Source organism: Mytilus californianus, unplaced genomic scaffold, assembly GCF_021869535.1.
Source record: "Mytilus californianus isolate M0D057914Y unplaced genomic scaffold, xbMytCali1.0.p SCAF_5, whole genome shotgun sequence".
Classification (NCBI taxonomy): domain Eukaryota; kingdom Metazoa; phylum Mollusca; class Bivalvia; order Mytilida; family Mytilidae; genus Mytilus; species Mytilus californianus.
In genome coordinates, this window is record NW_026262701.1 from 48,792,553 (window position 1) to 48,864,641 (window position 72,089).

Consider the following 72,089-nt stretch of genomic DNA (forward strand, 5'->3'; position numbering starts at 1 on the left):
TGTCTGTATTGTGTTGATCTGGTCACCGTTTCACAAAGCCTTCTTAACTTACGATCACCGTATCATTTTACGATCCGTTTATGTGTGGTTCTACGTTCCCGTTACGTGTGTTTCACAAAGGCATCGTAAAGGACTACTAAGTTGATCGCAAGTTACGAACTGTGTATCATCGTAAGTGTATCGTAAAACGGAACTCTAGCTGTAAACAGGAGGTGTGAATCGTAGTTTATTTACATCGGAATATGGCACACTCTTCTTTCACAGATCGATGAGTCGAGCATGCCGATGAGAGCGGACGTGAAAATGTTTGCAGAGAGAATCCTTCAACATCATTTAAATTGTTTTGGCTGTTGTTCCCCTAATGGATCGGTAGTTTCTTTCCGAGATGCTTTATTGTAGGATTTTCGGCTTTCCTCTACCAGGAATACAGCTCGGCATTTAGCGGTATCGGTTTGGAATCCAAGTATCATGTCCTTTCCAGTTTCTCGTTCGTTGCCTTGACATTTGTGCGGCATCCGGGGTGACCTTATCCTTTATTTTGTATATAATTGTCTTTATATTTTGATTTTTTTTTATATTTGTGAGGACGAGCGAATCAGGTGAGTGGGTGTGTTCGTATGTTTTTCATTTGTAGACGAAACACAAGCCTTGTATCTTTGATGGGTTACTTCCTTTGATATTCAATAATACTTTTTTTCTTTGTATTGGAAATTTGAAATAATAGGAGAGTGGCGAGACGTGTTTATATCTGATCAAATAATTAAACGAATTTTTTAACAATTATTTGATAATGTCTAAAGTTATTATAGTACTGCAATTTTAGAGGAGATATGATTGATTGATTGCTGTTTTCTGAACGTACAGTGGCAAATATTTCATTCAGATTTATGAGCAAGAGAAGAATTTTCAAACAAGAAATAAGAAGTTGCATGCGTTGTCGTTGAAAAAGAATTAAAAGAAAGTCCAATAAAAATAAACAAAACAAGTGTATATAATGTGCGAATCCTGAAATACCATTTTCACTGTATCCGTTATGAATTTCTAATGTAAAATGATAAATAAACAGACGACAAATTCATGATCTTTGAATAGAATGAGAAATAAGATATAATGTGTACCGTTTTTATAAATTCATGATATAGGTATGAGATGCGGACGGGTTTTCATCGCGCCTACAGCCATCCAGGTGTAAAATTGGTACACAAATAGATAAATATTAAGAATAGTTCACGAACAGAGCGTGCAAGAGATTTAAAAGCAGCAGTTAAGTTTCATTTGCAGAAAAATGTACCTTTTAACATAATTATTAATGTTGTATAACTTAAAACAGGTTTTGTTATTCAGCTTGTTGATATTGAATTAAATTCCACTATGCTGTTTTCGTTATGCGATTCATGTTTACTGTCGAATAATGATACTTTAATTTTCACTGTAGGGGCGATTCATTTCTATTGTACATGCGATGTATTTTCACGGAAGGAAATTAATTAATTTTCATCATATAACGTCTTAATTCAGCCGACTCTCTAACAAAATTTATGAAGTCAGAAGGATTGATTATATGTGACCCGACACGACATTTCCAGGCTTATGGAGGTAGAACATCATTGTGAGAAAAACGCTGTTAACTATATGTGACTAGCCACTTCAAGGCTAATGTCATGGTATCATTTTGAACAGATTTTATTATTTTTGTGAAATTCTTAATTTCAGTAAAAATTAGAAAAGTTCTAAGTTTAAAGCAAATTATTTTTAGTTCAATATTTTATTGCAATTTTGGACTATAATTGTAAATAGTTGTAAATTATGTTTTTTATAAGAAAAGTCTTTGTTTCTGATCGGAAAATTGGTATACTTATTTTATCTGTTTTTATAGTTATTTATAACATCCGCCTGTTTTGTCGCACTGACAAGAAATAATAATTCACCTTAAAGTTACTATTGCATTGAAGTTATAATGTTTCCAATGGTAAGGTCTTATCATTCAAAAGCCTTTTTAGGCATGATTTCTTGATGTGCAATTTATTTGACATGTTATTGTCAGCAAACACATGGTTTGTTATTTTTCTATAAATAACACGTTATTTAGTAAACTTATTTTTAGCAAGTATACATGTAAGGCATATATTCCATAGCTAGTTCCCCACAACAAAGTATTATATATTTTTCATTGCGTAACATGATTTCATGATAGAAAGTTTCTATTCTGCAATTGTTCCCCCCTTTTTATTGTGTAAAGAGTTATCCCCCTTAACAGATTAAACAAGAGTTATCCCCCCTTAACAGAGAAATGGTTAGATAAGTAACCTCATTGTTTGAATTGGAGTTTCATAAGAAAGACGTTTATATTATTCCTTTATTTAATTCTCAGTATTTAGAATAAAGTTTATCCAAATACCTTAAAATGCTCTACCATGTTTATATTTGAATGTTTAGAATATTTATGCAAAAGACATGAGATGTTGCTCATACATTGAGTATTGCGATACGCATTATGTTCATGTTTCAGAATATTTATGAAATATTTAATTATGATAGGTCTATTGCATTATCTATTGGCATTATACTTGCATTATTATATTGATTTATACTTATGAATATTGTTTGTCATTTTATATTATAATTGCTATTATAATTAGACTTTTACATGCGCTCTTTGGAAATAAAGACATAAAACTATTTCAAGTTTTATTGAATATTGTTTCAGGCCTTGGCTCCAGACATCACAAGTCGTTAAGGTATAGACCCCGTTGGTATAAGACCAATTCAAAACAAACACACAGAAACCCTAATTCTGACAACTGGCGGAGACCCTTAAGATCCAGAATACGGTACCTGATAACTGAGGGAGGACAAATCGATCCCTTAAAATTATAACAATTGATGGTATTGGTTGGAAATTAAAAGAAAAACAAGAAATATGATGTACACAGCAACTCACCAGACAACAAATTCGTTCAGAGAAGCAGAATCAAGAATGGAGTTCCTAGTCAAAGTCAAACGAAGAATGGTTAATCATTGCGGGAAAACCAAGGACGTGGTTATGAATAAAACCTCAACAACACACAGTCAGAAGTTCCTGAGACGCTGTACATAGGAAAGAAAGTTTCAATTCAAGATAAGTTGAACAATGGTTGACAAATACATAACTATAATACAGATACACGCAATTCCCCCCGAAAACAGCAGAGCAAAGCAAGAAACAGATTTATAGTGCGGTGATAGCATGCAGAATTCGTTACCCACATTTTTCAAGTTAAAGATTCATACTCATTTACTTTGACATTTATACTCAAATTCAGTAAATTCAATATTATTGTCGTTTGTTTAGAAATATGCCACTGGACGTTACGCAACCAACAATCAATCAATCATTTGATGAGAAACATGTATAAGTTGTTTTAAATATATGTATGCATATTCTGCTAAGAAAAGTATTCATAATCATGATAATTGTTCTTTAGAGAAAATTACTAATTTTTACAAATTAATACTCATTTTATATGTTAATGCTCATGTATTTAAGTTTTACACATGTATGTAAGTACTTATATTTTTGATTCGTACTCACAAGTGTATGAATGGTTCTCACAAGTTAGTGTTAATCGAAGAAAATTTGACAAGCTCAGTATGTGTTGTAAAAGTTTATCAGTAGAAAAATAATTTTTGCTGCTATGACACATTGACGTCAAATTCTTGCTGTTAAATACAGAGATTGTAGAATCAGGTGTACTCAATAAGTGCTCAGTATTGAATAAGTACTCATATTTTTTAAGGTCTGTACTTATTGCAATTCATTTAAAAAAATGGAGAAATCAGTAACTCATAGATTCATATAGAATTGATCGGTAGAATGTTTACTGCTATATGGTTCAGATGTTGATGTTATGATCTTGCATTTTACTCGCAGAATTATCTGCTCAGACCGCACTTATAACACAAGTACTCATATGCTTATGGTAGTACTCAAATTTTTCAGACTATAGTACAAGTCTATCATACACACCAAATATCTTGAAACACAACTGACAAAAATCAATTTTATGAAAACGTCAGGAAATATTACTAAAGCTAATCACTATTTCATTACACAGTTTTGGATTTTCTTTTTTTTTCACAAGGTGTTTTCAAGAGTAATATTGGCCACCTGTTAATATTCAGTGCTAGAAATGTATGATTGCAACATTCATTTCAAACGACTTGCATTTCAACTTTGTGTTTAAAATTTTATTTTTTTATTATTTTTACATTTTCGTATACAAATTTGTGGTTAGTCAGTATATTTCAGCGTCCATAATTTGATATTTATATCGTGCTTTCACAGTTGGTTCAGTGTTGATATGTGTACATCGTTTAGTCAAAATGAGCTTCCAAATCATGATCAAGAGTAAAACATTTTCATGTTCATTTTCCGTATTGAAACACAAAATTATTGTAAAAAAAGTTGTTCACAATACATACTTTTCTGATATATATATCTTAGGTACACAAAATGTTATTCATAACTTAACATTATCATCAAAGAATTCATGCTTTACAATATTTTTTCCACATAATAGTTTGCAGACATATATAGTTAAAAACTTTTTTGTAATCTTTATACTAGAATGGTTTTTTTTACTGCAGTAAAGCAATGAGGACAAAACAATATTTAGTGTTCAGGGCTACTGACTGGCTGTTAGTTATGTTGATGTGTTTGTAGATACTTGTATATATGTGTATGCATTTGTAGTTAAATTATATTACTAAGCTTACAACTCCTGCCAATTATTATTATAAACAAGATCTAGAAGGTTCAAGATTTCGGGACGAAATCAGTTGAAGTAGAGGGGAGTTGTCATGGTATCATTTTGAACAGATTTTATTATTTTTGTGAAATTCTTAATTTCAGTAAAAATTAGAAAAGTTCTAAGTTTAAAGCAAATTATTTTTAGTTCAATATTTTATTGCAATTTTGGACAGACATTTTAATAGCTTTAGTTTGGTTTTCACACAAACATATTTCCTTTTAGTAAGCCTTATTTGTTGTATATAGATTACGTAAGAAGTTATCGGACAATGGTCAGAATGTGTTGACAGATATGATTTTTAAAGTGAAGCCGACATTATTTCGGATTATTTCTATTGTTAATGTCCGGCTCAAATATGGTATAGAGTAAACATTGATAGCAAGATTACATAAGTAATTAAGATATTTTTTAGTCATACACGTCACCTATGACCCCACCTATTTTCTGTCAATTAGACTAAAGTTGTCATGGTTTTTGATTAAATGTTAATTTTGATTGGACAACCTGAAACAGTCCCCAAATTCGAATCTAAAAAGTTAATTCCAAAAAGCGTCACTTTTACATGCGCTCTTTGGAAATAAAGACATAAAACTATTTCAAGTTTTATTGAATATTGTTTCAGGTAAGCAAAGTTAATTTAATTTTGTTAAATATGATTTAAAGCATTCAGTTTAAAGGTTTTCATTACCTAAAAGTAACTTCTGATAAAGTTATTAATTTGCTAATGCGTTATTCTTTTTGAAGAGAAATAGAATTTAATTTTCCTTTTTGTAAAATCTTCATGTTTAGCATTTTCATAGTTATTTTATTTAATAAGAGTTTTCATCTTTTATTATCTTATAAAGAAGTTAATTATAAAGATATTTTCTTTATGCTATAATTGTAAATAGTTGTAAATTATGTTTTTTATAAGAAAAGTCTTTGTTTCTGATCGGAAAATTGGTATACTTATTTTATCGGTTTTTATAGTTATTTATAACATCCGCCTGTTTTGTCGCACTGACAAGAAATAATAATTCACCTTAAAGTTACTATTGCATTGAAGTTATAATGTTTCCAATGGTAAGGTCTTATTATTCAAAAGCCTTTTTAGGCATGATTTCTTGATGTGCAATTTATTTGACATGTTATTGTCAGCAAACACATGGTTTGTTATTTTTCTATAAATAACATGTTATTTAGTAAACTTATTTTTAGCAAGTATACATGTAAGGCATATATTCCATAGCTAGTTCCCCACAACAAAGTATTATATATTTTTCATTGCGTAACATGATTTCATGATAGAAAGTTTCTATTCTGCAATTGTTCCCCCTGTATCTGGGTATAATATCCATTTCATTTTCAAAATGATCAAACGAAGAAAGTGTGGTTCTAATATTGAAGATTCTTCTTCGTCTTCTAACATTTGCGGCATCTTGATCGAGAATAAAGCCATCTTAGATATGGTTTAATTCATATTCGCGGAAAAACTACGATCGAGATACGACTGGGTATAGCTGTAGTAAGTTACGCCAGGATTTACGTATTATTTACACTCATCTTAACTTACGACGGCTTTGTGAAACGGCTGTAAAACCTACGATTTATTTACGATGAACGTACGATGACACGTAGACTTACGAAGGCTTTGTGAAACGGTACCCTGGACCTTTTTCAACAAATTTTTACTTTAAGTTCTGACTTTGGTCTTATCCCATGTGTACAGTTTCAGTTTAAGGAATGGTTTGTCACTAGACCTTGTTTTAGCCCCTTCCAAATATGCATGTGCCTTCCTCCGTCATGACATATTACATGTCATTGAGTCTTTGTTCCTGTATTTCATTTTGTTTTTGTTGTAAATATAAATCAGGCTGTATGTTTGCATATTTGCTTTTTTTTTACACTCGTCGTTTTGGAAATTAAAAAGAAGATGTGGTATGATTGCCAATGAGACAACTCTCCACAAGAGACCAAATGACAAAGAAATTGACAACAATAGGAGAAGACGTTACTAAGTTGAAAAACTTGTGTCTAATCCATTTGTCATTTTTGAACAATAAAATATGTTTAAACTAACAACTATAGGTCACCGTACGGCCTTCGAAGCTAGAATACAGTGTTACTTTTTACTGAAGTTACTCTTAGACAAGTAGCTCTGTACTGTTTTCTTGATGTTGGAGGTCCAAAATATTTTTTTGACGGTGTTGTCCATGTACTATTTTGTAGATCGTACTTCTTGGGCATATGTTTTATGGTGACACGCAACTAGAACTTTGGCTATTTTTCAGTTTAAGTTGTCGTCAGCTAGCAATTTATCTATGCTTTTTTCGGGCTGATTACAGATGTTGTTCAATAGTCCAAGTACTCGGATATGTAGTTGGGCTTCTACTGGTAGTATTCCGTTTAGGATGTTGATAGTAACATCTGCTACATAAGTTGGTAATGAGAGTATAAGCTTATTAGTAGCTTTTTCTTGAAGTTTTCGATTAATTCTGGTGAACTTGTTTTTGGTAATTTTAGCTCTCATCCATAGAGAAGTACTGGAGATACGTAACACGAATGACCGAATGACACTTGGAATGACCGTATGACACATGAAATTTTAATCTTAGTTTAAACAGTATTTATTAATGAAAAATTTTACAAAAATAAAGTATTAAAATATTTCATGAAGTTTTAATCTTAGCACATATATGTGAATTTTAAACATTGATTTATAAATAATAGTACATTAAAAGTGTATGTTATAACTAAAACATGATTTATTTAAGCAGGCAAGTTCATAAAATGTTAATATAATTTCGTGGATACATCTGTTCCTGATTGCATATATACGATCGCTCAATGTGTTCAAGTTGGACTACCAAAGTGGGGCCCTCATTTGTAAAATATATTATAACTCACTGACACTTCATGAATTTAAATGTATTTCATTTAACAGTAAAAAAAAAATATTTTAAGTAATAATTTTGCGGTACGTTTTAAAACCGCTCAGGGCCTCCTGAGTGCACTCAGGACATGTAATAGATATTTTAGTGGGCGTTGAGGGTATGAGTCCGATAAATTATTTATTTTTTTATCTTAATATTTTTGTTTGAATAAAATTAATTGAATATTTCAGAAGTTATTAAAGTGTTTATTAACACGCGCCGTTATTTGGAATATGTCATGCATGACCGATGATCATATTCGATACCAATTATCATGTTGATTAGGTCTATACAAATACTTAACTAGGTCGTGATCTTTAGTAATTAGTGAAGGTAATCAACACATACTAGTTAACCAAGCAGGAAAGGTTTTCTTAGAACAAAAATAAAGATAAAAGTTGCAAAAAATGTTAAATAAACGTTTTGTTTTGTTTGTAATAATATTAAAGCCATTTGAGAATTTTAAGAAATCCATTCAGTTTATTTAATTTGAAAACGTAAACAAATATAGATCTAATTCATTGCAAAGTGTGGCGTCCTTCAGGGACCAAAACCCCGTTTTAACAGCGTTTGTTTAAAGGTTAATTATGCATTGGCCACGTGTCGTTAAAAAACAAACTGATGAACAATATAATAGAGTTGTAAGGTAATAAATATTTCAGGTATTGGGCATTTGTCATTATCATGATTAGATTATCTAATTGACAACCAACACTTTATACAACTTACCAAGTAAGTACTAAAATGTAACACTTTGCAATAAATGGATGATAAATTCCTGCACAATATTTTACTCTTTTAATAGGGAGAATCAAGGAAAGAAAAACGGCGCGTGATATTTTTTTTTAAAGATTATAACTTTCTAAAAGGAAACTCATTAGAACTTCGAAATGGTGTATTTCAACTTTGCTTAACTTATTTCAACATTTTAGTTATTTGTCCTAGTTAATTGTGCGGATGCCAGATTTATGTAACATATTTCACTATCTTCATAAAGACAAATACGGATATAACATTCAAATTCTCTTAAAAAAACCTCTCAAGACAAACTTCTAAATTCTAGATCCCTCTGATCTTCATTATTATCGATACACTTGTCATACATGTACATCCTGAATAAATCAATTGTTATTTTTATCAAATTTGGAAATTTAAAACTTGTAAAACGTTTCCCGTAAGAGCGTAATCGTTCATTCTTCTCTATCTGTATAGATGCACCATTGTATCTATATCTTATCCCTTATGACCATGAAATTTTCCTCCAATGTGTCGTGGCTTTCTATTGGCTACTTTTTTTCAGTTAATCGATTTTCTCAAAATTCTCAGATAATCCCGGATTATCTCAGAATTTTCAGATAATCCCGGATTTTCTCCAGTTAATTATTTATCTAATTTTGTGAGGAATATAATGAATTATCTCAAATATGCATTAAGCTGAGAAAATCCCGGTTTATCTTAAAATTCTGAGATAAACCAGGATTATCTGAAAAAAATCGAGATAATCCCGGTTTATCTGAGCTTAATGTAAAATAGTGAGATAATCCTAGTTTATCTGAGATAATCCTAGTTTATCTGAGATAATCTAGGATTATCTATAAAAGTGGTTCAGGCGTGCCATATTTCTTCTATCATCTATGTTTATCTATTTACTCGTAAACAAACAATATTTTCATGATCATTAACTGTGTGTCTTTTCATTTAGGAAACATATCTTATTCCATTTATGTTTCAGTTACCAGAGCTAGTCAGGCATGGATGTGGAAGTGTGAAGACAGTTTGCTATCACAACATTGGAATGATATTTGGGGCATTTATTCTTGTTGTTATAGCAGTTTTTGAAGAGCATATAGATGTTCATTAATATTGAGATAATGATTTAAACTGGTACATTCGGCATAAACTATCTTATCTTAAAACTCAACTCTACAGTTCAGTGTCCTAGCAATTTTTTCAATGCATTTGGATTTGTTGTAAATATTATTCTTTAATGTTACTTGTCCAATTTATCGTCATTCGTAAACTACATTTTTTCGTGTCCTTCTCCCTCCAAATCATCGGAAACACAACAATCTGTCAGTCTTTTAGGATTGACGAAATACTAACTTCAGTGTACACAACAAGTGTTTCTTAAATAACTTTATCAGGTACGCTTGAAACTGAACATTATGATCCTATAGAGTTAACTTCCTTTATGTGATTGACAACTAAAGATTTATAATGATCATATAGCGTGTAAAAAACATTAACGATAAGATGTAATAAAGAGTTGACAAATTGATGTTAGAACCCCCAAAAAAACACAAATAAGACGACGGTATGGACCTCAGTTTTATATGAAGTCATTTTATGTTGAGATACTAGTTAATTAATTTTTAGTTGTGTTTTCTATGAAATCACTTTAGTTAAGTCTAAAACACTATGAAAATGTATTTTGTTTTCATATTCATTGCAGTTTTTTGTATAGATACTTAAAATTGCTGAACTGATTTTGTAATGAAAGCATTGTAATTTGTCCAATGAAACATGTTTTGTTATTACTGACGTTTCATTTATTGCCATTATTTTAATATGTGTTGACACATAAAATGCTGACTGAAAATGTCTCATTTCATATCGAGTTATATGGGTTTTTAGTCAGATCAAAGAATAATTTCAAGAAATCCGATAAAAAATTAAAAAAAAAAACAATTGTTAACTAGATATATAGATGTTTGAATATTGTTTTGCTCGATTATATTAGTAAATATTATTCATGAGCTTACAAACAGATTATACAATCTATCTGATTGAAGGTGTTTTCTGCAAATGTATATATTACAGGTGGGGGTAAGCAGATCCTGTTTCATGTTTGGAACCCGTTGTTTTGCTCATGTTAGTACAAATTGGAACATATCCATCGTCATCTGTGAAACTCAACAGAGTTAAACAGATATTTGAAAACGGCCAATTAGCTCGTGATGGCGTTAGTATATTCATGCTGAAATGGCTGTGAGATAATTCGAGGTTTAACAGGTATAATACTTAATTTAATCCGCCACTGTCATTCGAAATTGTCTTTTCCGAAATAAGGAATATGATGGAACCTTTTCATGTCCACGAATTGTGCTTTCCAATTGTGAATTTTCCTCCTTATACGCATTATTCCAACACCGTTTGCATTGGAGTATATACCTTTCAGTTGATACGACATAACAGAGCTTGTGGATCGTCTCCTGTACATCGAAACAATACCCCTTCATTTCTATGTTTATACTGCAAATAGCACACTACCTATTGACTTTTTTTTACCAAATCCAGTAACAAGGTGATAATTCGTGCAGTAGCACGTTACGTTATTTCTCTTCAAAGGTTGAGGATCGTTTAGGGATGGTAAACCTAGCCATTTCACAGTTTCTAATAAGGCTCATAAAAAACAGGCTGAACTTTTTTCTGACATTTACCTAATTTTGTATTAAAATGTATTAACAACAACTTAAATTCAAAAAGGGTAAATCTAACAAAAATGATAAAATTAAATGATAGACGTTATCAAAATTTCTATAGGTACACGAGAGTGCAAGTCGGCACATATCTGATTGAAAGTGTGGTGTGGTGAATGTAATATGCTAATGTACCTGCATCTATTTTTATTAAGAATGACATTTATTGCAAACATCAATTTTGATAGAAATCACAATTGCGTAACAGATTTGTACACTGGATTATTATAAAAACTGATGTTGTCAAGCTGGTACCATACAAATAGCGACTTTAAAATTACAAGGTTACGTAAAACGAACCAAGTAAACGTTTATTTCTTTCTATAATATTAAGACAAAGGTAATATGATATTCAATAAAAATTATCTAACACTTATCAGACATATTACAAAGTTTTAGATCAATTTAAGGTAGCACAATACAAATATTTTTTTACTTCCAATCTCCAACCTTTAAAAGGATGTCACTTTCTTAAAAATGCTTATAAATTAATAAAAGAGGTATATATAGATAGATAAAAGATTAATCTTTTAAATGAATGCAATATTTTTGTTATGCAATCATTATGTAATCAATTATCATGTAATTAATGGCAAAATCTTGGTCAGTTCACTTGAATGAATTTAGCTCTTTCATCTCTATAACTATACAGGAAATTTTAACGAAATCTTAATCAACACAGCAGGAGCTACAAAAGGGTGTCTCAAATTATTGCTATGGTATTCCATTCTTTCATTAATCTGTAATTAGTGTAAACATCCTTACCACATAAAAGTAGATAATGTTTGATTAGGTGTAAAATTTTATCTATACATTCTATCCGAAATCTGAGACACCCTTTTGTAGATAATGACTCTAGGAACAACATATAATAAAATCAACTTTATAGGGGTTACCATGAAGAAGCTAATTTCAATTGAAAGTGAAAATTTCTTGTAAAATTTTGTAGACACAGTTAACATTATAATTGATTACATAATTGTTGTATAATACTAACATTGCATTAATTTGAAAGAGTAATCTGTTAGCTATCCATAAATACCACTTTTATAAATTTTCAAGCATTATAAAGAAAGTTACAGCATTTTTAAACTGGGGAATTGGAGGTATAAAATCTTTGTATTGTGCTACCTTAATACATATACATTTTGACATTGATAATTCAGTGATGATCTGTTTTGTACATAAATAACCCCTAAATGAACCCTTATGACTAACCAGGATGCAACAAAATGTGTGTCAAAAAGTATTCGGTAAATAAGTCAACTTCAATTTTTAATGGATTAAATGCATTATTCAGATTTGATGTTTTCTTTATTAGTATAAAAGTTAATTACCCTTTTAAACATTTCTCTGCACAAAAATTTGTTTTGAATATTTAATTTTCGTGTTAACATTGAAGTAAAATGTGTAGATTTAATGTGAAATACCTTAACACATTTTGTTATTCAATAGTGCTTGGTACAGACATGATTTTCAACAAATATTTCTTAAATCCTCAGTACTTAAATTGGGAAATTATCAAAAAATTCTAACTATCTCAGGAAAAGTTGACCTGAAATAAATTTGACTATTTTTCATGTCTCGTTATGTCATATAATTCTTAAAGTGTTTAGGTCTTATATGTTGCAATTCTGTAAATATAGACAATGCAACTTCCCATAGGAACTCCCTTTGCGGCTAAAACTGTGCCACTTTTACTAGGAAGTTTCGTGAAACATTATATCCCAGAACGGAAAGTTGATATGCACTACTATTTCATTCAAAGGTCAAAATATAGGGCTGTGCGGCATATTTTCAACATTTATATGCCCTGAACTTCTAAGAGTTTAAACTTATACTAAAACTCTATACAACCCCTACCTCCACTTTTGGACCTCCTAAGAATTAAATTTTAGGCGCTACCATGTTTTTCTATACTGGCAACATTCTCAAGTTATGCCTCTAAGAGATGAAACACAGAGATCATATCTGGGAACCAGTACGTTAACAAATAAACATATCTATGAATATTATATATCTCCCCAAAAGAGGCGTGGCTTGTGAAACTGCTGTATTTACAAAGTGCAACCTATAAATCCTTGGCTTTCAAATGTTTGGATTGAGTGTTCCTGATGAAGGTAAATCCAGACAAGCGCTTGAGACGCACGAAAGTTATATCAGAAGTCCGATAAGATATACCGGTTTATATTCATTAACAAGCCAATGTTCCGTGTTGAAGGCCGTACTTTGACCTATAATTGTTTACTTTTTACACAGTGTGACTTGAATGGATAGTTGTCTCATTGGCACTCATACCACATCTTCTTATTTATACATTAGTTATGTACCTCTTCATTCATGAAATGTAAATATGTCTTTTAATGGCGGTCATTTTGAAAAGATATTGTAAAGTAAAATTCCACATTATATGCTTTATAATTATGCATTTGATATAACAGGTATGGAATACACGGCAATGAGACATCACAGAAATAAAACAAACAAAATTTTATCAAAACAAGTTTATCAAAGTGAGTTCTTCAACAATTTTTTTATATGGGTTTCTGCATACAAAGCAGCATTGAAATAAAGGTTTCAAATGGAAAGATTCATGCCATGTTTCTAAATTTTGTGGATACCGTTATGTCTTATTTGATTGACATAGAATGGCTGTATAACAAATAAACACGGATATCGCCACATACCATGCTGCATTCTTTATTTAGGATATAACCAATTGCAACTCTTTGTCTGATTTAAATGTTAATGAGCAACACGACAAGAACCTTACAGGGATCTAGATTTGCATCCCCTCTGTGTTCTTGAATACCCGAGTTCGTCCCCAGGTTTTAATGGAGTTCATGTTGCTCAATTGTAGTTATCTGTTGAATGTGTCGTTTATTTTCTATTATTACCATGGTGTAGCCTGCTTTTTTTGTATAAATGCTACTTAATTTCCTCCTTGGTATTATCTCTATTTCAATGAAGTTATTTTTAATCGGTCTACCGAAGACTAATTAGTATTCGCTATTTTCTTTGTTTCAATATCAACAGATCAACACAGTAAGCAGACCTTCGATCAAAATAAGCCTGATACAAATGAAAGAGCAAGTCGGCGAGAAGATGAGCATGGTTTGTTAAAAAAATATCGTCAATCAATTCTAATTTAAGTACATTTCGCAAAAGATTTACATTTGAACGCGACCTTGAACGACTACAATCAAACAACAAGTTTACGGGTCACCTTCACGAATTGGTTGACCGATATAATGTGTCTGTGTCGCAACCAATGTTTTCGCGGTGTTAGATCTTTAGATACCAGAATAGTTGTCTGGTTTGTAATTTTACCGACTGTGTCCTATTTCCGAATATAACGATTTGATTGGATAGGAATTTGCGCGGCAACCGGTCATGCTTCTTTTGGAGGTCATGTGATTCTTTCAGTTTTCTTATTTACATTGGTTTCAGTCTTTTAAATTTAATCATGATATTAGAGAGCCTCCTCGTGGGTTTGTTTTATTGTGTCATTACTTGGCCGTTTTTATAGTGATTATTTGATTACCAGACCAAATATTTCATGATTAATTGATTATTTGATAATCTAGAACTGTATTTTCGATTATTTGATTATCTTGTTTAAAAAAATAATTAATGATTTTGTGATTATATTGGCAAAAAAATTGTGGTTATGTGATTACTTGGACCCCCATGAGGGGTCTCATTACGGTAAACTACTGCTGATTCTATTTGTAGTGTCACAATAATATCAGGCATTCAAAACGAAATATCATTATTGAATCGAATGTAGGAAATGTTGGATATTTTTTATAGAGGCAGCAACTAAACGACTTAAAAGAACGAATCATACAAATGCAAATGCTTTTGCTATTATAATGTACCATTACAATACGACTTACCTGAAAGGTACAACATAATTTGTAAACCCTATTTGTACACCGACGACTGTTTACAGGTGTATTGCAAATGGAATTCGTCTATAAGAAAATCGTATTTCTGATTAGTTTTTACGTTGATTCACATGTATCAAAATAAAAAGGTGTGGTCTGATTGCCAATGAAACAACTTTCCATCGGAGACGAAATGACGTAGGAAATAGCAAATATAGGTCACCGTAAGGACTTCAACCATGACCAAAAACCATACCGCATGGCAAACTATAAATGAAAGGCGAAAGATAAGAAAGGTATTTGTATATTCAAACACATAAATCGATGAAAAACTGACAACGCCGTGTAAAAAAAACACAAAACGACCAAATGACCAAATGACAAGCTAACAGTATGCAAAACCCAACATAATAAGCTGAATAAACCGAGCAACACAAACCCCACCAAAACCGGGGGTGACTTCATGTGTTCCAGAAAGGAAAGCAGATTCTGCTCCACATGTGGCACCTGTCGTGCTGCTCATGTGAGTAAAACTCGGCGATAAGTCTAATTCGGGGGTGTCACATTCGAGGGGATTGTGGCTACAACAATTGGAACATATCCGTCGTCAACTGTGAAACAGATATACATAACGGTCAACCTCGTGATGGCGTCCGTAAATTTTTTTCGAAAATTTGACTTCTACTTCATCACTTGGAACCCTTGGTTAAATATATTTATAAGAGACCCCCGCATGACATATGTAAAACAAGTCAAAGTACAATAGACGAAAACATATATTATATACAGGCACAATATGTTATGTGTTATTGATCTAAATATAAATTCGACTGTATTATAAAAGAATATTGTGGTAACAACATGTAACTACATATCAAATCTTTATATTGAATCCTTGTTAATGTAATGTTGCCAAGTGTAATCCTGCAAACTACGCACTTAAAGGTTATGTTTAACGATTTGACAGAGATTGATGATTAATTGTTTATGTCATAAGTACAGACGACAGTTACAAGCTTTGACTTTTACCGTTTCTTTTTTGCACATGCTCTTTATAATACAACACCTATTAGGAGTGTATACAATGTTTGCCAGTATTGAGGGACCTACCATTTGCAAGTGTCTCATCCTGCCTTTTTTTTTACTCAAACTCCTGTCCTGCCTATTTTTTTCAAATTTCATCCTAGCCCCCCCCCCATGAAAATTAAATGGTAGCTCCCTTATGAATGTCAAAATTATATTTTAAATTTAAATAATAATCCTTTAATACACCCAATTCATTTAACAGGATGCAATGAAAACATTTAAAATAGGATCCCAATCTGACGTTAGGAATTCTCTCATTTTCTTATATACGTGAAAGTGTAAGTACTATTTGTTATATTTTATTGTTGAGTGTTTCTACAATGTTGATTTGTTTTTCTTTTAAAAATGCGCCAAATATATTCGAACAATTCAAAGTTTTGTAAAGAGTAAGTTTATATTTATGGCATAGCAGTGATAATTCATGTCACAGAAGTGCTGACTACTGGGCTGATGATACTCTCATGGAGGACACCTCCACCATATAATTTGTATCTGTAATGATTTTTTTTGTTGTTGTTTATGTTTTGAAATATCTAAGCTTCTTAGAGAATTTTACTGGCTAAGTCTTATTTCTGGAATGTTCAACAAAAGTTATCTTATATGCTAAGTAATATAGATTCATAGAGTTCCGGATCCAATTATATAATATATTGTTTTCATTACAAGGAAATACTTACCCATGCTTACTATTCATGAGCACCTGGTGAAAAATCCGTGTTTTTATTTATTTTGGAATGATGATTACTACCACAATTATTTTTGTAGCTTATTTTTTGACAGTTTATTCTCCCTCAGTCTTGTTTTGATCATTGAAGTAGGAAGTGCTGACATCTCACGAGTTACTACCTTCAACCCTGTTTTTAGAGTGGTTCGTGTTGTTCAATTTGAATGTTTCTGTAAAGGGTTTGTGAATTGTTGTTAGATTTTTTCGTTGATTAATTTGTAGCAATCGTTGTCGGGTTTTTTTACGACTAGTGATTTTGATTGTTTTCTTTGTGTATTAGTATACTTCATTTGATTCATATCCCTTGCAGCAACAAAGTTCAAATGTTTAGACAAGCAAGTAAGAAAGTATCTTCCAGGGGAAAAAGTAGTATTACATTTTTCCGGCTTTAGGTTTGCCTTTCGTGTACCCAAAGCAGGCGACGGAAGTCAACTTAGGAGCGCTGTGATTTGATGTAAAAGTACAATATATTTTTGTATTTTTTTATGAATAAATGCAATGTGTATATTTACAATATAAATTTTAAAACTCATTAAAATATTTCTTGAGAATTATTTGAAAAAGCTTTCAAATTTTCATAAATTTGATGTAAAATGAGAGTGGGCATGGATACCATAAACAAGCTCCGTTCATAGATGGTAATGATACCTTTTGACTTCAATTTCTAAAAAAAAGAATAATGAAGTTTTTATATCATACATAACTGTTTTGTGCAGGTTTTTAAAAAAAAAAGTGGTAAATTTAGAAATGTTAGTGTTGTTGCCTCTGGAAGAATAAATACTACCGCTTTCCCCCCAAACGACTTTATTTTCTTATTTGTCGTTTCCCTATGATTGATTCAAAACAGACAAAAATGTATTTAAACTTTTTGCTATTGTGGATGGTGATGTAGGTTTGATTGATTTCAGTCTTTAATGGGCATGTTCTATCACCGAAAAGAATTTCTTACATGACAAGTGAATGTATATTTACATGTGGTATTCTTTAATCAAAAGACGTTATCCGTCTATGTGCATTTATTATGCAACCGTACTAAATACGACGCAGTACATTTTACCTGTGAGATTAAATATCACCAATTTCGTCACCACAAAATACATTACCTTGAAATGTGTAACTTATGCATTATGTTAATCAAAAAGTTTGTACATATTGATATTTCGTTATCAAAATCTCTTTCATTTTAACCACGTAATTTGTTTTGCCAGCGATTGAACTTGTTCAACTAGTACAGATGTCAGATTAAGTTAATTATTTTCAAATTGATGCACTTCTCTCCTTTATACATCACGTCAAATCAGATTTTATTCAGTTTAAAACAGTAACGTTAATCTTGACGTATCCTGAAATACTTGGAATCACGAATTAGTAATGTGTATATTGTTGTTTGTCTTTTGGTCGGTTTTCGTATTTTTGCTATGGTGTAGTCAGTTCGCTTTTGACTTATTCATTTGAACATCCCTTTGGTATCTTTCGCTTCTCTTTTATGGACTGTTGTTTGTCCTTTTGTCCTTTCTTGGGTTTGTCATGGTTTTGTCGGTTTCTCTTCGACTTTAATTGTCCGTTTGGTATCGTTCGAGTAACACCTTGAGAGGCAAATTGCTTTTATTATTATTCATGTATTTTTATCGGTGATTTAAATGGTAGTTAGACATTTATTTGTCTATCCTCAGTACTTTTTTTTTAATTTTTTAGTCGATTTAATCCGTTTCATTTGCGAAGAACACTTATCTTAATTGATTTAAAATATCTATTTTGATATACAGTTGAATGGTTAATAAAGATTTAGGCTGTGTTAAGCAATATTTGCAGAATATAATTTACTTACATACCTTTGTAAACTTATAACACACTACGAGTATTTCCCAAAACAAATGATTTCAAAAAAGGTTACGATAAATATCAGTATTATTAGTAGAACATAAAGATAAAAAAAAAGTAGAACATAACTTTTTTTAGTCGATTTAATAAAGCTTTCAGTAGCCTCTAGGTATTGTTTGAAATAAATGAACAACAATTATTAACTTTTTTAAAAATAAACTAAACTGACTGTTATTGATCGCCAATGACGTAATTAACCGTTTCATAATTTAAAGGATTGTGGGTAATTTCATTGTTTGTACCCAAAATTGAAAATAACGTCTCGTCATTGGTTGAATTCACATTGTTTAGGACGCTGAAAGCCAACCACAACGTTTTTGGTGTACACTTTTGAAAATACTACACAGAATGCATTAGATTCTAAAACAGCGCAATTGGACAATACGTTTCTAACTGAAATGGTATGCTATGTCAATATTCTATTAGGTTTCAATTGTAAATGTTAGCAAGTAAACTAGGTATAAAATTAACTACCTAACACCTGGTTTCTTTAGCCTTTAGCGGTTGATATGCATTCCCACGTTATTTTTATTTTTTTTTTGCTTTTAAAACTTTACATTTCGAGGATTTGTTTCGCATTTAAAATCGAATGTTCAGTTTGTTTGGGTTTTACAGATCGGATAAAGACCAATTTTGAATCTATTTTCTAGTAAGTGTTTAGAAATATCAAAAGGACGATTTTCAGTTTTCGTCAATGCGATAGCTCAACAAGACACCAAGAACACGAAAAAAGTCAAATTACGTTCTAAAAGTGTCTTTACCATATGTCAATCTCTTAATCGCCTTGGAAATGTTAAATAGAGTCCACCATAAATGAATAATAGAGTCCACCGTAAATGAATATCATAAATAGAGTCCACATTATGAATATCATTGTTTAGTTATATCGGATGCTGTTAACCTTTTGAGGATTTTGTCTTGCATTTAGCCCTTTAAAGTGGATTTCGTAGCTAATGATCTTGGCGATTTTCTGACTTTTATTATTGTATTAATATATGGTAAGAATAACAGTTTGACATATTCAAGACGATTTATATTCGCGTTATTTTTCTAATAGCTGTTGTTTTCCTCTTATAGTTGATGTGTGTTCCCTCGGTTTTGGTTTGTGACCCGGATTTGTTATCGCTTAATCGATTTATGACTATTGAACAGCGATGTACTACTGTTGCCTTGTAACTTTAACCAAAATCTTTAGTTTGTGTCAATGCAGTTAGAAATATTATAATCCGTTTATGTCTCTTTCACATACAAGGATTTTCTTACGAGTCCTTACACAAATTCACGTATCCTTACAATTTGGCCACTAAGCGTGTCTCCGAGTTGTTGCGAACTGTAACATGTTATTTACGGATACCGGCGTGTTATTTACGGATGCTTGCGATTTTCTAAGAGTTGATGATCCGTAGGGACTCGTTGAAAGAATCCGAGTGTGTGAAAGGGGCTATTTTTGAAAATTATTCAAAATACATATTAGCGTATGAATTTAAATGACTTAATTCGTCTCTGTGTGTCACTAAATGCATTTAATAATTTGTATTATCAGGAAAGTCTTTCTTGCTGGTTTTGACATGAATTGTATGATCAACTTACCTTTACTATGCAACAGTAATAATCAATTTTGTAAAATGCAATGAAGGAAAACAAGATCAATTTCAGTGCACAAGTATTCTAATGCCAGTTTAAATTCAGTGTAAATCTGATTTAAATCCTTAGGTCTACAGGTATAATATTTAAAAACAGACGATCAAGCTAAAGAGTTTAAGATGCTTCAGGCAAATAAATACAAATTCAAGATAAAGATTTTGGCTTTCTAACTTTTGGTTTCGAGCATAACTTTAAGTAATTCAACAACCACAAAATGTCCCTTCGGAGACTTTGTCATGTATTTGTACTAACACTTGGTTGTCAATGCTGAGACCCTATCACACGTTTTTGCTTCAAATGATTTATACCGCTGCTAGTGAACTATCTATCTACCTAGTAAGCAGAAATCTTTCAGTTTTTACATAATTTGAATACATGAAATAAATACGTTGTGTCTGTAAGTTTACAGTTCATAGGATTGTGGTTTTTTTTTAGTTCTAAGCAAGTAAAAATCTGCAGACAGTGTTTACCTTAGACGTTGTGTCTGTAAGTTTACAGTTCACAGGATTGTGCTTTTTAGTTCTAAGCAGATAAAAACCTGCAGGCAATGTTTACCTCAGACGGTTTTGACTGTTCAAGGTATGCCTTTTCGTTTTTTTTTATTATAAAAGCTTTCCAAAGTTTATGAGATAGCATGAAACCACAATGAAAAAATAATGAGAAGAGAGCCAACAAGGTCAAAAGTCAACTTTCTAATGAGATAGCATGAAACCCCAAAGGAACAAATAATGAGAAGAGAACCAACAAGGTCAAAAGTCAACTTTCTAATGAGATAGCATGAAACCCCAAGGAACAAATAATGAGAAGAGAACCAGCTAAGTCTAAAGGCAACTTTGTCATAAGATAGCACGAAACCAAAATGAATCGTCAATCTACCGGCAGGGATACTGACCCATCGATAGAAAATCGATACTATTACACCGATTTCATGGAAAATAAGATAATGGTTAGACCTGTATAGAAAAATGAGACACCGAATGATATTATTGGCATTACATATGTCCCATACACCAATTATTCATAGTGTACATCCTGGCATATTGTTTGTCTTAATGTTGTTTCTAAAGGCTACAGCAGTTTACAGATGTTTCGTAAATAGATAACGAACAGACAAATCAAGGTAACAAACAATCACTGAGGGAATCACATCAACTCCACAAAAAAACGAGACTATCGGAGTCGTTTTTCTTTGAAGGATATTTTGGCTGACGATGACACTAAAAGTGTTTAATATATTTTTGGTGACTTTTGGTTTTTCATTGTTATTTGTGTTGCGGTCTCGAAGACGTATATCCCACATCTTCTTTTATTCATATTCTGTAGATTGTGATGTTGATGTATGCCTACAAGTAAATGCTGTCCCTGTCATCTAAGATAGTTTGACTCAGTTTTTTGTAGGGTTCCTATTTAATTGACCACACATATCCTTGTTTTCATATTTCAAAGTTTATGATGCTGATAAAAAATAAGGAGATGTATGATTTCAAATAAGACATGTATCCTCCAAAGACCAAATGACTATGATGTAAAGAATTACAGTTCACCGTTCGGCTTCCAACAATCAGCAAATTCCATATCGTATAGTAAAGTGTAAAAGGCCCTGAGATTACTCAATGTGAAAATATCACATCAGAGAAATCAGGCTTAAACTTTGATTACTTGTAAAAAAAAATTCAAAGAGAACACCAACGACATGATTTAAACTGTAGCTTTAAACGAAAAAATATGACAGATTGCAACCATTGATAACACCTGGATTTTGAGCTCCTGGACATTGCATACACAATAACAGATGGTTACCCTATCGACTGAAATGATCGAACTCCGTTTACATTTCTAATGATTCTGATTGAGATCTCTCTAATATTTGTCTGTGTATACATGGTCGTATCGTCCGAGTACTACTTTGAAATTCATAAAATAATTACACAATGGAACCAAAATATTCCAATTATGTACAATTAGTGTGATTCGTGTTGCTCGGTCTTAAGTTCTTTATAAAGTGTTTTGTGGAGTGTTGTTTATCTTTTGTGGATTTTTCGTATTTTGCCATGAATTTGTGTCCATCTTCGACTTATGAGTTCTGATACCCCCTTGGAATCATCCGCTTGCTCTCATAAATTGGCAACATTTTCAGTAAACACCATCGGCAGTGCCTAATCTTAAATCATGTATGATTTTCCTTCATCACCCCACTCACATCTGGATCTATGAACCATGAAAAAACCAGTATTGAAGTCAGGTGGACAATAATTGACACGTGTTATCCATGCTTTTACAGCCATTAGGTTGATGTAACTGCTGGTCCCAAAGGATACCACCATTCACATAGTCAACAATAGTTTGTGCTGACTTAATTATTGCCACAAGTTATTAAGAAAAATTTAAATAGCCTTACTAACCCCAATTTAGACTCGGATGAATCATCATACATATACATGAACATTTTTTCCTGTATTTAGGGAGCAATCATTTAACTTCAAGGGAGAGGGGGTGGTCTGAGTCTGAACATTTTTTTCAGTTTTTCGACGCTATCAATCAAATTATTTTTTTCAAAATTTAACACTATAATGTATGGGGGAAATCTGGATTCAGAATAATTTCTTTTGACTTCTGCTTGACCACAATATTTTTTTTCGTCAAATTGAGGATCAGAATAATTTTTTAGGAAAAAACCATAACCCAGACAGGATTCAATAGTGTGTGCAGGAAAGTGTTAATACAGGAGGAAAAACAGTGAAAACCTCCTGCGTAGCTGAAATAACCTGATTATTGTAATCCTTTTTTGTCTTTTGTTTTGCTGTTGTAGTATTTATGAGAAGAACATAGGGCACCAATTTTTTTTTGTTGAGGGCAAGTTTTTATTCTTAGGACAATCATTTTTCCGGCGTTAAACAAAATCAAGCATTTTTTTCAAAAACATTCGTTTTAAACTCAATGTTGAATTTATTCCGCCCCTAATATTCAATGGAAACAAACTATTATTTAACTTCAAAAAATCTTCAAGATATTTAGACTCAAACAAGTTACCTAAAACAAAATAATGACCCCTCCCCACCTTACAAAAATTAATTACTGCCCCTAACTGCTACAGAGGTTTACCTGGATATTTCCAATTCAATTCTATGTAATGTACTATTAAATTACTTCTCGTTTACTTATGTCAACAATTCTCATGTACAGGAAAATAAAACTGCAGTACAGATGACCACAAATTTTATGACTTACTGTAAACAGCTTTATATAACGCGATGTTTAATGTTAACACGGGCTTAGGTGTTTCTAATCCCAAACAGCCTCATCCAGATTAGCTCAATTTTTGGAACGTTTGCTCTTCAACTTAAATTAATTTGTTTTCCAACTATTTTTTATTTGAGCCCAACTGGTGAGTCTAATATACAGAAAACGATCGTCTGGCGTAATCCTTGTATCTGTGTTGAAGTGTTTTAATCTTTCGTCAAACTATATTCACAAGATAGATAGATACGAAAGCCTTCAGTTACATACATATTAGTTTTTAAATGTAGTTATATCGTTGACTCTATGAAATTTGATACCATTGCTAATTTGAACCGGGTGCTATTAATTTCGGTCAAACTTTTTAAAGTTTTGTGCACTACAAAATGAAACGAAACTTCCTCTTTAAATTTTCTATAAATATATTGTTTACAGGGTAAAACTTATAAATAGATTTGTAAATTTGTTTATAATGTACCGTCATATCTACGCAGTGTTTTATTATATGACAATACCGATCGTGCGAGAACCACATGTGTAGTCAAGGTCGTTAAACACCCCCTTGTAGCAGTATATAACAAAAAATTCAGAACACTTTCCAAAAAACATTAGATTTTGAATTAACATATACAATAAAAGAGCTACTAACCGTATTATCAGTAACGTTTAAACAGGTAAGTAAGTTTATATAGTATCTTTAAACAATTTCTATATGAATAAATTAAAGGATAAGTAGAGTAAAAGTAAAAAAGACAGCAAAGTATAATGATAATGGAATGGCAAGAAAACTGTGAATTATTATAAGATCTACATATGTCTTCGTCTATTAATGAAGATATTATGATAATCGCATGACAATCTTTACCAAACAATAGATCATTTTTTATGAACATATTTTCATAGAATTATAAAGAAAGTATCTGAAATGGAATTGATTTTTTTCTCATACTGCAATCGTTTTTATATAACAAATTCAAACACAAGCTAATTTAGATAACTAAAGAAATTTGAATATCCCCTTGGTATCTTCCGCCTTTTTAAAAATAACTTTCTATTAAACAATACAAATATAAACACAATAATGTAGCTTTTGCCTGTAACCGAAGTATGAGGGGCATTTAAGATTTCTGCGTTTTTAATTTGAAGTTCTTTGTGATACACCCGTATCATCTTTTTATCTAATAAAAATGGTATGACATATTTTTACCTCCTTCATTTCTAGAATCAAAAACTGTTACATATCAACCAAATAACATTCTTCAAGTGTTCCTTACACATTAAAATTGTTTAATTACTTTCTGTTCTTCTATGTAGGTTGTCACACTAACTTGAAAATTAGAGTAATATAACATTTCCTGTAGCAATAGTTCGAAATTTGTTCAGTGTAGGATTCATTGGATTTTTCAAGACTTTATCGACAGTTTTTCCAATTAAGGATTAACATACAGTCATTGTGGTCAAGTACCTTTTCAGCTTGATTGGTAAAATATATCTCTTTTCATCATTCAAAGCAACACGGTGATTTATACACGTTCACTTTTGGATATACAATTTTCATTAGGTTATGATGTTTATGTATGCATAGCATCATCGTCCTACCCTATTGATTCACTTGTTCTCTCTTCATTAGAGTTCATACTATTCTGATTGTCATCACAGGTATGTTTCTCTGTTTAAACCTGAAATTATCCTCTATTATCGTGTATTAAGAAACTAAGGTTCCAACTACCCCAAGCAAAGTAGGCCTTAGATAAATATTCTGATTAAGTCTATAAACCATATAGCTCTTCACGCATTCTGGTTTTTATACATCCTTGACTATCAAATGATCGGGTTTGAGAGTTCCTGGTGACAGTAGACCCAGAAAAGCGGTCTGGACGAATGAAATACATAAGTTATATTTCCATTAACTAAACATTAGTATACTGGTTTTCTGTTTCATCAAGCATTAAACATTAAGCACAAATCATCCGACTGAATACAAATTTATAGCGATGTTCTGTTAATATCTCATTATGTCAGATATAAAAACTCATCAAAAGTACCACCAGTCTTATAATTTGGGTCGCCAGATTCAATTTTAGTCCGCAAATGACTCAGTTTTGGCGCTCCAATCAAATCGGTTGCATGGATAAATAAAATACGAGTTAAAAAGCACTGCAAATAGTTCCAAAAAGTTGTTCCAAATACGGTCAAGACGATCTATGCCTGGAGTGGAAAAATCTTCGTGTTTCGAAAAATTCAAAATTGTATAACCAGTAAATGTACATAAAATGAACACATCAATGATAGTTCATGTCAACAGACGAACATTTTGCGTGAAAACATAGGAATAACGTTTATTTAACTTAAATGGGAGTAAGACCTGGTGAATCTCTTGTTATGGTAACATACTTAGTAGTCCTTTGTTCATTTATGTATCATTGCCATTTTGCTTAGTTTCTTTTGTTACCTATTCTGACATCGGACTCGGACTTCTTTTAAACTGAGTTTTACTGTGCGTATTGCTATGTGTTTCTTTATTCTACATTGGCTAGAGGTATAGGGGGAGGGTTGAGATATCACAAAACATGTTTAACCCCGCCGCATTTTTTCGCCTGTCCCAAGTCAGGAGCCTCTGGCCTTTGTTAGTCTTGTATGTTTTTTAATTTTAGTTCATTTGTATGTTTTGGAGTTTAGTATGACGTCCATTTTTACTGAACTAGTACACAATTTTATTTAGGAGCCAGCTGAGGACCACCTCCGGGTGCGGGATTTTCTCGCTGCGTTGAAGACCCATTGGTGGCCTTCGGCTGTTGTCTGCTCTTTGGTCGGGTTGGTGTCTCTTTGACATATTCCCCATTTCCATTCTCAGTTTTATTTCCCGTTTCAAAATTCCTTATTCTATAGTGACATATAAAAGTTGGTTAAAATGTCATATATTCATTAGATGTATGGATGGCCATATTAATACTGTAAACACCACATTTAATCAATTAGATATGATCTAATTTACAGTTTAACGAGGATATTAATTATTTCGGTCAGGTATTTAAGTTCGTGTTTATATTAAATGTTGTGCAAAACGACACGTCCTCGGTTTTTTTGTCAATAAGAATATATTGTTTAATAGTTTATAGATTTTTACTTGTATTAAAAATAGCAACATAGCAACCAACTACCAATAACGTATAAACTGGAACGCTGTCTGTTATACAAAAAAAAAAACCTGAGGGCGGTTTGTAAGATATGGGGACACAAGTAATTCTTTTGTTTTCTTCTTTGTATATTTTTTGTCATATCTATCAACCAAAATGATATTTGCTATTAATTGTAATTCAATTATGTAATTTATGATTAAAAATCAGTTGTTCAGATAACAATTGCAGGTCTTTCCACATTACATTTCTAAATAATTAATAAGAAGCTACTTCCGGTTAATCCAAAGTTACTATTGGCATCCAATCATAGGTTTCTTCATACTAATTAAAAAAATATGTAAATGCTATATACTTTTGACTAAAACTTGGGAGATAATTTGCTACTTCCGGTTACGAAAATGTCATTTCTGGTCTCATATGATAGCTTACTTTCCACTGGTTCCGAAAATATACGACTTTTATATATTTTTCTTTCAAATAAGGGAGATAATTAGCTACTTGCGGTTTTCAAAAGGCGAAATTAGGTGTCATTAAAAGGATCTTGTATGTTGATTTTCAAAATATATAGTTCGTAAGTATTTTTTCCGTGAATTACTGAAAAATAGCTACTTCTGGTTGGCACAAGGTCACTTCAGGTAGATATTTTTTAAGGTCATATGTCACTCAACCCTTTGGAAAAGACAATGTGGCTTTATCATGTACCAGAATGAAGTTATATTTGATTTACCTTAAATTTTAACTTTTTAGGGGCAATAACTCCTATAAGATATCATCAGATAGCTTTGGACCAAATATACCTTTTCTTCCTCTCAACAACCCAAACATTTTGCATACATTTTTTTTGTACCTAGCTTTCATAGTTTGAGAGGAGATGCACACTCTATCAAAGGGCAAAATTTAGAATATGACCTTGACCTTTGACCTTTTTCTGCTAAGCATGTTGATCGTTTAATATTTATCAAACTCTATGCGTAAAATGGTCATTTCAGATTAATAACTTCATTACATGTAATACATTGACACCCCTAAATGACATATCTGCACTCACTTTCAACATCTATCTTTATCATATTCTATTCAATTACCAATAACATTAAGTAAAGATAGTCATGACGTGAACAAAGAAAGGATTGAAACATTATTCAATTACTGTATTTTCATGGGCCAAAATAATGACTTTTATCATTTTTCAATACATATTTTACCTTCAATTGTTTAATTACTTATAATAGTTCATCGTTTTTCGTTTTTGTGCCATGACATTGTCAATATAAAAAAGAAGATGTGGTATGATTGCCAATGAGACAACTCTCCACAAGAGACCAAATGACACAGTTTGTTTTGACTAATGAGTTTGAATATTCCTTTTTGAATCTTTTGCCTCTCTTTAATTAATTATTTGCCTTTAACTTCAACCACTGCAGCATAAGTAATATCACCAACTACCAAACAGTCTGATCCCAAGTCAGTGTTCGAATTCTAGCATTCACACACATAGACGGTCACGATTTATTACAACATGCATTCAAGACGAGAGAGAAAGTCTGGTATGAAACACAAAAAGGGACACAAACGACACTTTTCATAATAAAACCACTAGTTACTAGATATTGAACTAACATATCCATTTGATATGATTATAGCTTTAATTGATTTGTCATATGTTGGCTTTCATAGCTTGCTGTTCGGTGTGAGCTAAGGCTCCGTGTTGAAGACCGTACTTTGACCTATAATGGTTTACTTTTATAAATTTTGACTTGGATGGAGAGTTGTCTCATTGGCCCTCATACCACATCTTCTTATATCTATTTCAGCTTGTTTTTTGGTTGTTGTTTACATATCAGCAGTTCAGAACTATTTCAGTACACAAATAAATACTAACGCTTAATTGACTGAAAAGTTCGTGTTGCTGTTGTACCCCTATTTTTGACATTTTTACCTATTGTGTCTGTTTGTTTTGTTTACACATCGTTGTCAATATAATGGAATTTGATGCGACTGTCATACAAGTGAGAAGATTAACTAGATTTAAAACCAGGTTTATTCCACCATTTTCTACATAAGAAAATGCCTGTACCAAGTCAGGAATATGACAGTTGTTATCCATTCGTTTGGTGTGTTTGAGCTTTTGATTTTGCCATTTGATTAGGGACTTTCCTTTTTGAATTTTCCTCGGAGTTCAGTATTTTTGTGATTTTACTTTTCAATATGCGCTACTGTAGTGGATTGACTACTAGCGAAATGTTAGACCAGTACTAACTTTATCGCCGACAAGATATCTGAATGATAATTTTGACACTTTAATTTACAAGACTAATCATCAGAATAAAATACATTTACTAATAAACATTTCTCAGGATTGCTTCGCTTCAAAATTGTGACATAAGCGTTAAATAAACGTATTTTCTGCTGAATTGATTTTGATAATAAATTCTTTTCTGTTTCCTTTCTTGTCATTGATAGAGATAAAACGGGTGAAGATTATGCATTAAAAAACTAAACCTAACAGGTTTATGTACGCAAAGTTGGATCCTCGTCACTGTTTGTTTATATTAATGTCCAAGGATCTTGGGAAGTGTTTTGTATAAATATGTATGTACTCAAGAACGAGAATATAAAGTTCGTATTGTACCTTTACTTGTCTTCATGATGAACGATTACGCAACTTTAAAAACTGTTGTAAAAATTTCAAAAAACGTTTTCGTTCTCAGCTTGTGGATATTTTTTTCTTTTCAAAACTAAATATATATTTAGGTATTTGGGGTAAATATACGGGAGCCCATTTAGGACCTCCCAAAAATATATATTTGAATTCGAAATCACAAATTTAAATCGATATCACGAATTGAAGAATTCGTTATAACAGATTAAATTCGTGATAACGAATTTCCGGAATTAGTTATAACAGTTTTTGTAATTCGTAATAACGAATTAAATTCGTTGTCACAATTTTTTGTAATTCGAGATAACGGATTAAAATCGTAATAACGAATTTTATAAATCGTGATAACGAGTTGTATAAATCGTGATAACGAATTGTATAAATCGTGATAACGAATTGTATAAATTGTTATAACGGATTGAATTCGTGTTAATTCGTAGAATTTGTAATCACATTTTTTTGGTAGTTCGTGATAACGGATTAAAATCGTTATAATGAATTCCATAAATAGTTATAACGGATTAAATTCGTTATCATAAATTCGTAGAAATAGTTATAACGAACTTGGTCCGTTATCACAAATAACAATAATCTGTGATAACAAATTTAATCAGTAATCACGAATTTAAAAAAAAACTGTGATAACAAATTACACAAATTCGTGAGAACGATTTTAATCTGTAATAACGAATTATAAAGTTCGTTATCACGTTTTTAATCCGTTATCACGAATTACAAAAAATGGTGATTAATTTAATTAGAAACTTGTCAATTGGTGAATATAATATTTCACGCCCAAGTATCTTTTAATATACCATTGTTCGATAATTAAATATGTTATATCAAACTTTACTTATGATAAACTATGAATGTAATTGAATCACAGATTTTATAATAATACTAGTTATAACTATTATTATTATTATTATTATTATTATTATTATTAAGGTCTTTCCTATTCCAAAAGGGAAACCCTTACTGTATTTCTTCTGATTATTATTATTAAGGTCTTTCCTTTTCCAAAAGGGAAAGACCTTGCTGTATTTCTTCTGATTATTAAGGTCTTTCCTTTTCCAAAAGGGAAAGACCTTACTGTATTTCTTCTGATTATTATTATTATTATTAAGGTCTTTCCTTTTCCAAAAGGGAAAGACCTTACTGTATTTCTTCTGATTATTATTATTATTCTTTTTGTTCCGCCAAACTTTGACAAAATTTCCCTCCGTAACCGTAAGCCATGTCGCTTTCAGGTTCACACTTTGTATCGGTGTCATAAATACCTATCCGGAACTCACCCTGTGAGTCAAAAAATTTTGTCGGTTCGGAGTAATCCCTCCGAAACCAAAAAACCTTGTTATCATTCAAACACCGTAACCGTAATAGGTAGAAAAAAAACGAAGGGTGAAATTTGTTCAGGATCAGACCCCGGTTCTTCGTTACATTTGGATCGAAAAGATTCAATGACTCATTGGTAGGGTTATGCCCTATGAAAATTAACCGGTGTCGGTTGGCCACCAAAACTCAAAAACCGTAAGTCGTAGACACCTAGGATCTTCACCAATGATCATCAATTCATGTAACTTTAAAAAATACCTTAAGGTCAAATTTGTATGTTGACCTTGACCTTTGACCTTACAGCTTGTTATGGGATAATCTCAGAAGCCATTATACTTACAGAAGTTTTGAATAGTGGAAAATGTTTGGGTCAATAAGGCGCAACTTTGTTACATTTTGACCGAAGAGATTTGACCTTTCTGTAAGGGGCATAACCCTTAATTCATGATTCTAAAAAGACAAAATCAGCTTTTACTGTTAAACCAAAGGTCCTAGAGTCATGGGGTCTTCAACAATGACATTTGGGACCAATGACATTGACAAAGGTCACAAGGTCAAAGGTCAAGGTCATGTCCCAGATAGCGAATTATGAGTTTTTGACCTTATTTAAAGGATTTTTATGGTGTTTTAAAGCTTTTTAAGGTTGACCTTGACCTTTGACCTTACAACTTTTTATTGGATATCTCAAAAACGATTAATCTTACAGAAAAAGTAAATAGTGAAAAATAATTAGGACATAAAGGCGCAACTTTTTTACATTTTGACCGAATAGATTTGACCCAATTGTAATGGGGCATAACCCCTATTTTAGGTTTCTGAAAAGGCAAAATCAGCTTTTACTATATATCCAAAGGTCCTAGCCCCTTGGGGTCAACAGCAATGACATAACGGACCAATGACCTTGAGAAAGGTCACAAGGTCAAAGGTCAAGGTCATGTCCCAGAAAGCGAATTAAGTGTTTTTAACCTAATATAAAGGATTTTTAGTGTGTTTTCAAGTTTTTTAAGATTGACCTTGACCTTTGACCTTACAACTTTTTATTGGATATCTCAAAAACGACTATACTTACAAAAATAGTAAATAGTGAAAAATGTTAAGGTGACTAAGGGGCAACTTTTTTATATTTTGACCGAAGAGATTTGACCTATCCTTAAGGGGCATAACCCCTATTAACTGTTTCTGAAAAGACAAAATTAGCCTTCACTCTTGAACCAAAGGGTCTAGACCCATGAGGACTTTTATACTGACATTGTGGACCAATGGCCTTGACAAAGGTCAAAAGTCAAGGTCATTTTACATATAGCGGATTATGTGTTTTTTGTCATATTTTAAGGGTTTTATGTGTGTTTTTGAGCTTTTCAATGCATTCTACGTCTATTATACATATATTTTACATTACGAAAAGGAAAGACCTCTCAATTGTTCAAGAACAATTGACATTTTAATTATTATTATTATTATTATTATTATTATTCTTTTTGTTCCGCCAAACTTTGACAAAATTTCCCTCCGTAACCGTAAGCCATGTCGCTTTCAGGTTCACACTTTGTATCGGTGTCACAAATACCTATCCGGAACTCACCCTGTGAGCCGTAAAATTTTGTCGGTTCGGAGTAATCCCTCCGAAACCTAAAAACCTTGTTATCATTCAAACACCGTAACGGTAATAGGTAGAAAAAAAGCAAAGGGTGAAATTTGTTCAGGACCAGACCCTGGTTCTTCGTTACATTTGGATCGAAAAGATTCAACGACTCATTGGTAGGGTTATGCCCCTTTGAAAATTAACCGGTGTCGGTTGGCCACTTAAACTCAGAAACCGTAAGTCGTAGCCACCTAGGATCTTCACCAATGATCATCAATTTTTGTGACTTTGAAAAAGCCTCAAGGTCAAATTTGTATGTTGACCTTGACCTTTGACCTTACACCTTTGTTATGGGATAATCTCAGAAACCATTATACTTACAGAAGTTTTGAATAGTGGAAAATGTTTGGGTCAATAAGGCGCAACTTTGTTACATTTGACCGAAGAGATTTGACCTTTCTGTAAGGGGCATAACCCCTATTTTATGTTTCTGAAAAGACAAAATCAGCTTTTACTATATAACCAAAGGTCCTAGACCCATGGGGTCTTCAGCAATGATATTTTGGACTAATGACCTTGACAAAGGTCAAAAGGTCAAAGGTCAAAGTCACGTCCAAGATAGCGAATTATGTGTTTTTGACCTTATTTAAAAGATTTTTAGTGTGTTTTGGAGGTTTTTAAGGTTGACCTTGACCTTTGACCTTAAAACTTATTAATTGGATATCTCAAAAACGACTTTACTTACAGAAATAGTAAATAGTGAAAAATGTTTGGGACATAAAGGCGCAACTTTTTTACAATTTGACCGAAGACATTTGACCTTTCTGTAAGGGGCATAACCCCTGTTTTATGTTTCTGAAAAGACAAAATCAGCTTTTGCTATATAACTAAAGGTCCTCGACCCAAGGGGTCTTCAGCAATGACATTTGGGACCAATGACCTTGACAAAGGTCACAAGGTCAAATGTCAAGGTCATGTCCCGGATAACGAATTATGTGTTTTGACCTTATTTAACGGATTTGTAGTGTGTTTTAAAGGTTTTTAAGGTTGACCTTGACCTTTGACCTTACAACTTTTGACTGGATATCTCAAAAAGGGTTAATCTTACAGAAATAGTAAATAGTGAAAAATGTTTAGGTGACTGAGGCTCAATTTTTTACATTTTGACCGAAGAGATTTGAAATATTCTTAAGGGGCATAACCCCCGTTAACGGTTTCTGAAAAGACAAAATTAGCTTTAACTCTTTAACCAAAGGTCCTAGACCTATGGGGTCTTTTAAATTGATATTGTGGACCAATGACCTTTACAAAGGTCACAAGGTCAAAAGTCAAGGTCATGTCCTTAATGGCGAATTTGTTGTTTTTTGTCATATTTTTACAGTTGTATGTGTGTTCAAGAGCTTTTCAATGCATTCTACGCCTATTGGAACATGTATTTTCCATTACGAAAAGGAAAGACCTCTCAATTGTTCAAGAACAATTGACATTTTAATTATTATTATTATTATTATTAATATTCTTTTTGTTCCGCCAAACTTTGACAAAATTTCCCTCCTTAACCGTAAACCATGTCGCTTTCATGTTCACACTTTGTATCGGTGTCACAAACACCTATCCGGAACTCACCCTGTGAGTCGTAAAATTTTGTCGGTCCGGAGTTATCCCTCCGAAACCTAAAAACCTTGTTATCATTCAAACACCGTAACCGTAATAGGTAGAAAAAAAGCAAAGGGTGAAATTTGTTCAGGACCAGACCCCAGTTCTTCGTTACATTTGGATCGAAAAGATTCAACGACTCATTGGTAGGGTTATGCCCCTATGAAAATTAACCGGTGTCGGTTGGCCACCAAAACTCAGAAACCGTAAGTCGTAGCCACCTAGGATCTTCACCAATGATCATCAATTCATGTGACTTTGAAATTGCCTCAAGGTCAAATTTGTATGTCGACCTTGACCTTTGACCTTACACCTTGTTATGGGATAATCTCAGAAACCATTATACTTACAGAAGTTTTGAATAGTGGAAAATGTTTGGGTCATTAAGGCACAACTTTGTTACATTTGACCGAAGAGATTTGACCTTTCTGTAAGGGGCATAACCCCTATTTTATGTTTCTGAAAAGACAAAATCAGCTTTTACTATATAACCAAAGGTCCTAGACCCATGGGGTCTTCAGCAATGATATTTTGGACTAATGACCTTGACAAAGGTCAAAAGGTCAAAGGTCAAAGTCACGTCCAAGATAGCGAATTATGTGTTTTTGACCTTATTTAAAAGATTTTTAGTGTGTTTTGGAGGTTTTTAAGGTTGACCTTGACCTTTGACCTTAAAACTTATTAATTGGATATCTCAAAAACGACTTTACTTACAGAAATAGTAAATAGTGAAAAATGTTTGGGACATAAAGGCGCAACTTTTTTACAATTTGACCGAAGACATTTGACCTTTCTGTAAGGGGCATAACCCCTGTTTTATGTTTCTGAAAAGACAAAATCAGCTTTTGCTATATAACTAAAGGTCCTCGACCCAAGGGGTCTTCAGCAATGACATTTGGGACCAATGACCTTGACAAAGGTCACAAGGTCAAATGTCAAGGTCATGTCCCGGATAACGAATTATGTGTTTTGACCTTATTTAACGGATTTGTAGTGTGTTTTAAAGGTTTTTAAGGTTGACCTTGACCTTTGACCTTACAACTTTTGACTGGATATCTCAAAAAGGGTTAATCTTACAGAAATAGTAAATAGTGAAAAATGTTTAGGTGACTGAGGCTCAATTTTTTACATTTTGACCGAAGAGATTTGAAATATTCTTAAGGGGCATAACCCCCGTTAACGGTTTCTGAAAAGACAAAATTAGCTTTAACTCTTTAACCAAAGGTCCTAGACCTATGGGGTCTTTTAAATTGATATTGTGGACCAATGACCTTTACAAAGGTCACAAGGTCAAAAGTCAAGGTCATGTCCTTAATGGCGAATTTGTTGTTTTTTGTCATATTTTTACAGTTGTATGTGTGTTCAAGAGCTTTTCAATGCATTCTACGCCTATTGGAACATGTATTTTCCATTACGAAAAGGAAAGACCTCTCAATTGTTCAAGAACAATTGACATTTTAATTATTATTATTATTATTATTAATATTCTTTTTGTTCCGCCAAACTTTGACAAAATTTCCCTCCTTAACCGTAAACCATGTCGCTTTCATGTTCACACTTTGTATCGGTGTCACAAACACCTATCCGGAACTCACCCTGTGAGTCGTAAAATTTTGTCGGTCCGGAGTTATCCCTCCGAAACCTAAAAACCTTGTTATCATTCAAACACCGTAACCGTAATAGGTAGAAAAAAAGCAAAGGGTGAAATTTGTTCAGGACCAGACCCCAGTTCTTCGTTACATTTGGATCGAAAAGATTCAACGACTCATTGGTAGGGTTATGCCCCTATGAAAATTAACCGGTGTCGGTTGGCCACCAAAACTCAGAAACCGTAAGTCGTAGCCACCTAGGATCTTCACCAATGATCATCAATTCATGTGACTTTGAAATTGCCTCAAGGTCAAATTTGTATGTCGACCTTGACCTTTGACCTTACACCTTGTTATGGGATAATCTCAGAAACCATTATACTTACAGAAGTTTTGAATAGTGGAAAATGTTTGGGTCATTAAGGCACAACTTTGTTATATTTGACCGAAGAGATTTGACCTTTCTGTAAGGGGCATAACCCCTGTTTTAGGTTTATGAAAAGACAAAAACAGTTTTTACTATATAACAAAAGGTCCTAGATCTATGGGGTCTTCAACAATGACATTTGGGACCAATGACCTTGAGATAGGTCAAAAGGTCAAAGGTCAAGGTCATGTCCCAGATATCGAATTATGTGTTTTTGACCTTATTAAAGGGATTTTAAGTGTCTTTTAAAGCTTTTTAAGGTTGACCTTGACCTTTGGACTTACAACTTTTTATTGGATATCTCAAAAACGGTTAATCTTACAGAAATAGTAAATAGTGGAAAATGTTTAAGTCATAAAGCCGCAACTTTTTTACATTTTTACCGAAGAGATTTGACCTTTCGGTAAGGGGCATAACCCCTGTTTTAGGTTTGTGAAAAGACAAAATCAACTTTTACTATATAACCAAAGGTCCTAGATCCATTGGGTCTTCAACAATGACATTTGGGACCAATGACCTTGACAAAGGTCGCAAGGTCAAAGGTCAAGGTCATGTCCCAGATAGCGAATTATGTGTTTTTGACCTTATTTGAAGGATTTTTAGTGTGTTTTAAAGCTTTTTAAGGTTGACCTTGACCTTTGACCTTACAACATTTTATTGGATATCTCAAAAACGATTATACTTACAGAAATAGTAAATAGTGAAAAATGTTAAGGTGACTAAGGCACAACTTTTTTACATTATGACCGAAGAGATTTGACATATCATTAAGGGGCATAACCCCCGTTAACGCTTTCTGAAAAAAACTAAATTAGCCTTAACTCTTGAACTAAAGGTCCTAGACCCATGGGGTCTTTTATAATGACATCGTGGACCAATGACCTTCACAAAGGTCAAAAGGTCAAAAGTCAAAGTCATGTCCTAAATAGCGAATTTGTTGTTTTTTCTGTCATATTTTAGCTGTTTTATGTGTGTTTGAGAACTTTTCAATGCATTTTACGTCTATTGAGTCATGTATTTTACATTACGAAAAGGAAAGACCTCTCAATTGTTCAAGAACAATTGACATTTTAATATTGTTCTTACATCTGTTCTGAAAAAAAGAATCCACATGCTTGTTATCAGATGTTCTCTGAAACTACATGTCCAATTGACCCCAAAATTTGCAGTCAGCAGGGTATACATGTATTACATCTTCATAAAACAACGTGGTGCAGATATCTTTCAAGAATTTTCCTAGAGAAAAGAAATTGCAATGCCGTAAAAATCGCTTGCTAGTTCCGTAAATCTCAGTAAAATCCTACAATATAACGTCCGCTCCTAGATTGAAATACAAATCTGTGTTACAAACTGCTACTGAAAAATGTACATTATATGAAAATAATCAACAAACGTGTTTTAAAATTACACAGGATCAATTAAATCCAAAGCATGCACTGCTCGTGAACTGTGATCGAAACGTCATTTACCTACAATGACAAAAGAAATACATTGTGTGTACTCCGTCGCTATACATGTTCTCTGTCCAACGTCTCCACCTAAAAAGAAATAAAAATACTAAATTTTGACAAAATTTCCCTCCGTAACCGTAAGCCATGTCGCTTTCAGGTTCACACTTTGTATCGGTGTCACAAATACCTATCCGGAACTCACCCTGTGAGTCGTAAAATTTTGTCGGTCCGGAGTTATCCCTCCGAAACCTAAAAACCTTGTTATCATTCAAACACCGTAACCGTAATAGGTAGAAAAAAAGCAAAGGGTGAAATTTGTTCAGGACCAGACCCCGGTTCTTCGATACATTTGGATCGAAAAGATTCAACGACTCATTGGTAGGGTTATGCCCCTTTGAAAATTAACCGGTGTCGGTTGGCCATCAAAACTCAGAAACCGTAAATCGTAGCCACCTAGGATCTTCACCAATGATCATCAATTCATGTGACTTTCAAAATGCCTCAAGGTCAAATTTGTATGTTGACCTTGACCTTTGACCTTACACCTTGTTATGGGATAATCTCAGAAACCATTATACTTACAAAAGTTTTGAATAGTGGAAAATGTTTGGGTCATTAAGGCGCAACTTCGTTACATTATGACCGAAGAGATTTGACCTTTCTGTAAGGGGCATAACCCCTGTTTTAGGATTCTGAAAAGACAAAATCAGCTTTTACTATATAACCAAAGGTCCTAGATCCATGGGGTCTTCAACAATGACATTTGGGACCAATGACTTTGACAAAGGTCACAAGGTCAAAGGTCAAGGTCATGTCCCAGATAGCGAATTATGTGTTTTTGACCTTATTTAAAGGATTTAAAGTGTGTTTTAAAGGTTTTTAAGGTTGACCTTGACCTTTGACCTTACAACTTTTTATTCGATATCTCAAAAACGATTATACTTACAGAAATAGTAAATAGTGAAAAATGTTTGGGACATTAAGTCGCAACTTTTTTACATAATGACCGAAGATATTTGACCTATCCGTAAGGGGCATAACCCCCGTTAACTGTTTCTGAAAAGACAAAATCAGCTTTAACTATTGAACCAAAGGTCTTAGACCCCTAGGGTCTTCAGCAATGACATAAGAGACCAATGTCCTTGACACAGGTCACAAGGTCAAAGGTCAAGGTCATGTCCCAGATAGCGAATTAAGTGTTTTTGACCTTATCTAAAGGATTTAAATGTGTTTTAAAGCTTTTTGAGGTTGACCTTGACCTTTGACCTTAAAACTTTTTTATTGGATATCTCAAAAACGATAATACTTACAGAAACAGTAAATAGTGAAAAAAAATTGGGACATAAAGGCGCAACTTTTTTACATTTTGACCGAGGCATAACCCCTGTTAACTGTTTTAGAAAAGACAAATTAAGCTTTAACTCATGAACCAAAGGTCCTAGACCCATGGGGTCTTTTGTTATGACATCGTGGACCAATGACCTTGACAAAGGTCACAAGGTCAAGGTCATGTCCCAGATGGCTATTTACGTGTTTTTAACCTTATATTAAGGATTTTTAGTGTGTTTTCAAGCTTTTAAAGGTTGACCTTGACCTTTGACCTTACAACTTTTTATTGGATATCTCAAAAACGATTATACTTACAGAAATAGTAAATAGTGAAAAATGTTAAGGTGACTATGACGCAACTTTTTTTACATTTTGACTGAAGAGATTTGACATATCCTTAAGGGGCATAACCCTCGTTAACGGTTTCTGAAAAGACAAAATTAGCTTTAACTCTTGAACCAAAGATCTTAGACCCATTTGATGTTCTATAATGACATCGTGGACCAATGACCTTGACAAAGGTCATAAGGTCAAAAGTCAAGGTCATGTCCTAAATAGCGAATTTGTTGTTTTTGTCATATTTTAACGGTTTTACGTGTGTTTGAGAGCTTTTCTATGCATTCTAAGCCTATTAGAACATGTACTTTACAATACGAAAAGGAAAGACCTCTCAATTGTTCAAGAACAATTGACATTTTAATATTGTATTTACATCTCTTCTGAAAAAAAATAATCCACATGCTGTTATCATATCTTCTCTGAAACTTCATGTCCAATTGACCTCAAAATTTGCAGTCAGCAGGGTATACATGTATTAGATCTTTATAGAACAACGTGGTGCAGCTACCTCCCAAGAATTTTCGTAGAGAAAAGAAATTGCAATGCCGTAAAAATCGCTTGCTGGCTCCGTAAATCTCAGGGAAATCCTACAATAAAATGTCTGCTCCTAGATTAAAATACAAATCTGTGTTACAAACTGCTGCTGAAAAATGTACATTGTATGAAAATAATCGATAAACGTGTTTTAAAGTTACACAGGATCAATTAAATCCAAAGCATGCACTGCTCGTGAACTGTGATCGAAACGTCAATTACCTACAATGACAAAAGAAATACATTGTGTGTATTCCGTCGCTATACATGTTGTCTGTCCAACGTCCCCACCTGAAAAGAAATAAAAATACTAAATTTTCGCTATTATGAAGCTTCATCACGTGACGCCACAATCTGGCGCGAGACAAAGACGCGCGCGGGACCTAAAATAAAATAAAAACTTTCCAAACAAAATATAGAAACTTAACCAACTCACTAATATGGACCTTTTAAAGAAAGAAACAAACAAACAAACAAACAAACAAACAAACAAACACATATCAATCAATCGTGTTTCAGAAGGGGGAAAGACCGTTTACAATTGCTTTTTTAAAGCAATTGATTTATATTTATTATTATTATTGTATTGTGATTGTACCATAAAATAAAATGAATGATATGTTTTTATTGGTTTCAGTGATAATATACTAGTAAAATGCCTACTACAGCTGAAAGTAAGTTTAAATAACCTGTAGTCATGTGCAGTAGATATGTTAAATACTACAAAATGCAAAATAACAACTGCTGTATTCTCATAGTAGTAATTTATGATAAAGGCTTTTATCTCCACTCTTCCGGATCGAACGAAGTTGTCCATTGTTTAGTTTGATCATGTTGCACAAAGTTACATTTGCTCTGTATTTTTAAAGGCCATTATTTGTTATTTATCATTATTCGGTTGCCATGTATGTTCTATTTGTTTTCAAATTGTGCCACATAAAATTTTTTAAATTTGTTTTAGAATTTTTTCTATGCAATCAATTCGTAATCACTGCCACAAAACTTTTAATTTTGACTTTGAAAAAAAAGAAATGCCAAAACAAACGTCATGATCTCACTCTCAATTTCCATGTCAATTTAAAATTATTTGTAGACCGCTATCGCTTGAATAAATGTTACAGCTTTACTTTGTACCTTCATAGCAATTGTTGTTTTGTTGCAGTTATATTCATTTCAAAAAAATATTCTAAATGACTATTCAAAGAATGTGGTTTTCAAGCTCATATATAATAAGTTGCCGATATTCTTTAAAACTCATTGATTTATTTATGAAGAAGATCACATGAAGATACAAAGGGGAGATAACACATCATAATAAATCGAAAAAAGGAGAACAACACCACGACCAAAAGGAAAAGACATAAACAGAATCCAATAAACACGTATTTGTCTTTATAAACCGGAAATGAAGGACTGGATTGCAAATACGACAAATGAAACATATTCGTTATAGTATATGACACATATGTTCCTCTTCCGGAGTACCTGAGTTCATCCCAGGACTTTTGCAGGGTTCGTGTTGCTCAATCTTTATTTGTCTGTGCTATGTTTTTTTATTGTTGTTTGTCTTTGTGTCGTTTTTCGTTTGGCCATGTGTTGCCTAACTTTATCGGAGTTGTGGTTTTCTATTGCCCCCTTGGTGTCCTCTCTGTTTTTTGACAAATTAATAGCGACAGTTGATTACCGATGTTTAAATATCATAACTCCGATTAGATTGTACAAATCAAGGTAGAAAAACAAAACCTGCGGGATTTACATGAACTCGGAGCGAGACTGGGTATGTCGACAGGGTTAACTAACATCTCTTGTATCGCTTCAATCTCCCTCCATACGAATCTACACTCAGATAAAATGGTATAACAAAGTATGATGGCGTCTGTAAGACACCATGAAGAAGAGGACTGAAGCTTTACCACCGACAATCGTTTTTTCAATATATTACATGTAAGCAGCAATCCTATTGCATGGAAATCATGCTAGTGATTGCCAGCCCTGGAAATCGAACCAAATAGCAATTTCTTTTCTACAAAAATAGCATGTGTTAGGCAGCAGAATTTGTGGGGGGGGGAGGGGTCGTTTAAACATAATAAACGCACTGCAAACAATATGTCCTTGCTTTAAAGTCATCTTTGTACTTCATTTTTGTTATTTTAATTTCATCTCAAAATATATTTTCAATACTATGTTACTCCTTTAATGTATTTCTTTCAGTCTATGGTTATGGTATCTTAGCTAATGCAATATGTTGTGTATGTTCTATTTGTGGAGCTGCCGTTTTGCCATGTGCTAAACGGTTCTCAAATGCATACCACGTGTTTTTGTCTGTTTTTATGGGATTAGCTGTTGGGACATTGTTTACAGGGGCAGTGGTTCATCTTATTCCTGAGGTGAGTTCAATATTTCATCTTGGCAAGGTCATCTGAATTGGACAGATTAAAATAAATATGAAAAAAGAGTATGTTTTTTGTTACATTTTGTAATATATTCAGAATAGTGCTGTATTAAAACAACAAAATCGTTGTGGCACAATATCGTACAATTGAAACATTCCAAAACCTATATATTTAAGTGTTTATTTTTATTCATTCACGTGATATAATGCTGCGTTAAGAATCTAACAAATAATGTATATAGTATGTTATAATATCATTACAAGTTAACAATATATCAAAAAACTCTGATTTTATTTTAGTTTGATTTAATCATTTTATTTGTCTCTCAAATAAGTGTAAATGTAATACATTGTTGTAATTTTCCATGAAATGTTGGGGCCCATTAAATTCAACCTTCAACTTCAGTAGAAAATAAGTAGACACCAAATAAATCATGGAGAGTAATTAAACTTAACTCATCATGTTGATAGATAATGAAATAGAGTCACTCCCTGAATTCCATGAACCAATTGTTTGACAAATTTTCGATATTTATATATCGAGAGAATAAAAACAAGTATATTTTGTTCTTTTTTCTGTTTATGTTATAGACTTTAAGAGTCAACTTTTGTTTTGTTTTTTTTTTTTTATTATTTTTCATTTTTTTGTTTTTTATAGGCTTTAGGGGTCCATGGGCATTCTGATCACGAGCATGAACACGAGGATAACAGTACAGAGCACGGACATGACGATCACGAAGCAGGGATCCATGTTGAAAATTACATATGGTATACAATGGTTGTATTACTGGGTAGGTGTTGTTAAGTAAGCTTTACATAAAATAAAGTAGTATCCTAAAGTATTATTATAACTATGAATAAGGACTCAGTGATCACCATAAAAAAACAATCAAACGGACATTTCTGTACCAACAACATATCAATTTTAAGAAAAATATAAGCACTTGAAATTCGAGATTTGATGAATTTAAGACGAATGTACAAGCAAGAACGTTTATCATTTTAATTTTTTTATGTAATTTCTATGTAACTCTTCATCTATTTTAAAAGAATTTATTCAGTAATATTTCAGGAGATAAGAGATAAAAGCATTTTTTTTTTTCGATTTTCAGTTCAAGTGTAACATACCACAGCTGTATGCAATACTTGAAAACAATCTGTGAATAAACTCATCATAGATACCAGGATTGAAATTTTGTATATGCGCCAGACGCGCGTTTCGTCTACAAAAGACTCATCAGTGACGCTCGAATCACTGAAATTACCTTTATACCGTATCTTGACCTTAAGTTTATTAAAATCTAACAACGTTAATATTGTATTTGAATTTAAGGTGGTACCCAACACCTTGACTAATATTAATTTGGCTCGTTTAATTTTCATAAAATTTTGACAAAATGTTTACTTTGACCCTTTGACAAAAATATAAAAATTTCAAAAAATTTGAACCAACCACTTTATCAGAAAAATTTCGTTGGTTATATAGTAGTTTGACAAACACTAATTTTGATCATTGAGAAGCTTAATATATCCTTAACAATACAACGTAATTAAAACGTTTAGCTGATTTTTACAGAGTTATCTCCCTGTAGTGTTAGGTACCACCTTAATATGACTTTCATAAAATGAATACTTTTGTTTATATTTTTTATAGGAACGTACGCATTTTATCTTCTGGAAATGATAATGACTTTTCTGAAAAAAAGAAAGGTAATTTGATAGATGTGTATGTGAAAGTTTGTTTCTTTTTTTTTTCGCTTATTTTCTTTTCTTTTTTTTTCTCTTTTGTTTTTGGGAGGGGTCTGTTAAATGTTTTGAAAGCTTATGATTTATAACATTATAGTATACTTTCGACATCCACCTCAATTATACCTTACGAATATTTCATTAGAAAGAGACTGAAGCTTTCTTGTAGATTATCTATGAATTTATCCGGCTACTCTTTCCTTATGAATGGAATACACTTGTTTTAAAATTCCATGGCGTATATATTCTTCTTCTTCTTCTTCTTCTTCTTTTTCTTCTTCTTCAAAATAAGCTACCTGGTAAGTAGCATGAATAAAACAGTGATATCGGGAAAAGGAAAGTAGTTTTCCTTTCGTTCAGTTGGTTGACATATATAAGCAAGAAGATTTGGTATGAGTACCAATGAGACAACTCTCCATCCAAGTCATAATGAATAAAAACTTAACAAATATAGGTCAAAGTACGGCCTTCAACACGGAGCCTTGGCTCACACCGAACAGCAAGCTCTAATCTATATCAAAAACGAGAAACGAGAAACACTTATGAACCACACCAACAAACGACAACCACTGAACAACAGGCTCCTGACTAGGGACTTCCTCCTTTTTGACTTTAGCTTGGAGTTCGGTATTATTTTTTATTATGCTGTACTATCATCATACTATTATATATGATTGAAAGTTACTTAAATTAACAATTCAGTGGTAATTTTAATAGGAACACGAAAACTACAAACAGGCGTTTTATTATTACAAATTGGTACCAATTAAGCCTCCTGTACAATAAATACTATTATCATATTGTTACTCTTTTACTTTTTGGCTTTTGTTTTTAATTATTATTCAACAAGGTTTATTTACACATTTAATATCGGAATAGTTTTTACATGGAAATGATTAAAATGAAATGACAGATAAACATGTATATTTTTTACAGGGACTTATATCAGAAATCCCAACAACAACTGAACCAGGAGCAGCAACCCTCGGGAACCTTGATAGTGATTCCAAAAGATCAAAAGACTTGTACAGTGTATGTACGCGTTTATTCGTCATTGTATATCTCTGCATCAAATGTCGTGATGAACATGTGTTAATTTCCGATTGTCGTCGTCAAATTTTAATGGTTTCTCTCATATTAGGCCATACATCTTATTTTAGAGAGCTAAACTTTACAAAAAAAGAAAAGATTGTAAAATAAGGGGATGTGGTATAATTGCCAATGAGACAATTACGCAACATATCCCAAATGAAGCAAACTCCAGTTTTATAATTGTACAGTTTCCATATGTATGTAGCAATGAAATTATCTATGAATAAACGAAGATATGCGGACATTTCAATGAGGAAATAACATAACTACTCAAGAAAACCAGAAAATAAAAATTTTAAAAGTGATCCACAATCATGTATCTTCGTGTAAGGCTGACTGTACCAGAATATTACCTCAGACTTCTATCCTCAGTTTACGGGGATGGTTCATACTAGACTGAAGTAGATCAAAAGCTCTCATCAAGATATACATATCAACCCTTCTTAGGCGTAATGACATTTGTTATGACATTTTCGAAGAATGTTCAAGAAAGATCTACGAGAAACTAAGCAAACTTTGCAATAGTGTATCACCGATATTTCATATAAACAAAGTCACTTTTAAAATATATGTTGGTAAGACAAGTTTCTTGTATAAAATCTCTCCCTTACAAAACAAGTGAAATGGGAAATGATTTTTTTAAAAACAGTTAGATTCCTCCAATTATATTTAAAAGAAGTAGAATCTACTGGTTCAAAAAGCTCATTGGGTTCATTAAGGCGTTAAGTGAAATAAATAACTATATTTTGCCAAAAATATAATAATAGAAAAATAAAGTTTAATTGGTCATTATTTTTTATACACTTTAAATACCATTGAAATTGTTCTTAGGTCAAAAGTCACGAGTCTCTTTGACCCTATTAAATAAATTAATCAAGACTGGCAAATCACAACGATTTATGTACAAAATATTTCGACTACTCTTGTATGTTGCATTAAACTCAAACAATTAGCTTGTTCTTGGAGTTAAGTATCTTTCAATAATGTAAGACAAATTTCTGTTATATTTATTTCACCAGCGGCGTATATTTCAGGTAGTCTATACTGTAATTGATAGTGTCCTTTATTTTGTCATTGTACGAAAAATAAGGTTTTTTTTAATAAAAAGACAACATGAGAAGCGACAAATGCTGTTAACGTCCACGTCCGGATGTCTCTGGTGGATAGTTGTCTCATTGGGTATGGGTTTTGTTGAAGGTCTGACGTTGACACTTGTCCTTGTGCTTTAGTCTCTGGTGGATAGTAGTCTCATTGGGTATGGGCTTTGTTGAAGGTCTGACGTTGACACTTGTTCTTGTGCTTTAGTCTCTGGTGGATAGTAGTCTCATTGGGTATGGGTTTTGTTGAAGGTCTGACGTTGACACTTGTCATTGTGCTTTAGTCTCTGGTGGATAGTAGTCTCATTGGGTATGGGTTTTGTTGAAGGTCTGACGTTGACACTTGTCCTTGTGCTTTAGTCTCTGTTGGATAGTAGTCTCATTGGGTATGGGTTTTGTTGAAGGTCTGACGTTGACACTTGTCCTTGTGCTTTAGTCTCTGGTGGATAGTAGTCTCATTGGGTATGGGTTTTGTTGAAGGTCTGACGTTGACACTTGTCCTTGTGCTTTAGTCGCTGGTGGATAGTAGTCTTATTGGGTATTGGTTTTGTTGAAGGTCTGACGTTGACACTTGTCCTTGTGCTTTAGTCTCTGGTGGATAGTTGTCTCATTGGGTATGGGTTTTGTTGAAGGTCTTACGGTGAAACTAGTCTTGTCATTGTGCTTTAGTCTCTAGTGGATAGTAGTCTCATTGGGTATGGGTTTTGTTGAAGGTCTTACGGTGACAATAGTCTTGTCCTTGTGCTTTGGTCTCTGGTGACCTTGTGCTTTGGTCTCTGGTGGATAGTAGTCTCATTTGGGTATGGGTTTTGTTGAAGGTCTTACGGTGACACTAGTCTTGTCCTTGTGCTTTGGTCTCTGGTGACCTTGTGCTTTGGTCTCTGTTGGATAGTATTCTCATTTGGGTATGGGTTTTGTTGAAGGTCTTACGGTGAAACTAGTCTTGTCATTGTGCTTTGGTCTCTGGTGGATAGTAGTCTCATTATATACTGCAGCTGTGCTATTTGCGCAGTCAAATTGCATTGACCGTATAATCATTTGTGATATACAGTCACTGACCGTATATCGCCTTGTTTATGACGTTGAAAATGCGTTTCCGTAGAGTTTTATTTATGACGTCGTTCGCTCCAAATTATAAAATAATGGTTTTAACCCTAAATATTTCATTTGAAACAGTTGTAGGAGTTGCAGTATATAAAGAATAACCATACATTGTCTCGAAATATAAATTGTATTTGTACTCGGCTCAAAACAGGATAGAAGTGCTCGGCAAAGCCTCGCTTTCTACCTGTTTCTAAGCCTTGTACAAATAAAATTTATATTTCGAGAAATGTATGGTTATTCTATATGGGTATGGGTCCTGACGGTAACACTTGTCCATGTGGTTTGGTTTCTAGTGGATAGTTGTCTCAGTCATGCCACATCTCTTAATTTCTGTATAGTAAGTTATACTTTATCTAGTGCGCTACCTATCAGTCATACTTTTAAGATGTTTGTATAATGTAATCATTTTCTCTGGTGAAAGGGAGGTAACTTATTTTGAATTATGTTTTGTGCACCTTATATAAACATTGCACCATTTGTTCCGAGTGTTTCAAAAAACATAGATTCACTGACCATTTTTTGTCATTTTGGAAATTAGTTACTGTCGTGAGATTTTCCACAGTCCCTGTTGAATTTATTTGCATCTTTTCTAGACTCGGGCAATACAGAGCTCCGAGATGACAACTGTTACAGAAATTTGTCTTTTGTTTGAAACCCTTATTTTTACCTCTAGATGACTTTATTTTGTGTCGTTGGATTGCTGTCTCATTAACATGTTTCGTCCATTATTTATTAATCTCGTACCATTATTTCAGCATGATTGTCAATTTCAATAGTAAAACTACGTTTGTGCATTCTATGTGCGTCAAATTTTGAAAGAGAATCAGAAAAATAAACGTTACCATGAAATGGTGGTTTATATTTTAATATAGATGTTTGTACACAACCAAACACAAATGATACAGACGTGTATATTTTCTAAACAAAACGCAAAAGAAAATGAGGAACAAGTTTGAAAACTTTTACATATTGTTTATTTCAGGGGGTTGGCAAAATAAGCATTATTGTAGTTTGAAAACGATCTTTTATATGTATACTGTTTATATATAGTCTAATGTTTTCGTCGCAACTATATATTTATTTAGATTTTTTGTTTTTGATACAGGTCAATTCAAATGGTAAAGTTGATTTAGGATCTGAAGACTTGGAAAAAGAAAATGGTAAACTTTATATCATTATCGCATATTATTATGGTGGATTGAACTTTAAGAAAATATGTTAAAAGTTTTAGGGATTCAATCGACAACGAGATTTCCAACCTCAATTAAACCTGTATTTGTCGTTAATTTACCTGACATTAAGCCACATATCATGCTATATATTTTATTATCTTTTTCGTGTTTTATATGTGATTTCATTTGAAACACATCTGTTGAATATTCAGTGTCATTAATATTCATATTGTATTGACAATGCCGTCGATACCATATATAGTTAAATATATATTTGTTTAAACCAATATATTTGAATACACACAGGTATAGCCCCACTAGCATACATGATAATAATCGGAGATGCCATACACAATACTACCGATGGTCTGGTGTTGGGAGCAGCTTTCTCGAGCGATATAGCTGATGGGATTGGTCTTACTATAGCTATATTCTGTCACGAATTACCACAGGAATTAGGTAATTTTAATACTATAGTTATTCACAAATTCACACAGAAATTAAATATTTTCTATTGCTATAGCCAGTCGCGAATTACCACAAGTCGCTCACGTTTCACCATCAAAGATATATAAATAAAAAAATCATATGACGTCTATTTTTTTTTAAACCGCAAACAGGTTGAGCTTAGTAGATAATTGCGTGGTGCTCTTTTTCAAATAAAACAACCTTTTTTTTCAATCTGAACAATCTGATGTATAATTGAAGCTAATGATTCGAGCGTCACTGATGAGTCTTTTGTAGACGAAACACGTCAGGCGTACAAAATTTTAATCCTGGTCTCTATGATGAGATTATTGTCATACTATTCATATAAAGCGTGTGTTTTAATTTATTGAATAAATTACATTTCCTTAACTATACTAAATTATTTCTATTGTACTTGCTCACTTCGTACGTTTCCCTTCAAAATTTGCTAGCACTGAAATCTTAAAGCCAAGCAACAAACCAATATAAATCAATCTACTGTAACAGTTCTCAGCACTCTGGAATATACATCCATATACTTTACCGCATTATATCTCTCATGGTACGGAAAATAACACTTTCTAACTTTGCTGCGTCCGGAACGTTTATTCTGGCAGGGAAAGGCAGACCGGAGCGGCCGACCCGGTGACCAAGTGATAACAAAATATCAAGGTTCCGATTTGTCAGCGGGAAGAAAATGTTCAGGTCGCGAGTCTGGATTTACTTAAAGAAGGGACGCTAAAACCGAAAACTTTGAAATCCAAGAATGTTTAAACGCTGAAATGACAAAAGTTCAAAGTTAAATAAATGACAATATCGATCATCCTTAGCCGGACTACTCATAAAATCTTTTTTATACAACTTATTTTATTTTTGTAGGTGACTTTGCTGTACTTATTACAAGTGGTTTGTCATTCTGGCAGGCTATATTGGCCAATTTGTTCTCGTCATTGACAGCCTTCATTGGTTTCTTTATTGGTGTACAGGTAGCGTCGTATGCAACTGCCGTCAACTGGATTTATGCGGTAACAGCAGGAAATTTCCTGTACATATCCCTCGTTGATATGGTAAGAATGAACAACAACAAACAACATCTTTAACATTAAGTTTTTTGTTGTTTTTTAAGTTTTTATAGGAGGGACAAGTTCAGGCAAAATGTGCACAAAAGCATTGAAGACAATGGTTTAGGCCATGTTATATGTTAAATTGTGAACACTAAATTTTGGTCAAAAAATGACAAAAAAACATCAAATAATAGCGTTGTTTTAAGCTGTCAAAAGTTTTTCCCGGTGTTTTTATTACAAACAGAGTAATCACATGATTAATTCAACAAAACTGAAATCAGTGTCCCCATCATTTTTTTTAAAAATAATTTAAACTAAAACTAATTTAAGCCTAGCAACAGCTTACATGTAACAAACTTTTAAAAGTGGCTGTGTCTTAAACTAAGGATCATGTTTTCCTTATTGCTATGTCGTACTCTAATCTTATATACACCAATCTCGTTCTCGTTCTTGTCCCATGTTTATGACTTGAACTAAGAAGAAAAAACAAAACAATAGCATGCATCCCATAATTTGCATTTAGGTCATGTTAAAACTGTCAGATTTATGCGCTTATGACGAAGATAAATCAGGCAGCAAATTTAGTATGACTTAAAGTTAAGAAATGAATGCTTCCTTTTGTAATTTTATTGGGGTGTAAAAGTGTTTACCGAAGCACATTTTGTATCATTTTATAAATGTGTGCACGATCAACACTTTCACAACCCTATCAAATTTCACCAAGAAGCATTCATTTCTTATAATTACATTTTTACGCTAAGACCATGAAAAAAAAGTTTGATCTCGTTTTTATTTTATTTAACTGTGCACTTCTTTGTGGAAGCGCGTGTCATCACGAATATAACATTAATTTTCACTTTGATATGAAGGTTAATTTTTGAATGACGCGCGATTTTGTTAGCTAATCAAACTAAGGGATTCACGTGAAACCATACATGTAATGTAATCATTATGATATAAGTATATAGTAGTCTGTCTTATCATTTCAGTTACCAGAGCTAATGAAGTTAGGGACTAAAAGTTGGAAGACCTTCTGTTATCACAACATCGGAATAATAACTGGTGCCTTTATCTTAGTTGTTGTAGCAGTTTTTGAGGAGCACATAGAAGTATGATACCGATAGACAATTACAAACCAATAATCACTCGTTTTGCTTAGATACTCCACGTTTTCAAAAACAAGACATGATATTTATTATTTATCTATATTTATTTGATATATTAGAATATATTTAGAACGTCTATTTCCTTTTTAGCTCACACAACCCAAAGGGCCATGTGAGCTTTGTCATCGCTTTGCGTCCGTCGTCCGTCCGTCATCTGTTGTCCATCGTCCATAAATTTTTCGTTAAAAAAATCTTCACTTCTGAGAATACTAAATGACTTGAAACCAGAATTTGTATGCTTCATCTGTAGGATGTCAACTATAAATTGTGTGATTTTCGTCCAAGTTGATCATCCAATAAGGCCGCCGTGTCTAAAAATATAACATAACGACCAAACTACAGTATCGGGCAATATCTCTAAAATTTTAGCCATATTACACTGACATGATACAAATGGTAAACACAAAAACCTCTATATACCTTGAAAATTTTGGAAAAATCTGTCCACCTGTTTTGGAGTTATTTCCCCTGAAATGTTAATTTTAACTTTTTAGCATTTCCTTTAAAGCGTAATTGCAAAAATTATCAGCATGACAAGATTGATCCTTCCAGGAAATTGGTGAAAATCTAACTTCTTTATTTGGAGTAATTGTCCCTGATATATATTTTTTTCCAACTGTTATCAGTTGCAGGCTTTATCGCGAAAACTATAGGAACTAGGTTAAAAGTGTAAAGGGCAAAAAGGTTCAACACGACAAGATATACATGTATTGTACACTAAAAATTGGAGAAAAATTTGTCAATCCATTATAGATTTATTGACCCTAACATAATCTTTCTTGCAGTTTTTGAATTTTATTTTAAAAAATATGGGAGCTAAGTTAAAAATTTAATTTGCAAAAAAGGTTAAGCACGACAAGATAGTTTAACCCTGGAAATTTCAGAAACATCTGTCAACCCGTTTTTGAGTTGCCCCCGAAATATACATTTTTCCAATTTTTCACTTTTTTGTTGTTGTTTTTTTAAAAACTAGAGGAGCTATGTTAAAAGTTTAAACTATAAAAGTGATAAGTATGACAATATCTATCTTCTCTTGTATTTTTGGCAACCTATTTGGAGTTATTGCTCCTGAAATACTGGTTTTACTATGTTTTGTAGCTTTTGCGGTTATCTAAAAACTTATAGGACCTAGTTTAAACATGTAAATTACAAAAAGATCAAAAACACAAAGAGTAACTATACTATGTGCATATAAAATTCCTACTTAGCAAACTTGCTATTTTCTTCATAGATGAGCGATGTAGGCACATGTGTGCCTCTTATTTTATATTTTTGAAGTTATTTGTACTGAATAGGGTATATTGTGTGTTAATACATATTTTTACAAGATGATATTCTAAGAAATTTGTATCAGCTTCATTAGAGTCCGTAACAATGAAATTCAATACAGTGATTATCGTTATATGATTTTTCACTGATTGAATTATTATCTATATAGGAGAGTCTGTATAGAGGGATCATCATTCTTGATATTATTAAATAATTTGTACAATTTTCTGTATAATATCTACTTTAGCACCACATTATTCCTTATTGTTGGCCTCTTGTTTTCTATTCTAAATCAATTAATCTTATCCAGGCACTCACGTATTATTATATATTAGTATGTTATATAGGTGTTTTAAGCTTCAACATCACAGTAGGAATATGTTCCGCTAAACACAATGTAGTAAAAAGAAGTTTATTTCTGCATTGATTTGGTGTGCAGATCTTACTTTTTATCTGACAGCCAAATCCAATCACAACAGACTATTTGCTGTGCATTGCGATATAAATTAACCGATTAGAACGCAGTTGTATTTGCTGTTTTTTTTTATGTATTTATTTTAAACCTTTTTTTAAATAAAGTTGAGACTTTACATTTTGTTTGTGCTTTCATTCCTGATTTGCTGATTGGTTTTCGTAGCAAAATTCGCGATCGAGACGAGCACGCTACTACCACGCAACAGTCGACAACACAATGGTCAAATGAAAAAGACAAACAGCAGTTCACTAATACCACACAGAAAATTTACAATTTGGCAACAAGAATCCAACAACGGTGATGAATGGATGTACTCCAGATTGGTCAGTAGTAAAAGTAGTCTACAGAGTTTAAATGCTTTTAGATGAAAGTCACCATAAAACCGGCAAGTAGTGCATTTGCATGAGTAATAATACATAACTGTTTTACAATTTGGGAAAATGTTCCCCTTGTGAACGCATAATAATTGTTACCATTTAAAGAAATGTTCTACATAGGAACATCGTAACGTTTATTTGGGGAACACATATTAGTGAAGTGTTCTTCTGGTGACTACATAAACATATTGTCAACTAACTACTTAGGAGAATACTACAAAAGAGAAACCATTGAGTCCTTTATTATGTGTTCCCCAGAGGAACAATACAATGTTACCAAGGGGAACATTTCACTAAATAGTAAATAAAAATCGGAATGGCATAAACTACAAATGAAAAGTGATTAAGTGCGGCAATGGACATTCCTTGCTTTTTATACATCACCTGTCATGCAATAAAAAGGAGTAAGATTTAAACATATATATATATGGTATAAACTAACTCCATTGAAAAGGTCGGTTTACAAAAATTTTCATTTCCTCAAATTCAAGTCCTTTGCCATTTTGTAAGCAATTATAATCAAAACACTTCGGTTTTTTAAATAAAACCGTTGCTAGGTACAAAATATGTCATAAAAACACACAAGTTCACAATTTTCTGCAAAATATCTAATGGTTAACAAACCGTCTTCACCTTTAAATGACACTCCTTTAAATAATGTTATTAACTCGGTTATCAATAATACTAATAATGATATTAATAATATTACTTTTTGGCAGGGTGAGTGTAGTGCTCAAATTCTTTATTACCTTGAACTTTACAGTTCATCGGTGTCAATATAAAATTTCAAAGTAAACAAGTTAACAAGTAAACAGACAGAGAATGTTCATGTTACAATATTGTCTCTGATTTTAAAATTAAATGCAGTAAAAATGTATTTTCCTGAATTGGTTAACTGTTTGATGTTCATTATATATACTCAAAAATTCAATATATTTAAACACTTGGCCTAGAAAAGTAATATTTCTTAATGAATTTTACTCTAATTAGATATAAGAAGATGTGGTATGAGTGCCAATGAGACAACTCTACATCCAAGTCACAATTTGTAAAAGTAAACCATTATAGGTCAAAGTACGGCCTTCAACACGGAGCCTTTGCTCACACCGAACAGCTATCTATAAAGGGACCCCAAAATGACTAGTGTAAAACCATTCAAACAGGAAAACCAACGGTCTAATCTATATAAAAAACGAGAAACGAGAAACACTTATGAACCACATCAACAAACGACAACCACTGAACATCTAAGTTCCTAATATTTCGGACACACTAAGATAAAACGGAATTCTCTTCAATACAGTATAGTATACAGAGTGTAGTGGGCAATATGACAGACTGTTGTGAAAGTTGGGTTGGATAACTATTACACCTTTTCTGTTCAGGGATTTTAGACATTTTATAATCGAAAATACGCTATTAAAATTAAACTGAATGGATCATTATAACACAAGCTGATAAAAAGACAAACTTTAACTACAGGCGAAGATCTTTAGTTGAATGATCTAGCAAATTGAATTAAAAACAACCTTCTTTGGTTGCGTATTATCTCTCAAAAATTCATGTAACTAGTTTGAAAAATAACCATGTGAACAAAATTTACAATTCAGGAGGAAAAGTCGTTTATACATGATAAACTACAGTTGAAATAGATTATAGAAGAAAAAGGGACATTGACGTTCAATGCTAGTATTTAGAGTACCTGTACATAAACAAATATGAATCATACAGGACACAATGCAAACTAATGAAATAAAAGGGTATACATCTTTTTTATTACTACCTGTAACGTCTATGTTATATAGGCACCTACGTTTAATATTGTATTTATGTTGTGTCATAGAGCAAACTTATTCGTTCAGTGTATTTTTACTTGTTTTTGTTTAAATGTCTTTTTGATCGAGTTAAGCCATTTCAATTGATATTTTATAGCGTGTCTTTTTATGTTGTAATTAATGTTACACTACTGTCTCAGGTCAGGGTGAAGGTTGGCGCCTGTTAAAACGTTTAAACCCGTTGCATTTTTATGCACCTATCCTAAGTCAGGAGCCTGTTATTAAGTGGTTGTCGTTTGTTTGTGTGGTTCATAGGTGTTTCTCGTTTCTCGTTTTTTATATAGATTAGACCGTTGGTTTTCCTGTTTGAATTGTTTTACACTAGTCATTTTGAGCCCTTTATAGCTTGCTGTTCGGTGTGAGTCAAGGCTCCGTGTTGAAGCCCGTACTTTGACCTATAATTGTTATTTTTGTATACATTGTGACTTGGATGGAGAGTTGTCGCATTGGCACTCATACCACATCTTCTTATTTATATAGTATATCGGTTCATGACACACACTCACTGCGCCCAAATGAAAAAAACAACAGCAAATGATTCTCACTTTTATTTCTGTTTTGCATCTGGAAGTGAGACCTTTAACCTGAAGAAAAAACAATCACCTCGCTGCAACTCGTCCCTAGCACTCTATTAGCAGAATTGTTTGCTAGATGTCGACCACTGTACATCTGTCCATTTAAGAAAGCATCTGCGAGGTAGTATCTACAAAATTTCAATAACATTTTCCAGGGAAATATAACACATACTGCTAAATAATGAAACGCCGACAACCATGCATACTGTAACATACAGAAACAAAATAAATATCACAACAACTACGGAGCATAGCAAAATATATGTTAGATAACTTGACAGGAAATTTTCTATGAATTCATGTGGACAGCATACTGATTTCAATAAACAAACTGTCCAAAAGCAAGAAAATAAAGTAACACACATTAAATGAAAGATGATATTTCAAGAATTAATTCGTCATAACTGTTAAAACAATAAGAGCACACACGTCAAGCACGAGGAAACTTTTGATGACCTCCACAAAGCACAAGAAAAAAACACTGTTAATGTAATGGAACAGAAAAGATATGGTGTATCAATTCATGACAACAGACAACCCCAAGCAAACATGATATCAGACAACCCAACGCAAACATAACAGCAGACAACCCAACGGAAATATGACAGCAGACTACCCAACGCAAACATAACAGCAGACAACCCAACACAAACGTGACAGCAGACAACCGAACGCAAACATGACAGCAGACAACCCAACGCAAATATGACAGCAGACAATCCAACACAAACGTGTCAGCAGACAACCTAACACAAACGTGACAGCAGACAACCCAACACAAACGTGACAGCAGACAACCCAACACAAACGTGACATCAGACAACACAACACAAACGTGACTTCAGACAACTCCCCACAAACGTGACAGCAGACAACCCAACACAAACGTGACAGTAGACAACCCAACACAAACGTGACAGTAGACAACCCAACACAACGTGACATCAGACAACCCAACACAAACGTGACAGCAGCCAACTCCACACAAACGTAACAGCAGACAACACCACGCAAACGTGACATTAGACAACCCCACACAAACGTGACAGCAGACAACCAAATACAAACGTGACAGCAGACAAACCAACACAAACGTGACAGTAGACAACTCCACACAAACGTGACATCAGACAGCCCAACACAAACGTGACAGCAGACAACCCCACACAAACGTGACAGCAGACAACCCAATACAAACGTGACAGCAGACAACCCAACACAAACGTGACAGTAGACAACCCAACACAAACGTGACAGTAGACAACCCAACACAAACGTGAAATTACACACCCTAACAGAAACATGACATCAGACAACTCAACACAAACGTGACAGTAGTCAACTCTCCACATTCGTGACAGCAGACAACACCACGCAAACGTAACATCAGACAACCCCACACACACGTGACAGCAGACAACCAAACTAAAATGTGACATCAGACAAACCAACACAAACATGACAGTAGACAACTCCACCCAAACGTGGCAGCAGACAACACCACACAAACGTGACAGCAGACAACCCAACACAAACGTGACAGCAGACAATCCAACACAAACGTGTCAGCAGACAACTCCACATAAACGTGACAGCAGACAACCCAACACAAACGTGACAGCAGACAACCCAACACAAACGTGACAGCAGACAACCCAACACAAACCTGACAGCAGACAACTCCACTCAAACGTGACAGCAGACAACCAAACACAAAAGTGACAGCAGACAACCAAACACAAAAAGTAACATCGGACAACCCAACACGAACGTGACATCGGACAACCCAACACAAACGTGACATCGGACAACTCTACACAAACGTGACAGCAGACAACCCAACACAAACGTGACAGCAGACAACTCCACACAAAGGTGACATCAGAAAACCCCACACAAACGTGATATCAGACAACCCAACACAAACGTGACAGCGGTCAACCGAACACAAACGTGACAGCAGTCAACTCCACAAAAACGTGACAGCAGACAACCAAACACAAAAGTGACAGCAGACAACCAAACACAAAAGTGAAATCGGACAACCCAACACAAACGTGACATCAGGACATAGACAACCACACGCAAACCTGATATCAGACAACCCAACACAAACGTGACATCAGACAACCCAACACAAACGTGACAGCAGTCAACTCCACACAAACGTGAGAGCAGGCAACCAAACACAAACGTGACAGCAGACAACCAAACACAAACGTGACAGCAAACAACCAAACACAAACGTGACAGTAGACAATCTAACACAATCGTGACAGCAGACAATCCAACACAAACGTGACAGCAAACAAATCCACACAACTGTGACAGCAGACAACCCAACACAAACGTGACAGCAGACAACCCAACACAAACCTGACATCAGACAACCCAACACAAACGTGACATCAGACAACCCAACACAAACGTGACAGCAGACAACCAAACAAAAACGTGACAGCAGACAACCAAACACAAACGTGACAGCAGACAACCAAACACAAACGTGACAGCAGACAACCAAACGCAAACGTGACAGTAGACAACTCCACCCAAACGTGACAGCAGACAACACCACACAAACGTGACAGCAGGCAACCCAACACAAACGTGACAGCAGACAATCCAACACAAACGTGACAGCAGACAACTCCACACAAACGTGAGAGCAGACAACCCAACACAAACGTCACAGCAGACAACCAAACACAAACGTGACAGCAGACAACCCAACACAAACGTCACAGCAGACAACCAAACACAAACGTGACAGCAGACATCCCAACACAAACGTCACAGCAGACAACCAAACACAAACCTGACAGCAGAAAACTCCACTCAAACGTGACAGCAGACAACCAAACACAAAAGTGACAGCAGACAACCAAACACAAAAGTGACATCGGACAACCCCACACAAACGTGACATCGGACAATCCAACACAAACGTGAATGCAGACAACCAAACACAAAAGTGGCAACAGACAACCAAACACAAACGTGACATCGGTCAACCCAACACAAACGTAACATCGGACAACACAAAACACAAATGTGACATCGGACAATCCAACACAAACGTGACATTAGACAACTCCACACAAACGTGACATCAGACAACCCAACACAAACGTTACAGTAGACAACCCAACACAAACGTGACAGCAGACAACTCCACACAAACGTGACAGCAGACAACCAAACACAAAAGTAACAGCAGACAACCAAACACAAAAGTGACATCGGACAACCCAACACAAACGTGACATTAGACAATCCCACGCAAACGTGACATCAGACAAACCAACACAAACGTGACAGCAGTCAACTCCACACAAACGTGACAGCAGACAACCCAACACAAACGTGACAGCAGACAACCCAACACAAACGTGACATCAGACAACCCAACACAAACGTGACATCAGACAACCCAACAGAAACGTGGAAGCAGTCAACTCGACACAAACGTGACAGCAGACAACACCACGCAAACGTGACATCAGACAACCCCACACAAACGTGACAGCAGACACCCCAACACAAACGTGACAGCAGACAATCGAACACAAACGTGACAGCAGACAAATCAACACAAACGTGACAGCAGACAACCCAACACAAACGTGACAGTAGCTATAGACAACCCAACACAAACATGACAGCAGACAACCCAACACAAACGTGACATTAGACAACCCTACGCAAACGTGACATCAGACAAACCAACACAAACGTGACAGCAGTCAACTCCACACAAACGTGACAGCAGACAACCCAACACAAACGTGACAGCAGACAACCCAACACAAACGTGACAGCAGACAACCCAACACAAACGTAACATCAGACAACCCAACACAAACGTGACATCAGACAACCCAACAGAAACGTGACAACAGTCAACTCGACACAAACGTGACAGCAGACAACACCACGCAAACGTGACATCAGACAACCCCACACAAACGTGACATCAGACAATCCCACGCAAACGTGACAGCAGACAACCCAACACAAACGTGACAGCAGTCAACTCCACGCAAACGTGACAGCAAACAACCAATTACAAAAGTGACAGCAGACAACCAAACACAAAAGAGAAATTGGACAACCCAACACAAACGTGATATCAGGACACAGACAACCCCACGCAAACCTGACATCAGACAACCCAACACAAACGTGACATCAGACCACCAAACACAAACGTGACAGCAGTCAACTCCACACAAACGTGACAGCAGACAAGCAAACACAAACGTGACAGCAGACAAGCAAACACAAACGTGACAGCAGACAACCAAACACAAACGTGACATCAGACAACCCAACAGAAACGTGGCAGCAGACAACCCAACACAAACGTGACAGCAGACAACCCCACACAAACGTGACAGCAGTCAACTCCACACAAACGTGACAGCAGACAACCAAACAATAAAGTGACAGCAGACAACCAAACACAAACGTGACATCGGACAACCCAACACAAACGTGACATCAGACAACCCAACGCAAACGTGACATCAGACAACCCAACACAAACGTGACAGCAGACAACCAAACACACACGTGACAGCTGACAACACCAAAAAAACGTGACAGCAGACAACTCAACACAAACGTGACAGCAGACAACCAAACACAAACGTGACAGCAGACAACCAAACACAAAAGTGACATCGGACAACCCAACACAAACGTGACATCAGACAACCCAACACAAACGTGACAGCAGACAACCCAACACAAACGTGACAGCAGACAACCCAACACAAACGTGACATCAGACAACACCACGCAAACGTGACATTAGACAACCAAACACAAAAGTGACATCGGACAACCCAACACAAACATGACAGCAGACAACCCCACGCAAACGTGACAGCAGACAACCCAACGCAAACGAAAAAACCAAAGGCAAAGAAAGCAGTCTTAAACCTTTGTCCATCGGTCAAGTTGACTGGAAATAAGTTAAATCTTTGTCCATCGGTCAAGTTGGTTGGAAAAAAATTTAATTGTTATCCATCGGTCAATTTGGCTGGGAAAAAGTTAAATCCTTCAAGTTAATCCATAATTCACACAATATTTTGTTATATATGAAGAGCGATAAATCTCTTTCTTTTCTAGATAGCTGATCGTTCCCCTAAAAAATATCAATTACTGTTGTAGTTTAAACAAATGTAAGAACTTATTTTGTATTAAATACTTCAGTATCTTCCGGCTATCTTATACGTTAGATAAGAAGGAAAATATATTAATAATTCAATGTAGACATTGAGTGCAAAGTGGTGATTATTTTGAATTTGATTGACAAAGTCGAAGGAGCCTAACAATATCATATTAATAATTTTAATATTAAATATAAATCAATTGTTTTAAAAACAATTGTTAAACGGTCTTTCCCCTCCGAAACATGATTAATTGGTTTTCTGGTTGGTTGGTTGGTTGGTTGGTCGATTGATTGATTAATTGATTGATTGATTGATTGATTGATTGCATGGCACTTTCTCGGTACGACGCAGCTAACTTAAATAACGCCTATATTCTGACCGGACGTGACTGCGTCCTTATTCATCCCGCACAGCCAAACGGACGCCTGAGATGTCCTTATAAAAATTGATCCTAGCATCATTCGTTTATAAATTTTCTCTAGTTTCTATGTTACCTCGGACTTCCATTTTTCATCTATTTGTTGTGTATGCATTTTGATTGAAATTGTAGGAAAACAGAGTAAATTTTATCTTGGAAGTTTTATTTTCCTTATTTGGATATGGAATGTTTTATTCTAAATTTAGGTCCGCGCGCGAGATGGTGTTGTGAAGTCACGTGACCCTCGAATATATATGTCTGGAGTTTCTTTTCAGGGGAGACCGTTGAACAGAGCACATGTGTATTGATCAGAGAAACACGATAACTATTGTTTTTATTTTGTACAGGTCATTGATGTCGGATCACGCATACATATTACGTACACATGTTTATGGGAGCACAGATTTGTATTTTAATGCATGTTTAGAAATTTGATTGTAGGATTTCAGTAATATTTACGAACTTAAAGGAGCGATTTCTACGACATTGATTTTAATTTCGCAATCAAGCGGACCGCACGTGTCTCATCGATTAATTTCAGAAAATACATGAATTGGAGCAGATTTTTGCAGGGATGGATTTCTATTTCAGAAAGAAATTTGTACATAAGAAGGATTGGCATTTTACAGTATAATGTACGGGACTAAAAGCGATTTTCTTTTCATAGAAATGGGATAACTTAAAAAAAAATCAGTTGAAAAAAAGGGGGGGGGGAGTGTAGTGGTAGACTGTGGTTGATAATTGAGATAAGAAACATTTACAACATGATAGCTGCAAAGTTTGAAGTTTTGATAAGTAATTTGTTGATTCGACCATAATAGGGACATTGACCCTGCAATAAAATGACGCGTACCATTTCGACAAAAATTTTCTAGTAAACACCTGTCGCGACAAACTTTTTGGTTAAATTGTTTTGTCGATATCTATAACTCTTTCTAGGAAGAAGCGATATGAACTTAATGTAAAAAATCACAACATGACCTTGACCTTTGACCTTGACCTAGTTTTCTATTCTTTAGGACCAAGGACCTCAAATCAACAGACTCTAGGTCTCTATCACTTGTGGTTTACCAGTTACACATGCATATCACTTATTTCAAATGCATTAGGGGAAATAACTCTCATATGGAGTGTTCGTATGGCTTCGGTCAAAATTGAACAAATCATGCGAAGGATATAACCAGCAATTTTATAAAATAAATTTGTCGCTTTCTGATACGGTTACGGAGGAGATGCAGTCACAAGGAAAACAGTGTTCGGGGAGATAACTCCTACAAAGAAAAGTATTCTGTTACGCAGGGTGAATTTTCAAAGGCGCATAAACTGTTCGATATCATATACCAAACATCTAAGCGACATCTTGCGAAACAAAATTTATACGCAAGAAATAAAAGTGGCGGAAGAAGAAAAAAAAAAATAATAATAATCAGAACAAATACAATAGGTCTTTCCACAGAAAAGTGGAAAGACCTAATTATAATGATTATATTCATTATTATTTTCACCATTATTGATATTATTAGTAGTAGTATCATCATTAGGTATAACTATCTATCTAAATATAAGATTTTCATAAACTTTTCAATTTCGAGACATTTAAGATCAGTATCAAGCATCTCTCCATATGACATGCGCCATTATATAAATAACACACAGCTAAGAGGCTGATAGAGCAGATTGTTACCCCGAGAAAACATTGTCAACTGAGGCAAAGCCAAGGCTGACAATGTCTTTTCGAGGGGTAGCAATCTGCTCTATCACCCTCTCAGATATGTGTTATTTAATTTATTATACTGAATGTTCAGTTATTACTGTCGATTAAATTTCAAATTCAAAGTAATAAACTATGACGTCTTGTACATAACAACCATCCGTATTTAATAAAGCGCACACTTGATCAAGCGTCTCCGTGAAGGGTAATAGAGTATTTGTCATAGGATAGAGTCGTATTTAATAAAGCGCACATTTGATCAAGCGTCTCCATGAAGGGTAATAGAGTAAATTAATACCCTCGTATTAGCCAATCAGTATAATAAATCACACTATGGTCTAGCGCTAGAGATGTAAAGTCTAGCGCTGGAGATGTAAAGTCTAGCGCTGGAGATGTAAATTCCAGCGCTGAAGATGTAAAGTCTAGCACTGGAGATGTAAAGTCTACCGCTGGAGATGTAAAGTCCAGCGCTGGAGATCTTAAGTCTAGCGCTGGAGATGTAAAGTCAAGCGCTGAAGATGTAAAGTCTAGCGCTGGAGATGTAAAGTCAAGCGCTGAAGATGTAAAGTCTAGCGCTGGGGATGTAAAGTCTAGCGCTGGAGATGTGTAAAATCTAGCGCTGGAGATATGCAAAGTCTAGAGCTGGAGATGTAAAGTCAAGCGCTGGAAATGTAAAGTCCAGCGCTGGAGATGTAAAGTCAAGCGCTGGAGATGTAAAGTCTAGCGCTGGAGATGTAAAATCAAGCGCTGGAGATGTAAAGTCCAGCGCTGAAGATGTAAAGTCAAGCACTGGAGATATAAAGTCTAGCGCTGGAGATGTAAAGTCAAGCGCTGGAAATGTAAAGTCCAGCGCTGGAGATGTAAAGTCCAGCGCTGAAGATGTAAAGTCTAGCGCTGAAGATATAAAGTGTAGCACTGAAGATGTAAAGTCAAGCGCTGGAGATGTAAAGTCTATCGCTAGAAATGTAAAATCGTGTTTTATAGCGTGTTGCAAATAAGGATGCAAGAAAGGGATCAACTTATTTTTGTGTATTTTCACCTTGGACTTAATTACAAGGAAATATTATAAATCCTTAATGAAAAACACAGGATTGGCATTTCTTTGTGTCACCTAAAAAGGCTGTTGGCTAGCTTTGGATTATACAGAAGGAAACATTACTCTGATCTACTAGACGTAGCCATGTTTATTCATGAACAAGTACAAGAGTCCGGACAGCTGAATGGATACCGCTGGATGCACCTAAAATGTTTGCACAGTGGACTGACCGTAAGAAAAGAAACAGTGCGACTTTTAATGCGTGCTTTAAATCCTGGTGGTGTTAATAACAGATTGAAGCGAAAACTTAAGAGACGGGAATATAATGGTCAAGGGCCAAACTTTATATGGCATCTAGATTCTTACGATAAACTGAAGCCTTTCGGATTTTGCATTAATGGATGCATTGACGGTTACTCCAGATTTATTGTATGGCTACATGTTAACAGAACAAGCAGCGACACTCGGGTAATTGCCGGATATTATATTAAAGCTGTTATAAGAAATAATGGCGTACCGTTGAGAATGCGCGGTGACCTAGGGACAGAAAACACACACACAGCTCAGATGCAAACGTTTTTCCATCGAAATGATCATAGGAATACATTCATATATGGTACTAGCCAACCCAACCAGCGTATAGAAAGTTGGTGGAGTGTACTTAGAAGAGAAAATACAGATTTCTGGATCTCACTGTTTCAAACTTTCAAGAAGGATGGATTTTATACCGGGGATTTCATCGACAAAAATCTTCTCCAGTTTTGTTTCATGAAACTTTTGAAGGTATGATAAACATATACTATGTACCATTACTATCTTTAATGTTCTATTTGCTGTTCAATGGACAACCAACCATTACATATCCTACTGAGTACATGTATTATTACACAAAATGGAAAATGTATCTATGAATGTAATTTTTCAATCCGTTTACATAACCAAAATTGATTGTCTCTAAAATTTAAAAATGTTATAATTAGATTGTACAATTTTTTATTTTATAGAGGGAATTCCAGAATGTCGTAGATACTTGGAACCATCACAAAATCCGACCGTGTAAGTACGAAGGGAATGTACATGGCCGTCCAGTAATACTCTACAACTGTTCGAGAAATGAAGACACCCTTAATTTCCTATGTCCTGTTCGACCAGAGGATGTTGAGGCTTGCCTGGAGGAATGTTTATTTCCTTAAGATATTTGTGACAAAAATGTTTTTGATCTCGCTTGTATTGTTATGAGAGAAAATCATTTGGATAAACCAGAAGATCCATATGCTGCTACCAACTTGTATATTGAGCTGCGAAACATATTCCGCATCATAATGGAGCCATGATTACTTCAATACACTGAACAATAATTAAAAACTTTTAATTTGTTTTCTCCAAATTATTTCGAGATGAATTAGACGGGGTTTATTTGTTATTGTCATATAAGGATAAGTATCATAAAACAACGAGTTTCCTATTTCTTGCCCTTCAAATTGAAAAGGTATATGACGTAGATAAGCTGGTTCTCGCCTGACAACCACACTTCCATCGTCATAGATTACAAGCCAACACCAGTTTATGACGTAGACTGCTCCTTGTGATCTGTATAACACATACTTACCGCTCCCGGGGCATAACAATTTGTTATCGCCGTTATCCCATGATTAATGGTGTCCCATCGTTGAAAGCTAAATTCTGATCTTTTTTATGGTAGTGATATTTAAACTAATTGAAGGAATTTGATACACAATTTTAGAGTGTCATACTAGTGTTCCATTATCAATTTTTTACTTTGATGGGGTTCAACATAACTTTCCATAATTATTTTGGTTATTTCATGACGGTTAGTTTTATTGGTCAGAAACCCCGAGTACCCGGAGGAAACCGGCGACCTGCGGTAAGCAACTGACATAAATCATCACATAACCACATGAAAACCTAATCTACATTTTTGAGCCTGCCAAAACTCCGACTGGAACACCTAGAAATGATAGGTTAGTGCTCATATACACTCTTTCTACTTAGACGTGACAGTTAGAGCCGGAACCCGTTCTAGCTATTCTGACCCAAAAGAATTTCTAAGCTTATGCCATCACTTTGTGTCCGTCCGTTAAACTTTTTAAATTTTAATTTCTCCTCTGAAACTACTCACCATTAATCTCTACAAAGTTCCCTCATTTTTCAAACATGACTCCATGACCAATACTTGTTTCTGATTGGTCGGAATTCTTTCCGCAAGGAATGTTTACAGACTTATCATTGCGAAATCTGTGGACTGGTTGTTCCTGTAATTGCAGGGTGGTTTCATTCCGAGATTCCATAATGTGGATTTTTTGCCTTTCCCCACCAGGTAAGCAACCGTTGTATCTGGGTCGACTCGACTTGATATATCGTTGTCCCAGTCAGTTTCCCCCGTTTTCTGTCCTGATGGATGTCCGGCCTGCCACTGACGCATTTACCCTGTACGTGGGTTTGTATTTTCCCCTTGGGTTTATCCTCATATTGCCAGAATGACACACATATACATACCACATATTTTTTTACAAACACTTATCCAAAAACTTAACATGACAACTTGACCATGAAAATGAGGTCAAGGCTATGGGAAAAGCAACTTGCTGACAAGCCATTTCATACCCAATATGGTTGTCCCAGGTGTCTGAGATAATCAAGTTAATAAAACGTTTACATTGTAACCACCGCCTTAACACTTGGCATTGCTACATAGTAGCTAAATGTGTCCCCCGCCAGTGGGTATATGTATATATTATCGGGATTTTGACAGCTAGATATAGTAAAATATCATCCCGTGAGCCAGAATGTGAAGTTTGGAGGCTAGTGAGCGTAGCAAACGAGCCACAAAGCTTTATATTCTGTCGAGCGGGTTGATATTTTACAATATCTCAGTGTCAAAAATTCAGATAATATGTTTATCACCCTTCATAGGCGATATTTCTGGGTAAAATCTAACAACGATCAAATTCTCCCAACGTTTTTGCGCGGGAAGCGGCACGATGTTATTTTGTATATCAATACTGGTTTCACCAACTGTATCATCATCCATTTTATGACTTTACATTTTAATAAAATTGACCAATGATCTTTCTTTTTCATTTTCCACAGGTATTTTACATACTTGTATAGGGAAACGGTAGCGTTCGTTTTTGCAACGTTGAGCAGAACTGATAAGAACGACGTCCAGCTAGTTTTTAGAACGTTTCATTCGGGAATTCTAAATAGTTTCGTTTTAATCGAAATCAAAATATGTAAATGAACATTTTTTAAATAACATATATATGTTATCAAAATTTTGACGTAGTAATTACTGTTTAAACGTTTTGAGAATCGCTTGATAAGTTCTGCTCTCGCTTGATAAGTTCTGCTCTCTGCACGTGCCATTTCGAGACAACTTTTACGGTTGCTCTCAGCAAGTAGATATAGCCGTAGGGAAGGGTGATAATTATCATTAGGGGGTTAAAAATGTTGGTTTAATTAATCCAACAACAGTAGGAAAATTGATATAACCTATATAAATGCATCAATTATACAATTACTCTGAAAATGTTCTATTCATGAGCACAAACTTGCATACCAAATATCAGACTTATTGGTCAAAAGATACGGAAAAGGTTTTTGAAATGGACAATGTCTGATAAGTCTGAATAAAGTCCGATGATCACAAAAAAAATTGTAGCAGTTTCTTTTCTGTTCATCAGGGCAAACTTGCATACCAAATATCAGACCAATCCATCAAAGGACTACAAAGAAGAAGCATGCACGGAAACGGTTTGTTTGGCAAAAAAAAAAGACAAAGTTTGATATTTGGCAAGAAAAAACAAGAATCACAAATGCAATATATTCTTCTGTTCATTGAGAAATCTTCCATACCAAATTTACCAATCGCCAAAGGACTTCAGAGGAGAAACACAGAAAGGGATGGCAGACAAACGCGTGTTATTGCCTATTAGATCAATAAAATACTGGGACAATAAAAAACAATCCCTTTGTCTCGCCTTAAGTGACTTTAATCCAGGCGAGACAAAATCATAAAACAGGAATTTAATCCTCCATTTTACACAAAGAATTGGGGATTTGACTTTTACAGACTCACGAAGATGTCTCGCCTTAATATGGACGTGGACACATATGTAAGCTTATCAGAAATCCAAAACTGGATCCTTAAATGCATCAAAATAAGAAAACTTGACCAAAGTAAATGGATTGTGAGAATGAGGTCATTATCAGTTGACACCTGTCAAACTGCGACATGTACACCTTACAAGGAATTAACACACCAAATATTATTGACCTACCATACCTAATTACTGAGAAACTGACTTATTCACGGACACTTGATCCTGGTCACTGGACGATGACAATGACCTTAAGGTCAGTACCTTACAACACATTCGCAAACCACATATTATGGACCTATCATATCTAGTTACTAAGAGTCTAACCTTACCACGAAAACTTGACCCTGGTCACCGACAATGAGGTCAAACTGACCTAGTCGACACATGTTAGACAGACATGTACACCTTATGACAAATTCAAACAGCAAATATTGACCTACCATACCTAGTTACTAGCGATGAAACTGACATAATCACAAAAACTTGATTGTGAGGTCAAGGTCAGTTGACATATGTAAGACTGACATGTACACCTAACAATGAATTTCACACTCCAAATATTATTGGCCTACCATACCTTGTTACTGAGAAACTGACCTAATCATGATAACTTGACCCTGGTCACTGGACCATGACAATGAGGCTAAGGTCAGCTGATATGTGACCGACTGACAAGCTTATGCCTCAAGTTACATTGGCACCAAATTTGGTGGTCCCAGGTCAAAAATTTCGTGAGATATATGCATTTAAACCAGAGGCTCTAGCGAGCCTGGTTAAAGAAGTAGTTAGTATGTTTTTCTTATAGGTTTCAATGTTAAACTATATTTGGCCATGGAATCCATGTTGGATTTGCAGTTGCCATAAAAATCATAAAATTGTCAAATTCAGGACCATCATTTGATCATTCCTGCATAAAGTAGATTCATTGTACCATACGGATGCTCAAAGAGAGCAGTTCACATGTTTTCCCTTATGGTTCTTTGTTAAACTGTCTCAGCCTGTGGCGACCATCTTGGTTCTCCAATCAGCACCGAATTCATTAAAATTATTAAGGACTATTATCTGATCATTTATCCATAAACTGGAATCGATATGTCAAAGTTTCTTTGTAAAAGTTGTTTGTACATTTTTTTTCCTATATGGTTCTATGTTAAATTGTATTTGACCATGGAAGCCCTCTTGGATTTACAGTCGACACCAAACTCATAAAATTTATCAAGAACCTTCATTTGATCATTCATGCATATATTGGATTCATTTTGTAATATGGTTTCTAAACCAGAGGCTCTAGAGAGCATGTAATCGTTCACTTGGTTTAAAAGAAACCGGTTTCTCAGTAGAAATAGTTTGCATTTTTTCCCATAGGGTTCAATGTTAAACTATGTTGGACAGTGGCGGCCATCTTGGACTTCCGATCGGCACTAAAATCATAAAATTTATGAAGGACCATTATTTGATCATTCATGCATAAACTGGAATCAAAATATCACACAATGTCTCCGTAGACGTTGTTTGCATGCTTTTCCCATAGGGTTCTATGTTAATCTATGTTCGACTGTGGCGCCCATCTTGGATTTCCGATCGGCACCAAAATAATACAATTTATGAAGGACAATTATTCGATCAGTCCTGACATATATTGGATTCAATATGTCAAAAGGTATCTGAAAAAGAGCAGTTTTTATGTTTTCCCATAGGGTTCTATGCTAAACTAATTCCTGCGGTGGCGGCCATCTTGGATTACGGATCGGCACCAAATGAACAATCTTTGATGAGGTCTACCCAAGGAACATTCCTGCCAAGTTTGGTTTGAATTGGCCCAGTGGTTTCAGAGAAGATGTTGACATACGACACCGACGGACGCAAAGTGATGACAAATAGTTCACATGGTCCTTTGGACCAGGTGAACTAATAAAAGTTTACGCCGTCTCGACTTTAGAGACTCGGACAGTCACAGGCGAGTCAGAAACTAAAGGTATTGTTATCACAGGATTTCCACTTTTAAACATGATTAAAATATGTGAACTGTCCGCTATGTGGGACTAACACACCTGACATAATCAAGTCCAATTATCTCCCTTTTAAGATGTTGGACCAGATTTGTTTTGCTTCATGCACATCTTCATATGGTGTACTAAGTTTCTTTGAAATCCATCCAACAGTTTAGGAGTTGTCAATACCATATGAATCAAATAAATGTCGAAGTCTAATTATCTCTCCTTCAAGATGTTGGACTGTCAATTATTTTGCTTTAGGCACATATTCATATGTTATACTACTCTGTTGTGTGAGGTTTCATTAAAATCCATCAAACGGTTTAAGAGGATTTGTAATATTTCCTTGTAATTAAGTCCAAGGTGAAAATACACAAAAATAAGTTGATCCCTTTCTTGCATCCTTATTTGCAACACGCTATAAAACACGATTTTACATTTCTAGCGATAGACTTTACATCTCCAGCGCTTGACTTTACATCTTCAGTGCTACACTTTATATCTTCAGCGCTAGACTTTACATCTTCAGCGCTGGACTTTACATCTCCAGCGCTGGAATTTACATTTCCAGCGCTTGACTTTACATCTCCAGCGCTAGACTTTATATCTCCAGCGCTTGACTTTACATCTTCAGCGCTAGACTTTGCATATCTCCAGCGCTAGATTTTACACATCTCCAGCGCTAGACTTTACATCCCCAGCCTAGACTTTACATCTTCAGCGCTTGACTTTACATCTCCAGCGCTAGACTTTAGATCTCCAGCGCTGGACTTTACATCTCCAGCGCTAGACTTTACATCTTCAGCGCTGGACTTTACATCTCCAGCGCTAGACTTTACATCTCTAGCGCTAGACTTTACATCTCCAGCGCTAGACTTTACACATCTTCAGCGCAGGACTTTAAAAGACACTTTATAATCTGTGTGAGACCAACAGGGCTCCGTACTATATCAACTATATAACAAAGGTGTCAGTATTGTCAGTGCGAATATAAAAAATGATATCACATTAGTTTTTAACAACATTTCATTGGTGCCTATAATCGCTTTTCCTTATTAATAGCGCTTTTAATTCTGTATAGAAACTATGCAAACTAAAGGGTGGATATCTTGCACAGATAACAGATTCTGCCGAAGATGCCTGGGTCGCAAACATGCTGAGAAGTAAGTAAAAGCCTTTTTTGCTCTGCTAAAAATAAGCTATCTATTATTAATGTATAAATATTACTTTCTGTTCTGGTAATTATTACATCACCCAATTAAATTTCGATCTTCAAATTTCTAAAGGTGTGTATTAATCCGAAAAAAAACAGAGTACCACGAAAGGTCTTTAAAAACAGAAAGTAGAATGAAGCATTTTCGGATCCTTGTAAACAAAGCTTGGATACATGATCTGTATTTTAATCAGATTGGAACAACAGTAACTGGTGATGGGATTGATTATTCGTCGAGAACGTCTGAGTTCTTTGGTTTTTGTGTAGGGTTTTCTGGACTACATTTTTGTCTTTTTTTTTTAAATTTTTGCCATAGTATTGTCTGGTCTTTTTTATCGTATTATTTTGAAGGCTTCCTTGGTATCTTCGTACTCTTTGTTTCTCTCTTTTTTGTTGTTGTATTTAATGATGTCACTTAGATATTTATTAACCCGCTATTGTAAGATGTCTAATCAATGGATATGACTTATTAATGTTTTTAAGAATAATACGACGGGTGTGCCATGTCGAGCAGTAACTGTTGATCCTTTGGGGGCACCTGAGTTTATCCTTTGCTTTTGATAGGATTCTTGTTGCTTATCTTTGGATATCTCAGTAGTGTTGTAGGGTCTTACGGTTTGTTATTTCGTCGTTTTTGTTTTGGCTGAAGTGGTGTCTGTTTGGTCTTGTGATTTTGTTCTTTGGCTGCCTCTAATAGACTGATTTCTACAATGACATAGCAGATATAACATGTATGATATTTATTATAACATGTAAAAATAATGAAATCCAAAATATGATATTGTGTAGTTTATATTTGTATATTTTATAATAGCTCAATCAAAACACAATTGTTAATCATTTTATTTTACTATCAAAATGTTCTCTAACAGGAGCTGTCCAGTATCGCCATGG

The 72,089-nt window shown here is 34.2% G+C and overlaps 1 protein-coding gene across 4 annotated transcripts; it reads left to right on the forward strand.

Annotated features, from left to right (window-relative positions):
- The first annotated feature begins 16,301 nt into the window (after positions 1-16,301).
- On the forward strand, positions 16,302-52,847 carry LOC127702407 (zinc transporter ZIP12-like). Of its 4 annotated transcripts, none has more exons than XM_052206608.1 (10): positions 16,302-16,435; positions 40,325-40,361; positions 41,899-42,074; positions 42,738-42,870; positions 43,734-43,789; positions 44,762-44,857; positions 48,224-48,278; positions 48,597-48,749; positions 49,638-49,825; positions 50,812-52,847. In XM_052206608.1, the coding sequence occupies exons 2-10, from the start codon at positions 40,343-40,345 to the stop codon at positions 50,935-50,937; spliced, it is 1,002 nt and encodes a 333-aa protein (XP_052062568.1). In that variant the 5' UTR covers positions 16,302-16,435; positions 40,325-40,342; the 3' UTR covers positions 50,938-52,847. The 4 variants fall into 4 exon arrangements, with proteins under 4 accessions (XP_052062568.1, XP_052062569.1, XP_052062567.1 ...); XM_052206609.1 differs by having other exon boundaries at positions 16,350-16,439; XM_052206607.1 differs by lacking the exon at positions 16,302-16,435 and adding an exon at positions 24,162-24,317.
- Positions 52,848-72,089: the final 19,242 nt, after the last annotated feature.

Coding starts and splice junctions, on each gene's coding strand:
- LOC127702407 (XM_052206608.1), top strand. Junction 44,858..48,223: donor GATCAAAAGACTTGTACAGT/GTATGTACGCGT, acceptor TTTTTGATACAG/GTCAATTCAAATGGTAAAGT. Junction 49,826..50,811: donor ACATATCCCTCGTTGATATG/GTAAGAATGAAC, acceptor TTATCATTTCAG/TTACCAGAGCTAATGAAGTT.